This window comes from Malus sylvestris, chromosome 13 (assembly GCF_916048215.2).
Source record: "Malus sylvestris chromosome 13, drMalSylv7.2, whole genome shotgun sequence".
Taxonomy (NCBI): domain Eukaryota; kingdom Viridiplantae; phylum Streptophyta; class Magnoliopsida; order Rosales; family Rosaceae; genus Malus; species Malus sylvestris.
Window position 1 is genome coordinate 22,627,125 of NC_062272.1, and position 72,089 is coordinate 22,699,213.

General features: G+C 38.4%; 2 protein-coding genes and 1 pseudogene across 2 annotated transcripts; 1 reads left to right on the top strand and 2 right to left on the bottom strand.

The window, feature by feature from the left end:
* Positions 1-3,612: 3,612 nt before the first annotated feature.
* On the top strand, positions 3,613-4,209 carry LOC126595372 (uncharacterized mitochondrial protein AtMg00810-like). Its single transcript, XM_050261692.1, has one exon. The coding sequence runs from the start codon at positions 3,613-3,615 to the stop codon at positions 4,207-4,209; it is 597 nt and encodes a 198-aa protein (XP_050117649.1).
* A 6,553-nt stretch (positions 4,210-10,762) lies between these two features.
* Positions 10,763-18,430, bottom strand: LOC126595614 (methyl-CpG-binding domain-containing protein 2-like; annotated as a pseudogene).
* Positions 18,431-46,989: 28,559 nt separating this feature from the next.
* Positions 46,990-47,535, bottom strand: LOC126597712 (mitochondrial import receptor subunit TOM7-1-like). The gene has a single exon (XM_050264522.1). The coding sequence runs from the start codon at positions 47,464-47,466 to the stop codon at positions 47,245-47,247; it is 222 nt and encodes a 73-aa protein (XP_050120479.1). The 5' UTR covers positions 47,467-47,535; the 3' UTR covers positions 46,990-47,244.
* Between the last annotated feature and the right edge of the window lie 24,554 nt (positions 47,536-72,089).

A 72,089-nucleotide genomic window follows, 5' to 3' on the forward strand; every position in this document is an offset into this window, starting at 1 on the left:
CTCTAATGAATAAGAAAATGATAAACACACACATCGGTTTTAACGTCTTACACAATCTATTTAATCGTGTTTATTGTTTTCGTTTGATTTTTTCCATGATTAATTTGTTATTAGAGTCTACTTCAAAGAATGACTGAAAAAAATGAGGAACCTCACAAATCATCGAATTATTTTCGTTTGATGTCCACCAAAAAAAAAAAAAAATTGATGTTAAAATTCTCTGAGGCTGAGAATTCCTTGCCCAAGACAATAAAATTTTGAAATGTATTAGAGTAATGCTCAAATGAAACAACAGTTTTCTATGTACAAAATATTTGTTATTGTAAGAGTATAAACAAACACAAAGATGAGGATCCAAGTAGAGTGAACAAGCACAAGGATGAGGATCCGAGTGAAGGAGAATCAAGGGTCTAGATGTTGACAGATGTCACAAGATGCAAAGGGAGTTATAAGGGTTGTTAAAACTGTTAGAATATGTTGTTAGTTAGGATGTTATCCATACCGTAGCTTATATTACAAGCCATGTAATAATATCAATACATATAGAGAAACTGTAATACATTACTTCTCACTCAAGTAACACAAAACTCATCTTCCAAAACTCTCGATTTCTCTCTCTTTCTGCAACTCATAGTTTCTGCGACTGCTTCCATTGAAGCTTCTTCTTCAATCTTCAATCTTCACATGGTATCATCGCTGTGCAATGATCCGGCGCTTCCGCACCTCCATTAAAGCTTTCATTTCTTTTCTCTACCCTCTGATTTGCAACTAGTTCTGTGATAAAATTGCCTTTCCTCAACCTTAAAGTCTTCAAGAAATTGTTCTTCTTCTTCTGCACACCAACTATCCGCTAAAACGTCATAGTGAAAGAATTCTTCAAAGCATCAACAGTAGTTACCGTTGATTAGTTAAAGATTGTTCGGTCTCCCATCACAGGCCTGATATCAAGTATTTCTACCTCAGTTCTAGTGAAGTTAGATGATTCCAACTATCTAACTTGGAGTTTTCAGATCACATTACTCTTCGAGAGTCATGGAATTATGGGGTTTGTTGATGGACCAAGAAAATTTCCTCCAAGATTTGATAATAGTGACAACACTAAAGGAGTTGAAAGAGATGATTATCTTGTATGGAAAATGCACGATCGTGCTCTTATGCAGTTGTTGATTGTAACTCTGTCCACTACTGCAATGTCCTGTATAATTGGAAGTCAAAGTTCTCATGAAATGTGGGTCAATCTTGCTAAGAGATTCTCGACAGTAACAAAAGCTACAATAATTCAGATGAAAACTGAGCTTCAGAACATCAAAAAAGGGTCTGAATCAGTTTCTGTGTACTTACAGAAGATCAAGGATGCAAGGGATCACCTTGCAGCTGTAGGGGTCACTTTTGAAGATGATGATATAATCATCCTTGCACTCAAAGGTCTTCTTGCAGACTTCAACACTTTCAAGTGTGTCATAAGAGGAAGAGAGAATGGTATATCATTGAAAGATTTTTGTTCTCAATTACCGGCAGAAAAGACTACAATTAGTCAATACTATGAAGCTTCAACACCATTTGGTTTTGCAATGGTTGCTAGCACTGAAGCAAACAAGGGTAAACCACTAGTTCTTGATCAAGAATCATCACATTCTGTTGAGTTTGGTTATAGCTTTGGAACTACTACTCAAAACTACAAAAGCAATAGTGGTGGATCAAGTTCTACTAGTTACAACTCTGGTGGTCAATATAACAACTATGGTGGTCAATATCAAGGCTCTTTCAATTATGAAGGCTATAAGGGGAACAACTATAGAGGAAAAGGAAGATGAAGATCATACCAATCTGGGCTAAGGTCTTATAATCCTCCACCAAATGGAAGTTCTGGAATTCTTGGTGCTCCAAGACCATTTTAAGCCAACTGCCCAAATCATCCATATGAGATACCAACTTGCCAAATATGCAATAGACTCAAGCTCTAATCCTCCAATTTCATGCTAAATTTGTTGGAAATTTGGTCATTCAGCTCTCCAATGCTATCATAGAGGAAATTTTGCATATTAGGGTAAATCTCCAACACCAACTCTCACTGCAATGCATGCTAATCATCAGCCATCTGCACCTACAGAGCAATTTTGGGTTGCAGACACTGGTGCAACCTCACACATGACACCTGAGCTAGCCAACTTGGAATTGGCAAATCTATATCAAGGTAGTGATACAATAACCATAGCTAGTGGTGTAGGTTCGCACATTTCTCATATAGGAACTTCACAATTGCACACTCCAAATCACAAACTTGTATTGAAGAATGTGTTATATGTTCCAAAAATATCCCAGCATCTATTATCAATTTATCAACTTTGTAAAGACAATATATGCATGTTCATATGTGATGATGTTTCCTTTTGGGTTCAGAACAAAATCATAGGAACAATTCTTCTTAATGAGGGGCGGCCGCCCTTTTTCTCCTCAAAAAATAAGCCCAGGAGCGTGTACCCGCCCCTTTTGTCAGTCGAAAAACTTATAAGAATTTTTTACAACTTCTACTGCTGCCATGGGCAGACACACGTTATGGAAAGAGTTGGAAGTTGCCTATTCGGCTCCCGAAAAACCCCTTCACTGAAGCCCATTTTATCCACCCAGACTGCCTGAAACCGCCCGAGCAGCAATGGTGGCTAGGTCAAGAGGAGGAAGAAGATGCAATATTATAAACAAATCTTAGCAAACGATGTCGTTTGGCTGAGCACTTAAAGTGGACGATGACGTTTTATTCAAATAGAACAAATCCTTTGACCTTTATGGCCCACATGTCATTTGAACCCAAGCATCTCTAATTAATTTTTATTTGTTCTGTTTGATGTTTTATTTGTTTTTTTTTCCCTTTATAAACTAGGTATAATTTATCTAATTTTTTTATTTAAAACATTTATCATACTTATCTAAAAATAATAACTATGCACATTATTTGACGACTATAATACCTGCAATTTGTAAGTGGTGTTTTGCATTAGTTGTTTAATTGATATAGAATTAGCGTAATATGCTTTTTATCTATTTTGTTTGTATTGTACAATTACATAATGTACGTAACAATACTATAAGAAACAATGCTTAAATCATCTTTTAAATATTCCTGGTACAACGGATAGTCTTTCTTTGAATATTTTCGCAACATTAATATTTATCTACTATGTACAAGGATTTGGTTGTCTACATTTTCTCTGAACTTTTTACGCTTTCAAATTTCACCCCTCATGCAAAAAATTATTGACTTCACCACTGTGTGTAGGGTTGACTATTACCTTATAAGCACCTCGAGCCTGGTTTACAAGGTTTAGTTCATTTCTTTCTTCCTATGGCTTCGTTCAAAGTCGAGTAGACACTTCCCTTTTTATTCTCAACCGCGGTACTCATACTACAGTGCTCATCCTCTACGTTGATGACATAGTTTTGACAGGCAATGATCCCACACTTTTACAAGACTTTATCCAGGCTTTGGGTTCTGTTTTTGACTTGAAGGACTTACATCCTTTACATTATTTTTTGGGTATTCAGGTACAAACAACCACTACTGGGATTCATCTTTCCCAAACAAAATATGCATATGACTTATTGAAGCGAGCAAACATGGTTGAATGCAAGCCATGTTCCATTCCAGTTGCTGCCAAGACTTCCCTCTCGGCCAATGATGGCCAGTTGCTCTCCTCCCCCACTGAATTTCGAGCTCTAGTTAGTTGTCTCCAGTACTTGACCTTAACCCGGCGGGACATATCATTTGCCGTCAACACTGTCGCCCAGTTTATGGCTTCTCTTTGCCAGCCACACCTTCTGGCTGTTAAACGCATTCTACGGTATATCAAAGGCTCGCTTACTCATGGGTTGTTACTTCGTCCCCAACCTGTTCCTTCCCGTATTTCCGCTTATTCGGATGCGGATTGGGCTGGTTTTGTTAATACCCGTCGCTCAACAACGGGATATTTAATTTACCATGGCAGTAATCTGGTGTCATGGTGTTCCAAGAAGCAACCAACGGTCTCCAAGTCTAGCGCTGAGTCAGAATATCGAGCTTTATCTCATGCGTGTTCAGAAACGACGTGGCTCTCCTACCTATTTTATGAGTTAGGTATTGCTACTCAGTTTCCCATTCACCTCTACTATGACAACCTCAGTACCACTTACATGGCTGCAAACCCTGTATTCCATGCTCGGACTTCACCACATTGAGTTAGATTACCACTTCATCTGTGAACGTGTAGCTTTGGGCAGTCACCAGGTTCGTTTTCTGTCTTCCATCGACTAGCCTGCTGACTTACTCACCAAGGGCCTTCACAAGCCACGTCATCATCTTCTTCGGTCCTAACTTGTTCATCCTTCGACGCCAAGTTTGCGGGGGGATGTTAAACAAGAGTCCAACATACGTTAAACTTAGTATTGTATTCTGACTTTTGATGATAATATTCTTATCTCTTGTATCTGATATAGATGGGAACTTAAAATCCTAATAGGACTCTTGTACATCAACCTTATGTAACTATTTATACAGAGGAATGAAGCAATGAAAATCAATGCTTTCATAAATATTTTCTCACCTTAGTTTGGTTTTCTACAAAGTGTAGCTACATTTCGAATTTTGTTCTGGTTCAAAAGGAGTAGCAACTCTGAAATTAATAGAATGGTGATGTAAAAGTTTACTGAACCACACAACCTATTTATTCAAAAATGATATAAGAAATGATAAATATAACACTGGCATTTGGATTTAATTGCCTCATTCAAGTCAATAGTAGCTTTTCCATGGGTTAATTGCACCAGCCAAACTCTTTTTTAATTTTAATTTTAATTTTTTTAATTTTATTTTATATATAAGCGATAGAAGGAATTATCTAAATTTATGAAATAGAAAAATGCCAAACTCTCGAATTAGGATTCGTTTTAGATAGCTTCTTAATGAAACACTTTTATTTATAAATGTTTTTGCTGTAAATACTTTCATTAGAAACGTGTTTGAACTGTTTATTTAAAATGAAGTGGTTCCTCTTGGGAAGTATTTTTTTTTTCGGAAAACCACTTGAAAGTGTTTCTTAGTATTTAACAAGTTTTTCTCTAGAACGCACTTTTTGTGGCCCAAACCAAATCCTAAACCCTTTGCTTCAGCGAAGGGGTCAATTGAGGTGAGAAACAATATGCTCTCATATATCGCTTTCACTTGTTGGCATATATGGAAAGCCCGGTGTAATATGCAATTCAACCAGCAACCAATTGATCCTAGGCAGGTTATTTTGGCCATATCTATATCGGTCTCTACATTCAAAGAATCCAGGGGTGATCCTCGGACTACGCCTCAACCTTGTGTCCTGGATCAATTGGTTGATGTTCGTTGGTCTCCTCCGTGTCCGGGTTTTGTTAAGATAAATGTGGATGCTAGCTGGGGATCTTGTGATGGACGGGGATTCACAGGAATTGTTGCACGAGATGAGGAAGGGAGGTTTCTTGCTGCTAGTAGATCAGGTGTGAAGGCTACTAGTGTGGCTATGGGAGAGGCCTTGACAATCTTGCACGGGTGTATGCTTGGCAAGAGGATGGGATGGAATAGGATTATTTTAGGGTTCAACTCGTTGGAGTCGATTTCTTGCCTTAGGGACATGGCTAAGAAAGGCAGTTGGGATGCCTTCCCCTATCTTCTGAATTGTATTAGATTGGGAAAGGAGTTTCTTGATTGTTGCTGGTCTTGGGTTCCAAGACCGGCCAATTCGGCAGCGGACCATTTGGCATCGCGAAGTAGTAGGGAAGTATGTGATCAAGTGTGGGTAGTTAGACCCCCATCTTCCCTGGTTCATGTTTTGTGTAACGATGGTTTACCTTGTCCACCCTAAGGGTTTGTGGTAGTGTGTGGAGGGACGCTCTAGCATTTGTTGCGGCGTCGTGTTCTCTCTGTAACCTCCTCGCTCTACTCTTTCCTAGTAGTTGTTGGCTGTTTGCTTTGGTGTAGGCTCTCTTTGTACTATTTGGCATCTTTGCCCGGTTATTGATTCTACTGATTTCAAAAAACCAAATCATAAACACTTTTAGTAAGTAAAAGTTTTTAGCCATACTACAAGTAAATTTTAGACAAGCTCTTAGTTTGGTTCACTAAGGCCATCCTCAATGGAGAGGGTTAAAGGTCCAAAAATAAAAAAATGGCCTAATTTGCCCAAAAATTTAACTCCAACCGATGGTTGCCTTATAATTCTATGGAGTCCACAAGATCATTATTTGGCTAAAGAGGTATCATGCTGGCCAAATGTATCCCCTTTTAGCTTTTTAATTGGAGTCCAACTCCTCAGTTGTAACAATTGATTAAAATTTAACAGTCAGATTTGAAAACATCTAAAGGTAGTTTAATAACTAATAAATTTAAAGTATAAACTTAAAACTAATAAATTATTAAGGAACTATATTTAGTCCGTTCAATTAGAGATGATAATGAGTATGATTTGACATTGTCTATTTAAAAATAATTGTTTACACAACTATATTTAGGCAAATGGCTAAGCTGGCTGGTGTGATAAAATTGTACTTTAGTGGTTGATGTGACATTTTAGCTAGTTCGTTTGTCTTTAAGAGTAGTTCCACCATGGGCTATTGTCGATGGACTGGCTCTCAAACAAGGCCAGAGATCCTGAGTGGGGAGGTCTAGCGTGTGCTGGCAATGGAGCCTAATTGGGCCTGAGGGAGAGGCCCGGCAGAAGTTGCCAGCTTGAGAGCCCGAATGCCACGTGACGCAAGGTTGACGTCTGGGCAATGTCAGCCACGTTTTATATATTTTTTGCATTAGGCGAGTGCGCTTCAAGCATGCGTCGTCTGACACAAATTCAGAGCTGGGACCCGCATCGCTTTTCTGAGATGTTACTGTTAGGGAGGCCACGTGGCTTCCCCACGTTCATTGGATTTCAATGGCTATATTTTATGGACCATTGGATTTCCAACGGTAAATTTTTTTTAAAAACCTTATTTAATTTCAGCCGTTGGATCTGAGATCAACGGTCCACGTTATTCAGCTTTATAAATTAAAAAAAAAGAAAAATAGTTTAAAATTCTGAAATGTTACCGTTGTGCCACGTGACATAATCTGGAATGTTGGAATTCAAATTTTTTTTATCCAACGGCAGAGATTAATTATGTAAATAAAAAAATGTAAAAAATTAATAACAATCAGAAAAAAATTGCAAAAAAAAAAATTTTACTTTTCTATAAATACCTTCTTATTATCTTCTATCTTACACCACAATTTCATATTTTCTCAACTACTTTCAACCACATTCCTATCTTTCTCTCAAAGTTTCAACCCAATTTTTTTGCAATAAAATGACTAATGATGCAGGTATGAATTGGACGCTTTTTGAAGATGTAGCATTGCGTATTAGCTGGGTTGAAGTTACTCATGATCCGATTACGGGGTAATGAGATGCAGTTGCGAGAAATGTGGAGTCTTATTCATACCAATTATCTTGAGAAAATTGGTGGGAAAAGAACCAAAGAATCGATGTCCAGTCGTTGGAAATTACTTAGCCAATCGTTTAGTACGTGGTGAGACGCCTTGACACAAGCTAGTAGTAATATTTGAAGTGGGGAAAATTTAGCGGATCAGGTAACAATATACTATTTATTTGTTTGTACTATACCCAAATTTACATTACCTACTTTGATTATAATTATTTTTTCTCCTGCATTGTGTAGGAACTTCAAGCACAAGCTTGGTATAATGCCAAAACCAAAAGAAAAAACAAATTATTCAACCAGTGGGAATATTGGAATATTGTCAAAGATTGTCCTAAATTCAGAGTTGTGCCTGTTGGTCCTGAAGTTTTCATGAACAGCACCCCTCTACACTTTACGCTCGATCATTCCTCGCATGTTCATGAAGATGACGCAGAAGAAGTGCCCGAAACGCCCCCCCCGAACAAGCGTCGGGGTGACCCGTTATCCAATTAGGCCTTAAGGTAAGAAGACTTCAAAGAGAAAAGGTAGTGCTTCCAAGAATGATTATGCAAAGTATATGGAAGAACTTGCTCACCAAAATGAATTGAGTTTGGCGTGGGAAATGGCTAAATTTGAGGTTGATAAGGCTAAAGAGGAGGCAAAAGCTGCAGCTGTTGAGAGAGAATTTCAAGCTAATGAGAGAGAAAGAGAGCTTCTTAGGCAAGAAAGGGAACAAGTTAGAGAAGAAAGAATGGCTCAACGAGATCGTGACATTATGAACATGCCTTTAGAAAGGAAGTCTCCAAATTCTAAATATTTTTGGAAGTCGGAGAAAGCGAACGTGGTGCGAAGGAGGCATGCAAGAGAAGTGAGAGCAAGTGAAGATGGTACTAGCACGACAAGAGAAGATCATCCTAGCACCACAAATTGGTTAGGTGATGATGATCCATTCATGAGCTCATAATTTTCCAATCACTCTGTTTGTAATCGGAGCCCATAATTTTCCAATCACTTTGGGTTGCAATTTATTATTTATTGAATAGAGTACTTTATGTTGTTTCCAATTTATTGAATTTAGTACTTTATTTAAGTAAGAGTAAATTTATTTAATTTGGTAATTTATTTATACTAAGAGAACCTCGAAAAAGGCGTGCCAAATCCATGTATCAAAAGATGCCATTACCTCCAAAATGATACTTTTTACTCATTTTTTGTCCCCATAAGCGCCTTGACATGCACTTGGACAATTTTTCTAGGTCTAGTGCATACAGTTGATGCTTCCAATCATCCCAGGAAAACCTCACATCGCGCTTTTCTTCAGAAGCCTTTGCAAGTCCATTTCAGTAGGTCTCTAGAGGTACTCTACGGTGTAGATAGATTCGATTGCTCCGCAAAACCTCATCAGAGACTCAAGAATGGTTGATTTCTCCATCCTGGCTATCTCATCCACTTGGTCTGCAGATGCTCCATATGCAAGCATCCGCAAGGTAGCAGTAATTTTTTGCTCAGGAAGGAGATCCATAACACCAAAAGCATCCTTTTTTTGTACAAAGTAAGAATCATGGTTGCAAACAACAATCATGATTTTGTTGAACAAATGTTGTTCCATTCTATAACGACATCTAAAGTACGTATTAGGGAATGCATTGTTACGGACAAAATAATCATCCAAGAGTTTCGTACCTCATCATTGCCTGCTTCTATCAAGGTTTGAAAAATGGCTGGGCCTGCAGATCTGAGCCACAACTTGGATGACTCGACGAGAATGTGAGGCTCTGGCCATTCTTGCTTCGTCATCTCTCCTTCTACGCTCCTCATCATCTTCCATCTCATTTTGGCCAACTTGGAGATTGAACATTCCTTTTGATTGGTTAAACAATTCTTCCTCTTGCTGATCGATTTCCCACATCATCCTTCAAGAAGAAGACATTGTAAGAAAGAAGCAGAAACTATGAATAATGATACAGAGTTTGATTTTGGTGAACAAGGAAGCAGAAACTATGAATAATGATGCAGATCTTGAAAAAATTGGTGTGAGATTTCTGAGGATGGATGGTGGAATATATGGAGGATTCAGAAAGGATTAGGTTGTAGATAATGCCACGTGGCTTGCCGTCATTCGTTAAAAATCTGATCGAAATCTATCCTTAAAGATTGTAAACAGATTGTGACACGTAGCGCGACGTGATTGGTTAAAAATCTTATCGGAAATCTATCCTAAACGATTCTAAAAAGGTAACGACACGTAGCACGACGACATTGGATAAAAATCTTATCGAAATCCATCACCAATAATTGTCTTTTCGGATAATGACACATGGCGCAACGAGAACGATTAAAAATCTTATTCGAAATTACAAATTGAATTATTTTGTATTATTTTATAAATAAAAAAGTACTAATATTTAATTGCCTATTGCCAGGGCTATTCAGTGTAGGGGTTGAGATGCAAAAGGCAGTTACTGTTCATTAAGGGCAGTTACTGTTTACTGGGTGGATTAAATAGTGAATAGCCCGGGGGGGCCTTTGGAACGGTGGAGTTGCTCTAAACGTCGCGCTCTCTCGAGGACAAGGCAAAATGGAGGCAATTCTCAATATATTATATTATATATCTACTACTTGTTTCATTGCAATAAAATATTAGTGGGTCCAAAGTGTGTCAAGCAACATGTTTTTTTACGGAAAGGGATTCTCTTCAGATCCCTTCCGCCTAAACCTCATGATCCATAAATCTAGATCCTTAAAATTTGATCTAATTGTTGGCTATAAATAGGAGATCTTATTAAAAGTTATCCCGTTAAAAGTTATAATAACTTTAACCGTTAGATCAAATTTCAAGAATCTGGATTTATGGGTCATGAGGATTAGGTGGATGGGATCCGGAGGATCCCTTTCCGTTTTTTACTAGTCAATTGCTTAGTCATTTGGAGGAATGTTTCACCTACGTGGCGCAACAAATCTCATTTGCCTGGGCCTTTTGAGATGCTGAGCATATCCTGAAAACAAAACAGGCAAAATTATACCATACAAACTTAGTAGAATTCGGCCATTTAGTACCATGATTTAATAATATTTTTTTACTTGTAAGTGAGAAGTCTTAAATGCGATTCTTACCAAAAGAAAATTTGAACCACGGTATTACTAGCTCATTGTGAGACTAAGCCAACCTCTCATTTTTAAGTGTAGATTACATAAATTGTTCAAAAAAAAAAAAAAAACTTAGTGGAACCCGGTATAGCTATCCAGCTTTTAAGTAGACAATACTGCCTGCTAAAGGAGAGTAGGTATATATTTGCCTACTCTACCGACTTCACTGAACCAAGATTGACTCATTAAAATCTTGAACAGGACGGATTGACTGCACAACAACTTTGTCAATTCAATACAAGAAAAAAAGAAAAACTTGCCATACTCGCATAAAGCAGAAAATCTTCTCATAAGCCACTTTTGAAGTGCATCTAAAAATACCCGCCATACATTTACATGCGAATTTGTTCTTCTTTGGATCTGACATGGCTGATACAATATGGATTTCCTTTCTATGATGTTTTTAAAAAAAAAAAAAAAACTTTAATTCCGTTTTCTTTTCTTCTTCACACGAGTTGGAAACCTTTCCAATTCTTCTCCAGATATACAGTATATAACTGTGTACTAACAAGCAAAACGAGGCGGAAACAATGAACATTCAGTCACCAAATAAGGACGATTTGGCCAGAGTTCTGTAGATAAGTACTATTTCAAAATTGATCAGGCCCCTCTGTAGATAAGTACTGTTTCAAGATTGATAAGCCTGTAAGTCTTTGATGCTGGAGTTCATTGCTCGCTTCTTTGTTGGTCGAACAAAAGGATCAAATAGAGGTTCCCTTGATTCTAGAGGAGGGAGTGCTAGCCGACGAGGTTGCAAGTCTGGACCGTTAGCTTGACCAACCCATGCTACCGGATTTACTGCAAACAGAGACAATACTATCAGTTTTGTGTCATTATTTCTTTTTGTGCAAGCAATGAAAGGTACCATCCCTGAAGTAATAGGACATCCAAAATCAAAGGTCTCTATGTCAAAGTCTTCATTCCCTCCCTCATTTTCATATATTACTTTATACTAATTGTCATTGTATCGGTCATGTCCAAGAAGCAAAGTTCTGTAAAACCAAATAGATATGCAAGAACAGAATGAACAGTACATGGAAAGGACATCACATTTTGCAGCATTACTATCGAGTGTGAATTTCCAAACGCATTAACTGACCATCCCTTCTATCGAGGTGCCTTAGAGACCATAGCTATTAAGTAAATAACTAGAACGCAAAACCAAAATATATTACAAAATACATAAGGCTTTCCAACAAACACTTCTCTAGTTTTCTTGACAGATACTTTAGTCTTGAGCAAGCAGGCATCAGTGGAAGCGTTTTCACTCATTAGGACGATAATTTGGTTTCAAACATGCCATTATATAAAGATCTAAGGCAAAACACTAACATAAGCCACACTTAGAATGAAGCAACTATAAGCACATAAGCACACATTGCATAAGAATTCATAATGTCATACCTTCGTCACCAGGTGCAAGAAGTCTTGGAGTATCAGCTGAGTCTGTCAAATATGCAGGACGCTTCTTTGAATAATTCTCAGGACGCTTCCTCACATAATTTTCCACCAAAGGCTTCGAAGTCACAAATGAGAATCGTGACATGTTAACCCCTGTATCCAGATACTCAGGATGTTGAAGCAAATACCTGAAAATATCAAAACTAGCATAGCTAATTGAAGAAACTCATAGCTATGTGAGAGAAATGCTAGGAGTAGAGAGAGAGAGAGAGAAATGTAGAGAGAGAGAAGTTGTTGTAGAAAAATGATTCTATTCCAATGTAACAAACTGTGTGTACATTCAGTATAAAAAGCTTAACAGACTCTAACAATCATAACATCATTAGCTGGTACTCCTATTGTATCCTTAACATACCCCCTCAAGCTAAAGTTAGGAGTTCTAATTGAAAGCTTGGAAGTTAACTCTGCAAAACGAGCAGATGGTAGGGATTTAGTAAAAATGTCGGCCAGTTGAAGAGGAGAAGCAACATGATGCACTTTGACTTTGCCACCAAGAACCTTTTCTCGAATATAGTGATAGTCAATTTCCACATTTTTGGTCTGAGCATGGAAAACATGATTAAAAGCTAGTGCAATTGCACTTTTGTTGTCACAAAAGATTGCAGGAGTCTGGAGAATGGGGAAGGAAATGTCCTACAGGATTTTACAAACCCAACTAAGTTCAGCAGCTGTATTGGATAGATACCGATACTCAATCTCAGTTGAAGACTGTGCAATAGTGCATTGTTTCTTTGCACTCCATGATATTAGATTGGGACCAAGAAAAACACAATAACCGCTTGTTGATCTTTTATCAACAAGACAGCCGGCCCAATCTACATTAGACCATGCAGTGAGGCATTGAGAACCTTGTGTAAACCATAGACCAGCATCAAGAGTCCCCTTCAAATTCGAAGTATTTGTTTGACTGCCTACAAGTGAATGGTGCGAGGGGAATGCATGTACTGACATACTTGATTCACAACAAAGGCCAAATCAGGCTGCGTCCAGGTTAGGTACTGTAAAGCCCCAACAGTTGATCTGTAAAATGTGGGATTATGTAGAAGAGTGCCTAAGTGATCTAATTTTGTAGAACCAACATGAGTGGAGCAAGGCTTGACACCAATCATATCAATTTTCTTTAACAAATCAAGAGCATATTTGGATTGGTTGAGAAACAACCCTTTAGCAGATATGTGTACTTCAATGCCCAGAAAGTAGTGAATATCGCGTAAATCCTTCACAAGAAACATAGTTCGTAACTGAGCAATAATAGATTGACATACTGAGTGTGAACTACCAGTAATGATTATATCATCAACGTATACTAAAATGAAGGTGATGGAAGAATCTTTTTTTATAAACAAATTGGTGTCAGAATATGAAGAGGAGAACCCTAAGGATAGAATCGCCGTGTAGAATGCTTCATACCAGGCCCAAGGAGCCTGTTTTAAACCATAAAGAGACATGTTGAATGTACAGACATGTCGTGGTTTGGTTGGATCAAAAAATCCCGGTGGCTGGATCATATACACATCCTCCTTTAGGGTACCATGCAAGAAAACATTACTTACATCAAGCTGATGTATAAACCAGTCATATGAAACATCAATTGATAACAGATTACGTACAGTTGTAGGCTTAGCAACCGGACTAAAAGTCTCAGAGAAATCAAGTCCCTCTTACTGATGAAATCCTTTTGCCACTAGACGGGCCTTATACCGTTCAATGGAGTCATCAGGCTTATGTTTGACTTTAAACACCCATTTGCGACCGACTAAATTTAAGCTTGGATGGAAAGGAACCAAATCCTAAGTGCTAGTGGGCTGCAAGGCTTGAAACTTGTCCTTCATGGCAGCCATCTAGTTTGGATTCTTTGAAGCTTGTAGAAATGTTGTAGGTGTTGGAGGAAGGCAAGCAAGTGAATCAACAGAAATTGGAAAAGAATGTTTTGTGGCAATGAAGACTTTTGGTTGTGAATTCTAGCCTTAGCTCGAGTAATCATTGAGTGAGAATTAGTAGGTACTGGAGGAGGTGTAGTCACATGAGCAGGTGGAATACTTGAAGAATCAAGTAATGAAGATGGAGGCACATGAGCAGGTGTTGTAGTGACCTGATCTTGGGAGAAATTGCCTTGAATGGTAGAATGAGAGGTGCATGGTGCATAAAATACTTGATTCGTAGATTGAAATGTGCTTGAGGTAACAGGAACTGAAATAGTCATAGTAATAGGATAAGAGCTTGTAAATGAGGCAGCTTGAGTTGAGTTAGAACTTGAGAACATGCCATGCTTGAAAGGAAACAATTGCTCATCAAAAGTAACATGCCGTGAAATATACACTTTATTAGTTATAGGATGAAAGCATTTGTACCCACTATGATTAAGGCTATAGCCTAGAAAAACACACAACTTGCTATTTGCTTCAAGCTTATTAGCTAAATAAGGTTGCAACCATGGATAACAAGCACATCCAAAACCTTTAAGAGTATGATACCATGGATGAGCTTTGAAAAGTTGTTCCCAAGGACTAATGGAAGAGGAATGAAAGGGTAGTCGATTGATAAGATAGATAGTCATTTGAAAAGCCTCAACCTAAAATTTGGTTGCCATTCCACTATGAGAAATAAGAGTTTTACCCATTTCAACAACATGTCTATGCTTCCTCTCTGCACACCTATTATGTTCAGGCGTATGAGGACAACTTAGTTGATGTGTAATTCCTTAGTCATTAAGAAAATTTTGAAAATTCTTGCTTAAGAACTCACCCCTTGAATTTGACCGTAGGCATCAGAATGAGGTAGTGTTTGTAGCCAGCTGTATTTTTTAAGCAAAAAAATGTTTGAACTTTGAGAACAAAGGTCTTGAAAACTGAGTAGACATCAGATTTATAAGCCATATGATATAACCAGTTGTATTTAGTATAGTCATCTAACAAAATGAGGTAGTGTTTGTAGCCAGTAGATGAAGCAATGGGAGAATGGCCCCAAACATCAGTGTATAGTAAATGAAAAGGCCTAGTAGAGTTACAAGGAAAAAAAGAAAAAGGTAGCTTAAAAGCCTTCCCCAATTTACATTCAGTACAAGCAGATCTTTGAGTTACAGAACTAATGACAGGTAGCTAGTTTTTATTCACAATAATATGTAATACTAGACTCGATAAGTGTCCCAGTCTTTGATGCCACATATGAATATCTGCTTTATTGATCATCAATGCCCGAAGAGATAGTGCAACTCCAGATGTGCCATTTGATGCATCCCAGTAGAAAGGGTACACACCACCTTTACAGGGGCCTTGGAAGAGCATCATCCCAATTCTTAGGTCCTTAATATATAACCCAAATGGATCAAATGTCAAAGATGCCCAATTATCATAGACAAACTTGTAAATCGACAACAGATTATGTGATGCTTTGGGAACTAATAACACATCATTGAGCTTAAATGTAGCATTTGTAGTACGAATTAAAAAAGATCTAGTATGAGAAATGCACAGACCATTACCATTACCGACAAAGAGTTGATCACTGTTAGTGTATGAGATGGCAGAATTGAGAGAACATGGATCAGGTGTCACATGGTGAGATGCACCACTGTCAATTAACCAATAGCTCGATGGAGGGGAGGTAGTAGTGCTCATACCAATATGAGGGCTAACATTGGATCTTTGAGAGGCAAACGAAGAAAGTTTCTCGGAATTGAGAGCTTCATGACCATATTTGAGACACAATTGGCACTGAAGCGATTTACCAGAGCTGTAATTGGCAGAGTTTTGACCACAAAATGTGGATCTAGAAGTAGGAACAGGACCAAGAATACCTCATGAGTTGTGGTTGTTACGATTACCTCCAAAGTTTCGAGTTTGATTGAATCGACTCCGATTCTGAAAATGGCCACGATTATTGCCTTTGTAGGTGTTTGGACCAGAAGGACCTTGTTGAGCTGTATAGGCATGAAATAGTGTAGAAAAAGACGAGTTAGGTGTTCTGGTCTTGCGTTTTTGAAGTGAAATTTCCTTGCTAAAAAACATGTCGTGTAGTTCATCAGGATTAACAGGCTCAAGTCTTGTTTCAATAGAATCAACAAATGACTCATACTCATCAGAAAGACCATAAAGAATATAAGCAACAAGATCGGATTCAGAAATCGGTTCCCCAGCTGCTACATGTTTATAAAAAATTTCCTTGAGAGAATTGAGATAATTCGTCATCGATGAGTCACCTTTCTGAATGGTTTGAATCTTTGAACGTAAGCTGTGAATGTGTGTACGAGAAACACCAGAGAAGCGGCATTCTAAAGATTGCCAGAGGGATCTGGAATCATCCAAGCCAACTGTCAATGGAAGAAGATCTTCAGATAGGGTCGAATTGATCCAGATCATCAAGATTTGATCTCTTTCGCACCAAGTCTCATACGCTAGATTAAGAACTCGAGATCTAGAGGAATCAATCACAAATTGAGTAGGACACACATCGATTATAGTAACAAGCCCTAAAAGCTTGAATCATTTCAAAACAAGGATGAAGAGACTGCGCTAGGTGATATAGTTATGATGTTGAGTTTCGTCACCACCATACCAGTGATGTTCTGAATAGTAATCGAAGAGAGAGATTGAATTGACGAATTTGTGACCTCGCCATGAGAGCTAAAAGAAGCAGCTGGAGAAGAGGAGTTCGCAACGTTTGTCATTGTTATCAGAGTATGGTAAGAAAAAGAAGAAATTGAGAGAGGAAAGAAGGAATTCAAGGGAATTAGGGCTGATAAGATCTGTTTGGAAGGTGAGAAAATGCAAGAAAATGGAAGCGGGGAATTGAAGTTGGTGGACTATGGCAAATATACCATGTAGAAACTCATAGCTCTGTGAGAGAAATGCTAGTAGTAGAGAGAGAGAGAACTGTAGTGAGAGAGAAATGTAGAGAGAGAAGTTGTAGAAAAATGATTCTATTCCAATGTAACAAACTGTGTGTACATCCAGGATAAATAGCTTAACAGACTCTAATTATAATAGACTCTAACAATCATAGCATAACATTTAAGTCAGATTCTAATCAGGTATATCATTAGCTGGTACTCCTATTGTATCCTTAACACTAATTAGCTATCAACCAAATGATGATTGTGAAGAAATTCAAGCTGAACTAAGCAAGAATCACAGAAATGTGCTTCTGGATCTCCATCGAAGAGCGAAGCTTCTTGCCTGATGGATATTCATAGTACCTGAATACACAAAATAGTGAAATGGGCATGTCACAAAACGAGGTTGCATGTTGGCAATGCTGATGAATATGATAATGTTGCATCATAGATTACATACACGTCTACGAATCGGGTGCTTCCTTCACCTTTGATCCTCAGCAATCGCTGCCACCTGGGCGGGAGCTGAGCAATGTTGGGCCTATCAATGGCCCAGAGCCTGCTCCCATCCTGAGCAATGTCTTCCGGGTCATCGCAAGAAACAAAATCCCACCATTCGCGTGCAGTTTTGTACTAAAATGGCACTTCCAGAATGTGCTCCCGAATTTCCTCGTACTTCTCCTTCGACGGAATGAGCCTCCATTTGAAGCAATTGGCACACTGCACAATGAAAATGCCAACAGACGGCAAAACTCTAGGTGGATGATTAAACGGATATGTCCATGGAAATGACACCGGATTGTTCAGGTGATCAAACAGAGACGAAATGAGGGTGTTGGCATTGTTATGCACTATGGCCGCGGAATTGGCATGGGCTGCTGCAGTTGCAGGGTGATACAACGCCAGCTTGTTCGGTTGGATATGGGTTTGAAGGGTTTCATCATCCGAACCTGAGAAAGAGCAAAAGGAAGATAGAGAGACGTCAATGGCATATTGAGGGGGCGTATTTTTTTCTTCTTCTCTAGTGAGCTTCTTGAACGTTATCTTGCATGGATTTCGAAAATCCATGGAAACAACACAGAAATTCCGAGAATCCATTGGGAAAAAAAGAAAACAGCAGATCTCAAACACCTCATGCAATAAAAAACCAGTGAGAAAAAATGGAAGATTTATACAGACCCAGATCTAGTTTCATTCTTACAAGGATGATGATGAGAGATCTGCTAGGAATGATGATGAAGGTGGCGGAGTAGGATCGATCAGGGACGGTGGTTACGAGGAAATGAGTAGATTCTAGGGTCGGAGGTGAGGACGGGGACTCTTCATTATCATCCAGTGACTGGAGGTCCCAACAAGAACGATAACTAATTTGTAAAATTTATGACATTCAGGTATGCATGCACTACTTTATTGAATTTATTTAGAAAGTGAATTTTTATGGAGAACTAATTATTATGTGCTTGTAGATATAATCCAAGTGATTTTATCGAAAATATCTCCTTGTCCTCCTTATGTTCATAAGCTCAACTTATGCTTTCAAAATTAACCGCAAAATTTAAAATCAAATTATATATTGGGTGATTTTGTGAAAAATCAATAAATAGGTCAATAATGCATTGTGATACTTAAATGCATTTAAAATAAACAAAAATTACAAAACTTGCCACTACAGCTGACATCCATTTCAACTAACACACCCTTTCTTATAGTTTTATATTTGGAATAAGTCAATACAGATCAAACACTGCAATGCAATGTCTGTTTCTTGATTCTGTTTTTGCCATCACTCACACGCCTCTTATATGTCTGGTTCTATTTTTGCAATCACTCACACATCTCTTGCACTTCACACCTCACGAAACTCCTGATTTTTATTTTTTATTTTACGTTTGGATTCAGACACTGCAATGTAGTGCCCATTTCCGAGTTTTGTTTTTACATTTGGAGTCGGACACTATAATGCAGTATCCGTTTCCTGGTTCTTTTTTTTTTTTTTTTTGTTGAGTAGACTCCTTCATACAAATGAAGGGCAAGAGAGAGTGATAGAATATACATGTTCTAACTATTTATAGGATTAAGTCATCTCAAGATTAGTTCCATAGGAATAGAAATTCAACGGCCAAAGCCTCTTTTCCGGCCTCTCTTCCCCCTCAACTCATCTTTCTCCCTCACGCCCCCACACCCCACCGTTGTTAACAAACCCAATTCAATTGCAGGTCATCTGTGCTTTAAGTCTAATTTATTTTTTTGCTGTCCCTTACTGTTTTAACTTGTTATTTGTCGTCTCTTTCTTCTTCTTCACCTTTGAGATTTCTCTCTCTATAATTCTTCCATAGTTATGAAAAAGATCTCTGCAACTAGAAGACATTGATTTGCATAACCCCTCTCTTTGTTGTTTCGTTAACATTAGCTGAGATTTTAAGGTCGAGGGACTTGGAATTGAGGGATGTGGCGGTACTAAGGGTGATTTTTAAGAGGGTAACGTAGGATGATTGTGGGTTGGGTGGGTTGTGGCAGTGTTGGGGTTGAATTTAATTTGGAATTTGAAGAGTTGGTGGTTTGAGGTTGAAAGGTTCAAAGTGAGGGAGAAAGAGAAGAGTTGAGGGGTTGTGGAGCAAAAAATAATCACAAGGTGACACGTGGATATTTGGGTTAAAAGGACAAAATTACCCTCGAGGCATATCATGATGCCTACACACGAGCAGCGGGCAATCAACCCTCAACCAAGTCAAAAGTGGCCAAAATAGGTAATAATTCAAAACCTATTTCATCCATTCTCATCAAATCCTCTCCACAAGGTAACTCCCAAATCATTCCCGTTTTATTATATTAATTAGCTAATCAATTCTATTAATTAGCTAATTAATTGATTTATTATTCAATTATTTCTAATTAAACACAAATCAAGAACCTAGCCCACAAAATGAACCAAGTGGCCGGTCCTTTCTCTCCCAAAGGGGCCGGCCACACCCCTATATCATTCTCTCCAAAGCTCAATCCAACTCTGGCTAAATTCTCAAAATTCTTCAAACACTTTTTCTCTCTAAATTCTAACTTTGGCATTGGAGGTTCTTTGGCTAAAGCCCTATTCCCCTCCATTCATCGTGGGCGCGTGAGGCTCTTGGCCTTGACCTAAGATGTTATTTGTAGGTGCAATTTTGTCCAAGAATAAGGAGGAAGAAATTTTACATCCACAAATTAGTGCTTTCATTGAGAGTTGAGTCCCACACTCGTAGAAGACTCTCGCATCCAAGGTTTTTCTATTTTTCTTGTCCATTTGTAGATTTTTCGTACGTTTTTATTATTAAAAATTTTTATTTGCAAAAATTCTTTTATAAAACGTAAAAGAGAAGTACAATGGTTAAAAATTTAGAAAATTCAACAAGTAAAAATTTCAATATTCAAGAGATGGGACCGTGGTGATCCATGAGCTAAATGTGATAATAAGTGGAGCGGCACCACCACCACAAATTTCCACCACGGGAACCACTGCGGTGGCCACCACAGTAACCATCTACAGTGAGGTCCATGGTGTCACCACCACAGCCCGAGCGGTGCCATCTAAGCAAGCCCAAGCTGTGCCATCCAAGGCCTACGGCACTAAGGTCACAGCCCAAGCCAAGTCACTCCATGCCCAACGTGAACCTAACGTGTTGCCAATCCGAGCCCAAGCCTCGTACCTGGGTACACCACACACCAAGTAGCCCACTACCATGGCCCAGCCTACTCTCATGGCCTAGCTTGCTCTCATGGCCCAGCCTGCTCTAGTGGCCCAGCTTGCTCCCGCAGCCCAGCATGCTCCCATGGCCCAGCCTGCTCTCGCGGCCCAGCCTACTCTCACGGCTCAGCCTGCTCCCGTGGCCCAGCTTGCTTCAATGGCCCAGCCTGCTCCCGTGGCATTTTAAGCAGCCCAAATCGGTCCAAGATTAGTTCAACTGTCTTGGTTTCAAAATTTTGGGCCTACGATTGAACCGAGGGTATTTTCACCACATTGCTCCGTAGATTTGACATTTGCCAATTCAAATATCGCACTCAAAGCCTACTACACTTCTACTGGTCAATGAGGCACATTCTTTCCAAGCTCTTCCAATCCAAATGGTGAACAAACTTGTCTCGATAAGTCATAGAGTTGACGAGGGCCCTTGCACAACAGACAACCTTGGTGAATCAACTCTTGCAACATACCGAGATCCAACGTGCCCCAAATGAGGTGTCCCGAAGTAGGACAAGGGCAGACAAACCTCTCCACCAGCGTCCCGGCAAACAGCCCATCAACCAGCCATAATCAGAGCGTTCTGGTAGTTTACGCTCCCACCTGGGTTATTAAGATAACGTATACTCTCGTCATAGCGCACGGATGAGCGTGCATTCCCGATCAAGCCCACAGACAAGCATACGTTCACGGTTGAGGTCGCACTTTGATTATCAACATGAACAACCTTCTAGGCGAAATGTTCATTCACAACTAGGCTCGCAAAGAGTATTCTCCACCTCACACCGGAGTAGGCAGGATAGCAGATGGAGAGAAGTAGTCACTCAATTCGACTCAAGTTCAACTGGTAGCCTGCTAGCAGCCTGTTCGTTTACCAAGAACATGCCACATGCACCGCAGCCACAATATAGACGAGTTAAGCAAAAGGAAGAGCGACCCAAACTCATAGGTCACGACCGGGGGGCAACTGAAAGTTCCACTGCCCCAACAGAGGCAAATTCAAGAAGAAGTTGAGAGACTCCTAATTGAATGATTGCGTAATTTTCAACGTAACGAGGCTGTTGACGATGCGCTTCGATGAGACATGACCAGTATAAGCATGTCACTATTCACAAATGAGATCGAATAGACAGATCTACCTCGTGGGTTCATTATGCATCACTTCACTCTGTACAAGGGAGACGAAGATTCGGATCGACATCTCAAACACTACCGCAGTACCATGATCCTCTAGAGGAACAACGACGCGCTTATGTGCAAAATTTTTGCCACAACTCTACAAGATGAGGCGCAAGATTGGTTTCACACTCTACCGTCGCAGTCGATCCAGAGTTTTAACGAACTTTCATTTGTTTTCACTAAGGAGTATTCGTCTAACCGCTCAATCAAAATGACATTCGACCATCTCTTTAGCATCATAAAAGACTCTTGGGAGACACTTTGCGACTATGTCAAGAGGTTCAAAGTGGAGAAGGCCAAGATTGTTGGCTACAACAAGGACACAACAACAATAGCATTAAAAAATGGGCTTGTCACAAAACACCATTTATTCAGAAAACTGATCATGGGAAAAGAACTGACCTAGCAGCTTCTTATGCTTTGGCAGAAAAGCATGCATTATGGGATAAGGCCAAGTAGTCTAACAAAAATGAGTTAGAAAAGAAGCACATGGAATGTTCCCCGACCAAAGAAGACTCAGCGCTTGAAACATTCACCAAGTTCACAGTTCCAACCGGCCAAATTATTTACAAGCTTAAGAACGAACCTTGGTTCGAACTGCCGCCACCCATGAAAGGTGATCTTACCAGGCTGGATCATACAAAGTATTGCGCATTCCATCAAAGACCAGGCCACACTACCAACGGCTATCTGAAGTGGAAGCAGTACCTTGAGAAGTTGACAAATGCGGGCTGATGCGACGAGTATCTTGACAAGTCAACGAAACAGCCTACACAAGTAAGGGAAGTTTTCATCACCCCCTGAACCCCATTTTGGCTTTTCTAAATAAGTTCGAAGTCTCAAACAGCTCGACGTACAAGGCCTCACAAGCGGAAGATTATCCAGTTTGTTATGCAGTTTCTACCTTTTAGCACAGTTGACTTATTTCTTTATTCTCAATGAAGATTCAAGAAGTTACTCATAAGCCTGGCTCAACTGCTGTCCACAATAACTGCTCAAAACCTTTTCCGGGTTTACTATCCAGTGCGAGAGATAAACCAATTGCTTTCCAGTGCGAAAAGGTAAACCAATTCCCCAACACCCATATAGGTCTGCTATCCAGTGCGAAAGGATATATTAATTGCTCTCTAGTGTGAGAGGATGAACTAATTGTTCTCCAGTGCGAGAGGGTAAACCAATTCCCTGACACCCATATGGGTCTGCTCTTCAGTGCGAGAGGATAAACTAATTGCTCTCCAGTGTGAGAGGTTAAACCAATTCCCTGACACCCATGGGTTGGCTTTCCAATGTGAGAGGATAAACTAATTGCTCTCCAGTACGAGAGGGTAAAATAATTACTTTTAAGTGCGAGAGGGTAAACTAATTCCCCGACACCCATCTTCTTAAGCTTTTCAGTGCGAGAAGGCCACATAGCCCAAAAGATCGAATGCTTGAAGATCAACTAAGCAACAAATGGTCACGGGGCAGCAACCACTTTTACACTTAATAGTTCGCTCATCCGACATTTCACTTCAACAGCTCCGATCTTGGCAGCTCTATCCTTGACTGCTCATTCTACGATAGTTAAGAAATCAAACTCAAGCAGTTTTCTCATTTTTAGCAAGTAACCCAGACGTGGCAACCCAAACCACTGCCCATGCCACACCACTTCCTCGGCCCTTGCTAAGCAAATCTTTGGCTTCAATCAAGCCGAGTATCATAAGAAATGGCCCTTGCCACACCACCTCCTTAGCCCATGCCAAGCCGACTCTTAGCCCCTGCCAGCTGATGTGCCGCACCACCCCGACGGCTACCCCATGGTAGCATATCCCAAGAAGAAGACAAGGAGAATTAAGTTTTTCTCACATCGGTGCAGCGCGAAGAAGACAAATAAATCAACGGAAGACAGTTCTTTGCACAGGTAAGCAAAGAAGAGTGCTAGTAGAGGGGGAACAAATATCTTTCAGCTTTCTCTCTTTCTTGTAGGGATAAATAATTGCCCTCCGAAGTTGATTTAATCCCCTACTTAAGGTAGGCTTAAATAGGCTTTGAAGGCGATTTATTTCCCCTTCCTAGAAGAATCTAATTACAAGTCCAACAGAGAATCTGCATCAAAGTTGGAGATCTCTGTATCTGCTACCCTTTCCTGCGAGCAGCTCAGCAGGTGTGGGGGCATTTGTGGAGCCAAGAATAATTGCAAGGCGACACGTGTATCTTTAGCTGAAAAGGAAAAAATTACCCTCGAGGCATACCGTGATGCCTACGGGCGAGTAGCGGGCAATCAACCCTTAATCAAGTCAAAAGTGCCCAAAATAGGTAATAATTCAAAACCTATTTCGTCCATCCTCATCAAATCCTCTCCACAAGGTAACCCCCAAATCATGCCCCTTTTATTATATTAATTAGCTAATCAATTCTATTAATTAGCTAATCAATTCTATTAATTAGCTAATCAATTCTACTAATTAGCTAATTAATTGATTTATTATTCAATTATTCCTAATTAAACACAAATCAAGAACTTAGCCCACAAAATGAACCAAGTGGCCGGTCCTTTCTCTTCCAAAGGGGGCCGGCCACACCCCTATAAAAACCCCATCATTCTCTCCAAAGCTCAATTCCAACTCTCTAGCTAAATTCTCAAAATTCTCCAAACACTTTTTCTCTCTAAATTCTAACTTTGGCGTCGGAGGTTCTTCGGCCAAACCCCTTTTCCCCAATTCATCATAGGCATGTGAGGCTTTTAGCCTTTACCTAAGGTGTTATTTGTTTTGTAGGTGCAATTTTGTCCAAGAACAAGGAGGAAGAAATTTTCATCCACAGGGGTAAAGAGGAAAGATAAGAGATTTTGGTCGTTGGATTTGTATCAATGGATGAGATCCATCGGTCTGGAGGGTCTCCACAAAATTAATCCGGAGAGGATCTAAATCCGTATTTATACTAGCTTAAGCCTATATGACATTTAAAGGGAGAGAAAGAGAGAGAAGGGTAGAATAGTCAAATTCTAACTATTTATAATGACTTAAAGCCTATGTGGCATTCATCATTGACCTATGCCTAATTAATAAATATATATATATATATATATATATATATATATATATGTATTCCAAGAAAAGAAAAAAAAAATATATATATATATATGTTTCAGTCATATTTAGAATAGAAATGTGATTGTGTAAATCCTAGTGTATCTAGGAATATCTTTGAATATTCCCTTCAGTAGTTATTATCCTATTGGAGTTGTAATCCTAAAAGGGCAAGAATTTAACATATCCTACTACTATAAATAAAGGCACAATGGCGTGATGCAACACACACCTCACAATTAAATCTCTCTCTTCTTTCTCTTATTGCCACCGGCCTCCCCTCTCTATTATCTTAGAATAGTTTAGTCAAATAGGCTACAACACGTTATTAGTACGCTCTTACTAGAAGTTAAGGAACTGAAGGATCGTAGGAAGAGGCTCTCTTCTACAAAATTCAAAGGTTTTTATTTGTTTTATCCAATCAGGTATGCTTAAAATAAAGTATATTTGAAACGTCCATGAAGCATGAAAATATTCCTCATGATGCATGAACCCCCTATATTTATATTTTCCTTTTGGTATATATATACATTTCATACATTAGGAACTTATTTTGCTATGTGGAATTTATGAGTCAAACCATATAATAAATTAGAAGCAATTTAGTGTTTTTCAAACCTTAAACATGTTGAAAAAAGAAGAAGAAAAATATGGGAAATTAATATGGCACCGCCGTAGCACTGTCGTTGGCACCACCACACTGGCCTGCAGCCCAACTAAATGAAGCACGCCACCAGGACGATGTCGTTTTGACGTCTAACCCATTGTAGCAGCCCTTTGGACTTGCCGTGAGAAAAGACAACCCGACCTTCTTGGCTTAGGTTTGGTTTAGATTGGGCCTGCAACCCTTGCCCACCTACCAGCATGGCCTGTAGCCGTTTGCTGGGCACTGCCCTCGTACCCATGGCCCATCACCTGCAACTTGCGTGTTGCTAGGCTTGGTCCTGCGTCCTTAGCCCGCCTGCAGCAAGCCCGTATCACTTGTTGGGCTTTGCCTATGCCTCGACCCACTCACCAACAGCCTTGTGCTACTGGGCTAGACATGCCTCAACCCAAAACCTGACCCCAACTTCTGCTGGGCTTTGCGAGCACCAACCCACATGCCAGCCTTCAGCTGGGCCTGTTCTTATGCCTTGTTTTGGCCCAAACCAGCAGGTTTTGTTGCTGGGTTTACCCAGACCACATGGCCCAAGGCCTGCAGCTTTCCCCGAGGCCTAATAAGCTACAACCGAACTGCAGGGCCCATCCCGCATTGTTACCAGCCCACTTTTGGCTGGGCCGCGTTCTTTTTTTTGATCCCATGCCAATTTTTGGCATCCTCGCGTTATAAATCATGCCCAAATATTTTTTTTTGGGTACTTTGGTTTACGCTAATTAATTCTAATTTACTTATCACTTGGTTTATCACCAATTGAAGCTAATATGACCCATTTGTCATTATTTTGCTTCCACAATGGACCCCGTTTCGTCCTAATCTATTGAATTAATTAAAAGTGACATACAGTCCATTAATATGATAATTAATCCAAAATTATTAACCTGAGGATCACTTTTGGACATTAACGATTCAATAATATTTTTTTTATACTTTGAACCATTGACATCCTTTCGTAGTCCCAAAACTCTCACACTTGAGTTCCTGAAGCAACTCAAATCTACTACACTTCAATCAGCATATTGCATTATGTGTTCTTTCAAGAACCTCTCCTTTATGAACTAATCGTTCATAAAACTAAATTGAACCTACAATTTCATATTTAGTGCCTTTGAAACCCGAAGTTTTCATTCAAAACTTACCATATGAAACCTATAGCTTTCATGCTTAAATTAAACCAATACATATCTATAGAGCTCAAATGTTCTACGACGTATGTTTATGGATTACCATAGTTTAGTACCCGTGCTCAGTTTTAGAAGTATTGCCTAATTTTTTGTTTGGTTTCACAAATAGTGTCTACTTATTGGTCCATTTTCATAAATAGTGTTTATTTATTAGTCTAGTTTTATAAATAGTGGCTAGTTCTTGGTCCAGTTTCATGAATAATGCTTAATTCTTAGTTCAGTTTCATAAATAATGTTTCTTTCTTGGTATAGTTTCATAAATAGTTTTTACCTATTGGTTTAGTTTTAGAAATAGTGTCTCATTCTTGATTGGGTTTCATAAATAATGTCTACTTATTGGTCTAGTTTCATAAATAGTATTTTCTTTATTGGTCCAGTTTCATAAATAGTGTCTAGATCTTGTTCCACTTCCATAAAAAGTGGCCTAGTTCTTGATTCAGTTTCATAAATAGTGCCTAGTTCTTTGTCTAGTTTCATAATTAGTGGCCTTGTTCTTGGTCCAGTTTAAGAAATAGTGCCTAATTTTTTGTCCAATTTCATAACTAGTGTATAGCAATTGATACAATTTCATAAATAGTGTCTTTTTTTGTCTAGTTTCATAAACAATGTTTCTTTATTGGTCTAGTTTCCTAAACGGTTTCCACCTATTCGTTTAGTTTTAGAAATAGTGTCTCATTCTTGATTTGGTTTCATAAATATTGTCTAATTATGGGTCCAGTTTCATAAATAGTGTCTCCTTATTTTAAGGAGGATTAAAATGATTTACTTTGATTAAAATAAATATACGATTAATAATGATACTGTTTGAAAATTTGACAACATAAGCATCTAGACATCCTATTAGTAAACATATATCTCGAATTTTACTAAATTTGTCCTTTTAAATATGGCTAAAATATAAAGATTTGTAACTCAGTTGGTTAAAATGTAAAAATGTAGAAGTAAAATTATACGATGTCGGAGAGTGCAATGTATAGGGTAAGAGTGGGATTCATAGTTTTCATTGAGAATGTTAGTAGTATTAATGAAAAGGACACAATTTTAATATATATATATATATATATATATATATATATATATATATATATATATGACGCACGACGCACGTACGTCCATGACAGACACTGTTTATGAAACTAAACTCTATTTATGAAACTGAGCACTATTTATGAAACTGAATGATACTATACTATTTGTTGGTCAAGTTTTATAAATAGTGCCTAGTTCTTGGTCTAGTTTCATGTATAATGTCTAGTTCTTGGTCATGTTTCATAAATAGTGCCTAGTTATTAGGTCTGGTTTAATAATAGTGCCTAGTTATTGGTCCACTTTCATAAATAGTGCCTAGTTCTTAGTGATTTTTCATAAATAGTGTATAGTTGTTGGTCTAGTTTCATAAAGAGTGTATAGTCCAGTTTCATAAGTAGTTTCCACCTATTGGTTTAGTTTTAGAAATAATGCCTAATTCTTGGTTTCGTTTCATATATAGTGTTTACTTATTGGTCCAATTTCATAAACAGTGTCTACTTATTTTCCAAATTTTATAAATAGTGTCTAATTCTTGATTCAGTTTCATAAAGTTTGAAACTTAGACATTGTTTGGTCTTGTAAAAGCACTCATTGACAAACACTATTTCTAAAACTGAAGCAAAATAACTCACACTATTTCAAGAAGTAGAGCAAAATAACTAACATTGTTTCTAAAACTGAACCAAAATAACCATACTATCTTTGGAATGGAACAAAATACATACTATTTCTAGAAATATAACAAAATAATTCACACTATTTTTTAAATTGAACTAAAATAACGCATTATATTTCTAGAACTACTAGAAAATTACACACTATTTATGAAATAATCGTAAAAAAAATATAATTTGATATAAAATCTCATCTCAGTCCATGTATGTCTTTGAATCTTATGAAGCAAGGTCCAAAAGAAACAACAATATGTAATAAATTCAAATTAACTATACGAGTACGAGGATGATGCTATAAAGATGACCGTAACTTTACTTGTAACTTATATATAGATGCCTCCTCAGTTCCCAATTGCAAATTGCGGTGGTCAAAATCATAATTGATATATTAGGGTCGAAAAAACAAAAATGAGGGGCCAGTTGTAAATAATAAATCACCCATCAGTCGACATGCATCACGCCATACACGATATGCATAATTTAAGGTTTTTTGCCTTGATACAGATTTCAATTATATTTTATTATTGATTGTTGAGCTTTATGAATATATTGTCCTTTTTTTTTGTTAATAAGGAGGGTCTTTTTATTAAATTCGCACATGACTCCTAAAATGTCAGAGACGGCCATGAGCACGGAAGACTAAAATGCCTTTGTTAATTTTTCTTATCCTGAAATGCTAGATTGTCGTGACAAAACTACTAACTGGTCATTTTAAAAATAAATAAATAAATCACTTCCTCTGTTTTTCGGCTTAAACAAACAACTTATGTACAACATGCCTGCACCAGGCAGCTGACAGCAGTATTATATATATATATATATACACACACACACACACACTAAACCAATTCATCGCCAAAAGTTATATAATCTCAGTCGGTGAGATCGTGCCAACGTGGGGGGTAGGGTTGTAATTATATTGAAGTTTTTAATGGGTTGCATATTTTTTTTGTTAGGGGTAATTTTGGAACCTTAGTTTTGAACATTTTGGGCTTTGTAATTTAGCTCATGTAGAATTTGCAGGCCTGTCCTTATGGTTAATTTTGAGGTGCTTTTGGTTAAAGAAAACTATAGACTGGTTTTTTTATTATTAAAATAGTCTTAGCCCAAACCCTTTTCATTAAAGCTCCCTTATATTTATGCATGTGACCAATTCAATCAATTTATTTCTAGGTATATCTAGTGGGGAAGTTAGTTGTTTGGCTGATAGTGCTACCACACACACCATATTATGTGAGCGACACTATTTTACTAACTTCGTTCCTAAGAAAGCACCTCTAACAACCTTCTCAGGCTCATCTAACTTGATTGAAGGATACGGAAATGCATGTATCATGTTGTCTAATGGTATCGTTTTAACCATTAAAGAGGTCATCTATTCTCCACGTTCTGGAAGAACGTTGCTGAGTTTTAGAGATATTCGAGATAATCAATATCATATTGAAACCACTGAAGATAATGGTTCTAAATTTTTTTGTATCACTTCTTACGAGTATGGCGAGAAACATATTCATGAAAAGTTGGAATGTCTCTCGAGTGGATTGTACATCACAACCATTCGTGGCATAGAAACCCACCATGTGGCCGGCCCTGTGCCTGAGTTCCAGAGCACTTTGCTGCTTTGGTATGACCGTATGGGACATCCCAGACTTGACATGATGTGCTGTATCCTCAAATCATCACATGGGCATTATTTACCTCCCTACGTTGGATTCCCACCATGGAAAGATTGTTCTTTGAGGAAGTTGAATACTCAACCCTCAATTACAAATATTAATCATAACCCTCCTAAGTTTCTTCAGAGGATTCAAGGAGATATTTGTGGACCTATCAAACCAACATACAGACCATTTAGATACTTTATGGTGTTGGTTGATGCATCGATATGATGGTGACATGTCTGCTTCTTGTCCACACGCAATTCTGCATTTGCGAAACTCCTAGCACAAATTATTAAGCTCAGGGCTCACCACCCTGATAATCTGATAAAGTTGATTCGACTGGATAACGCTGGAGAGTTTACGTCACAGACTTTTGATGGTTATTGCATGTCAGTTAGGATTAAAGTTAAACATCATGTACTCCATGTTCACACCCAAAACAGCTTGGCATAAGCTTTCATAAAGCGTCTTCAATTGATAGCTCGGACTTTGGTTATGCGAACCAAACTACCGGTATCTGCCTAGGGCTATGCAATATTGCACGCAACTATGTTGGTCTGCCTGAGGCCTACCATTGCCTAACCTCATTCATCATTACAATTGGTTACTGGATACAAGCATGACACCTTGCATTTATGTGTGTTTGGGTGTGCAATCTATGTGCTAATAGCACAGCCACTACGTACCAAAATGGGTCCTCAAAGAAAAATGGGAATCTATGTTAGTTATGATTCACCATCAATGATTCGCTATTTAGAGCCCTTGATAGGAGATCTCTTTACCACATCATTAGGGGGAGATAAACATGCTAACGTTCATGGAGAACGCCGCGAATTGTTGTGGTATGCTCCCACTATGTCTCATTTAGATCCCCGCATTGCCCAGTTTGAAACTGAGGTGCGACGAATTATAGATCTTCATAGCATTGCTCAAAGCATGCCGGATGCTTTTACTGATCTAGCTAAGGTGACAAGATCACATATACCAGCTACAAACGCACCTGAACCGTCTCTAAAGGTGGGGAGGCCGTATCTTCCACGCAGCCCGGTACATTGGCGGTTAGCCAATCATCTGCTCCGACTTGAAGCATGGCAGACCCCTTGGTTTAAAGGATTCAAAACCCCATAAGAGGAAAACAACACAAACTAGTGACCCTAGTTTGAATCTGACCATCGCTCACTCATCTATTTTAACGTATGAGGTTATTCTAGATTACGGTGATGTCGTAGATGAGACAACCCGACCTCCCGAGAATCGCGAGATTTTGGTCCACTACGCAGTATTGGATGAGGTTTGGAATTAGAATGAGATGATCGTCAATGATCAATTTGCGTACACAGTAGCTACTGACATTATGCTTAGTGATAACATTGAAGCATGTTCCGTTGATGAATATCGACGTAGAACAGATTGGTCAAACTAGAAATAAGCAATCCAGGTCGAACTTGATTCGCTTGCGAAATGTAAGGTGTTTAAACCTATAACTCATACTCCACCACATGTGAAGTCCATGGGCTACAAGTGGGTTTTCGTGAGGAAGCATAATGAGAAGAATGAAATAGTGCGATACAAAGCACATCTCAGAGCGCAAGGCTTCTCTTAGCACCCCAGGATTGATTACGATGAGACGTATTCCCCCGTAATGGATGTCACAACGTTTCGCTACTTTATCAATTTGGTAATTTCTGAAAAACTGAATATGCACCTTATTGGACGTGGTAATCGCGTATCTCTATGGGGATCTAAATATGGAAATCTACATGAAAGTTCCAAAATGACTTCTATTGACTGGTTCAAATAGTTCTAGACCACAGAACACTCTTTATTAGATTGAGGAGATCACACTACGAATTGAAACAATTCGGGCTGATGTGGTATACCGTTTGAGTGAATATTTGACAAGTCAGGGTTATGCGAACAATGAATTATGCCCATGCATGTTCATAAAGAAGTCACATTTTGGATTTGTGATCGTTGCAGTTTATGTCGACGACATAAACCTCATCGGAACTCCCGCAGAGCTTAAGGAAATTACCGCTCACTTGAAATCGAAATTTGAGATGAAAGATCTTGGGAAAACTCGATATTGTCTCGGCTTAGAGATCAAGCATTGTTCAGATGGAATCCTAGTACATCAATCGAACTACACCCAAAAGGTGTTGCAACGTTTTAATAAGGATAAAGCGAAGCATTCGAGTACTCATATGGTCGTTCGGACTCTAGATGCTAAATGAGGTCCCTTCAGTCCAAATGAGGATGAAGAAGAGATTTTGGAGCATGAAGTTCCATACCTAAGTGCAATTAGGGCTTTATTGTACTTGGCTCAATGCATTAGACATGACATCTCATTTGCTGTTAATCTTTTGGCTAGATACATCAATGCGCCCACACGCAGACATTGGAATGGTGTTCATGGCATTTTCCATTACCTCAAGGGTATGACGGATTTGGGCTTGTTTTACACCCACGAATCATCAAGAGGAACTACCACCCCTTCGGTTCTTAGGTTGATTCCCACCTTGTTGGTTACACAGATGCTAGATATCTGCCTAACCGACATAGGGCAAATTCTCAAACGGGCTATGTCTTTACCGTTAGAGACATCGCTATCGTTAGAGACATCGCTATATCTTGGAGGTTTACCAAGCAAATGCTAGTTGCGACTTCTTCGAACCATGCTAAGATCCTCGCCCTGCGTGAAGCATCGAGTGAGTGCTTTTAGTTTAGAGTAGTCATGGAACATATTCGAAGCACTAGTGGTTTTACATCCGTCGTTAACCTTCCTACGACGATCTTTGAAGACAATACAACATGTATCGAGCAGTTAAAGAAGGGATACATCAAGGGAGACAACACCAAGCACATAGCATCGAAGTTCTTTTATTTTCAATAGCAACAACAACATCAAAACATTGAAGTCAAGCAAATCCATTCCCAGAACAACTTGGCCGATCTCTTTACCATGTCATTGCCCAAGTCTTCTTTTCAGAAGCTCGTCCAAGGAATCGGTATGCATAAACTATCTAAGTTGGATTGATTGTAGTTCTCTTATTTGCAAGCATACTCACTAGATCTTAATGTACTATTTTCCTACGATTAGGAGCATTGTTCCTATTGGGTTTTTGCTACCTAACGAAGTTTTGATGAGGCACCCATCCACCCATCCTGGGATGATCATACTCTGTTAAGTTCAATACTTTCGTCCTGTACGACGTTTGTTTTAGACATTACGCATACTTTTCACTTTTCTCCTTAGTCTATGGGTCTTCACCTACCTTAGGTTTTACCATAATGAGGTTTTGTGAGTTTTACTACTAATGCATAATTTCTTTATATTTGAGACTCGCACTCTCCCATTGTGCCGCCGACTTCATCAACTATTCTACCTCAACTGCTGAAGATATGATGCGATGTTTTGTTTGAGTATTTACATACTCAAGGGGAAGTGTTGCAGTCATATTTAGAATAGGAATGTGATTGTGTAAAGGCACAATGGAGTGATACAACACACACCTCACAATTAAATCTCTCTTTCTCTCTCTTATTGCCGCCGGCCTCCCCCTCTCTATTCTCTTATAATAGTTTTGTCAAATAGGCCTACAACAATATATATATATATATATATATATATATATATATATATATATATAAGGAAATTTGGAAAAATAACCAAAATTTGGATCCCATATAGAATTATAGCCATCCTTTTAATTTTATTATAATTAGAACCAAAAGTTGATATAAAAATACTAATATACCATTTTAACAATGAGGGAAGCAATTACGCCCACCATTGCAAAGATTAGAGCGGTAACCACAAAACCCGTTTTGATGTTATCTGATTCCAACACCTTTTCTTCTGGAAATCAATTCCACAAATAGTTGATCTACAAAAAGCACAATCCTTTTTTCTATAAATCTTGTTACAGATTAGAGCCCAATTTGATTTTAACGTGTACTTAAATCCAATTTGATCTTCAACAAAGAGAAATGCAAGAGGGAAAGAAAGGGGGGGAGCTTACTGCTTAGTGGTTACCTTGAATAAATGATATGATTGTCTTCGAAAAACAAATTGTAACGTTGCGTGAGGTTCCAACCTCTGGGTTTTGCTGGGATGGGAAGAAGATGACAAAGATTGGGATTTTTGAAAAATGTAGAAAAGTAACTGTTAATATCAGATGAAAAAATAACCAAGAGCTTAATAAAACTTCTCATCAAAAATTGGCTGAGCTTTTGATCTTTTTGAGAGGGCAAGAATTGTATAGGTTGCTGAAGTGAGGCTTTGAATTTCTTTGGATTTGTTTTGTAAAAAGTTTTAATTATAAGGATGTATTAGTACTTTTATATTAGATTTTGACTATAATTATCATAAATTTAAAAGAATGGCTATAATTGTATATAGAGTTTTAATTTTGGTTATTTTTCCAAATTTCCCATATATATATGAAAGATGACATCATTTACCTTTTTTTCCTCGAAAATGTAAATTACAAAAATACCCTTTATCCTTAGCATATTTTCACACTTCTCTCTCTTTCTCTCTCTCGCTTTCTCTCTTCTCTCTCTTCCCTTTCCCCATTTCATATAGTAAACAAATAGCCAATATCGACATAGCATGAAAAGGATAAAGGAATTTAATTCCTCCTAAAACAACCAATTGAGTTTTTCAATTCAACCAAAATAAACAATTGGGTGATAAAAAAAACACAACTGGGTAGGAGAGAGAGCGTGATGAGCATTGAGAGCAACAAGGAGTTTGTCATCTTTCAATGAAACGTTAGAATTGAAAGCACCACCACACACCATTTCTTCTATCAATATTAATAAGTTTGCATACCAAATGATGTGTCACTAATAAGAAATAATCACGTTAATCAATACTTAATAATAATCTAATCATCTACAACCACATCATTTGGTTTCCAAATTTGGTTTAAAAAAAGTGATCTTCCTATCATTACCCTAATAATAATAATAATAATTTACTGCCCACCACTTCTACTGGAATCACTCACTCTAGCTAGAGGAACCGCCTTTGCATAATTTGGTCCTACAATGGTTGTTGCTCATCTCTCACTTTTTATTTTACAGATGAGTTATTTGGGAAGACAAAAACGAGACAAGCTGAGATTGCTTTAAATTTGGGATTTGAGAGTTTTATTATTTTTCTGTAGACCTGTAATGATTTTCAGGTTATTTTTTTTAAGAGAAGTTTTATATTGTTTTTGTTTTAATTTTTACTCACGAGTCGGGCGTGGATAGTTTTTTCACTGACTTCAAATCCAAGGGGTACAAAATCCAAATGATTTAGGCTGAATATCACATGGACCTTGAATCTTTATCACCGATACTCACATTTGAAACAAGAAAAAATAATTAGGCCAAACTATGGAACTTGCCCAACCCAACCTACCTAAGAATGGTTTGGATGGGTTGGTTTGCTTATTTACTTGGGTGACACTAAGTTTCAACAATATCAACCCAAGCTGAACTACCCAATGCTAATCCCAAGAGGAGAGAACCCCTATGTCGTTTTTTTTTTGTACAACAAAACGAAACAATTCTCTTAGTCTCACTATTGTAAATAATAGAGTATCATCACAATTTTTTTTTATATAAATATATGTGAAGGGCATGCATCCACAATGTTAGATTGTAGGTAATTTTGTTTTACTAAAAATTTAACTTTGTGCTTTTTTGTGTCCGAAGAATTTAGAAATTCCATGTCAGTGGCAGTCTTGTAATACATGTAACAACAAAATTGTACGGAAAAATTTATTAAAATCTCTAAAGGGATAGATATTTTGACTATGAAATTAAAAAATATGCCTATATTAAAGGCCTCTTTGTAAAAAACAAAAATGATGATGTCGTAGTTTTTTTCCCGTTTTGGTCCAGCTTTAAAAAGAAAAAAAATATCTTTTTTTTCGCGCTCAATCAACCGATGATGCCATGGGTGACTGCTACGACACCATGCTTTTCCCAGTCACTGGGTGGGCATAAATGAGAAATCAAAACAAATCCAAAACCAAATTCTTCAAAGCCTAATGAATAATGAACCTTTTTAAACTTTAAATAGAAGAGATAGAGATTTGAATCCAACCTCTTGAAGCACTACTTTGTTAAACAAAGTTTATCACCCTTGAGGAAGGGCCTTGATCTCCTCCTTGAATGGTTCCTTGAAAATTCCTCACCGCTCTTCAACCAAACAACAATTTACCCTGAAAGAAATGACTGCTACAAAGATGCTTATATAGTAAGTGAATCAAAACCCTAGCTCACTCTCTAACTTCTATAACCATCCTTGGGTTCTCTTTGGGCTCATTGGGTCTTGTGAATTTGAGTTGTTTACAACTTAAATCTATTGGCCTTATTTAGGTCCAGTTCAAAGCCAACACAAGTTTTAAGCCATAGAAGTTCCAACGTCTGCTAGAATAATTAACTATTAACTTATCTTTCTATTTCATCAATTAAATGTATGTTCAACTAATTTTAATCATTTTTGTTAAGTTCTTCAATTTATTTCTCAAATGGGTGTACGATATATGTTCTAATTAACAATGCAATGACCTATTTGAACTATTCCAATTGATTAGCGGCTTATGAGAAAACTCTTATTCTCCCTATAAGTGAGTATTGATTATCAACTTGAGCTCTTCCACAAGCCATGAGTGACATAAAACAGTATGTCATGACTACCTAAGCTAAGTCGAATAGTGGAGAATTCAATTCTGGTGATTTTATGTCGAGCTCCCAAGTAATCTAATAATTCAAGTCAATAAACTTGGAACTTCTTTCCCAAATCACGATGCTTTGGCTAAAGACTTCTAAATCATATTGAAGAGCAATAAATCCCGCCCCAAATTTTAATAATTGATATTATTAATGTGGGATTTCGAGAATTTATTTGAAATTAGTTTTTTAAATTCTTTGGTTTTGAGAAAAAGTGAAGTTAGGTGTATTGTGGTCATTCTAAATTTAGTGCGACTGTATTGTCATCCCTTATAGTGGTTGGATATACCTAGATCTAACGAGCACGTTGACACAAACCGCGCCGAATTTCGAATTAGAAGGAAGAAGTTAGAAGCGTTTTGGTATTATATGCATTTTAGTAGTTTTGTCTAATACCCAATATATTAAAAAAAAGGAGACTTTGGATGCGGTCCCTAGTTATGAACAGTCTTTGACTGAAACCTTGTTGGTTTTCAATTTTTGATCCAAGTCCCTGAAATTAATTGATAATTTATTTCTATGTAAGTTACTATATTTTTTAAATTAAAAATTAAAATTTATAGTTGTTTATAGTAATGAGATTTAAAAAAAAAAAACCATAATTTGTGGGATTAAAAATATTAAAATATAAATATACTATTGTGTGTGTGTGTGTAAACATGGGTACATTCATAAAAAATAACAAAAAAATTATTGTATCAAAACATGGGTACATTCTTCAAAATGGGTACATTTAGCAAAAATAAAAATGGGTACAAATAAATAAAAAAATATGGGTACAATACAAATAAAACTTTAAAAAATATGGGCACAAAAAGAAATTAATATATGGGTACAAATTAAAACTGAAAGGAAAATTGGTACAAATTAAAAAAGGGTTGCAAATTAAAAATAGGTACAAACTAAAAATAAAAATATATGATAAAAAATTTAGCCATAAATATAAATATACTAATTGTAACATTTTTAATATTAAATAAATATATTTAGAAATAAAAAATATTTTATTATTGAAATAATTAATGATATTATTAATACAAAGGACCTTGATCAAAAATTGAAAAGTAATAAGGTTTTAATCAATAGATTAGTAAAAATAAGGATGAAAACCTAATTACTCCTTAAAAAAAATTATGAAAAGTTGGAGTCGGTCAACTCATCACTAAGACTTTCGAACCGCCTCAGTCTAATAAACCGACCATTTTCGACAACGTTTTCCTGCGAGTAACACAATACCGCTACTACTGTTAACTACATTGGTGAAGTAGCAGAGATGAACAATTATAAAATCAAGAAATGAAGGTTTACAGAGAGGAGAAATGTGAGAAAGAAATGAATGAAGCTTTTGTATTAAACTCAATGAACTAACTTTACTATCTGTTTACAATAGCTATATATAGCTGACTAGATGACTAACTAACTCTTCCAACTATTACATCATCCAATCCTTTACAAATGTTTTGATGAGCTGGCAGAGATGAGTTGGCAGTGATATATTCAACATCCCCCCTCAATCTCAACTGGGTTTCCCAGTTTGAGATTGAATGAGTGCTTTGACAAATGCAGAACTATGAAGTGTTTCTCGTCCATGTACTCCTAGCCCTGCTCCCATCATCAATTAATCATCTGTTCTTGGTGTTTAAAGGTGTCTCAAATAGCAAACACTGAAATATGGACAAATAGACGCATTGCAGATTGATCTTGAGCTTGAAAATGCATTTAGCTGTCACTTGCAAGACCATTGGTTTTGTATCCAGAAAGTGAGTGGAGAGTGGTATAATTTCGACAGTCTTTATGCGGCACCATTGCACCTCTCAAATTCTCAACCGCAATATCAAATTCCAAAATTTTTTTTTTTCCTTTTCAACTCTCTCATGGGTTTCTGTAACAATCAAATCACATTCAACTACATGATCTGCACCTTCCTCAAACTGACAAGTATCCATACTCAACATGCTACTTGCACATATGCTACTTGCTCACTAAACTGACAGGTATTCAGAACTTAAATCCATACTTTGTAGCTACTGTTTTCTTTGCTCATCCCTCAACTAGATTATGGAACCATTTTGTATGCAGAAGCCTCTGTTTTCAATAGAAAACAGAATCAAAGAATAGCCTTTTATAAAGTTGTAACACATCCACATGTCGGTTATAACAATTCCTTGCGGGATTACCCTTTGTGGGATTTATCGTTATTAACTTCATCGGCCTTTAAAACAGAAAATTAACAAACTATAGTGTGACATCGGCCTTAACTATAGTACTACAGGATCGCCCTTTGTGGATTTTACCAAAAAAAAAAACAACTACCTTAACAATGGCATCGGCCTTCACAATCTACTACTCTTAACAGTGGCACCGGCCTTCACAATTTTAACAACTGAAAATCAACATCTATATAGGATTACCCTTCGTGGGATTTACCTACTCAAAACATGGGATTACCCTTCGTGGGATTTACTATTAACAACTTCTTCTAACTTCATCATATAACCGAACTTACTGTAGATTCATGCTAACAACTGAGCTGGTTAGACTCGACATTATAGGCTGAGATAAGGAAAAATTACTGCACAAAACTCCTCAACAATATTGTAGAAAATTAGTGAAGCAGAGAGACAAGAATTGGATACTGCAAAATTTGCTAAGTAATTCTATAATGAACACCCTAAAGATACCACCAGCAATCCTACTCGCACAAACCTAAAGCGATGCTGCAGTTACTAGTCCTGGACCACATTTTGACCCTTCACCCTAGTTTATGATGAAGTCAACATGCAACATTCTATAAAAACCGCACCTTATGAGTTTCATGATGACGCTAAATTCCAGCGTTCTACTAGCCTTCAGTCACCACCTAAGTTTCATGATGAAGTCAATGGCCAACATTCTACTAACAATGCGTCACCGCCCATTTCACCAAACATATCAAGATTTGCAGAAAAATCAAATCCAATAGAACTACAGCATATCAGTGAAAGAGAAAGAATTGGACACCATACACATTGCATAATCCAGCAATGACCAATATTCTTGAATCCAAATACCCCAAATATCAAAAATACTGATATTGAAGCAATGACCAATCTTGAATCCAAATATCCCAAATATCACACTAATATCCCAGAGAAGATTCACAAGAAAGATGAACAAAATAGTGAACATTCTTACTGAAACATTTAATCAAACATGTTATATGCACTGTGAAAACCAGAAATCAAGAACCTGATAAGAACTTCAATCTTGACCCACTTCCATTCTTCAAGATTTCATCTTTGTCATCTCCAATGGCGACTTACTTGTCCTCTTCACTCTCCATCTCTCGTTCCTCTCTCTATACAAAAAAGCTGAGAGTGAAATATGAGAAAGCAATTGCAAAAGCTGAGAGCTTTGACAACTTCCTGCTATGAAATGGCGAGTCTCTGCTAGTTTATGGAGATGAGCTCACCGTTTGGAGGCTCGATCGATTCTAACTCCAGTGTTGCTGGAGCCCAGCTGAACAGGGACTCGAACATGACGTCGATGAAGCAGTTGGTGCCCAAACTCAGCAACCCCCAACTTCATGAAAACGCGCTCCTTGAACTCTCCAAGAAGAGATAATTATTTCAAGATTTGGCAATAGATTCAGTTCCTCAAGAACTGAAGATTGGTGTCAAAGGATGTCTGTGGATTTTTACCCAGAAGATGGACAGCGGCAGAGAGCTTCAATTCTTGGAAGCGGTGGAGGTGTCGGTGGAGAAATCTCCAAACCAGAATAATCAACCCAACAATCGCAAGAATCGCGATTGATAAGCTCATATTTATATATATTTTACATCAAATTCACTTGTCTTTTCTTAGTTAGTTCCTTATATTTTTGAGCTATTTACTTTTTTTTTGTGTTTTGTAGGATTTGTCAAGCAAATAAAAGAAAAATAGCACAAGTGGGATATTAAGTAACAAATTCGTCAAAACTGCCTGTGCAGGTCAGCTGACTTTGGAAGAAAGTTACGAACAGCTCAGAATGAATTAGAGAATGAGCCTTATATGCTTGGAAAGCTACGGATGTCTATTTTCTGGAGCATTTCGCGGATTGTTAATATCATTTTTTTAGAAGAAGTTATGGCCATTTTAACATTAAAAGGTTTCCACGACGCTGAGCAGTTTGTAACTGCATTGAAGGCAATAAATCCAATAAAACTAGCAGCCAAAACTGATGCAGCCAAGAACAAGCCAGCTCACACCTCTTCAAATATCAGATGAAATGGAATTAAAGATGAGGATTAAGTGGGAGTAATTGGCATAAAGGTTGCCCAAAAAGTTACAATTGTTTTACCATTTCCTCTCACTTATTGTCATCACTAAATGGCTGTTAGTGGGGTGAGTTATGGAGCAGAAATGGGGCAGCAAGCATGGGCATAAAGGCTGCAGGTTGCAGCAGCAAAAGAGAGTTCTCCAGAGGAAAAAAAATAGAAAAAGAGGAAGGAAAGGAAGGAAAAAAGGCAAGGCTGCTGCGTTGAGAAATGAAGGAAAGGAAGGAGGAAATCTTGGTATTCTCTTCTCTCGGTTTTATCTTCTCAAACTCATGTCTTTCTTTTGGTTTATTTTGAGAACTATGTGTAACTAATTTTTTAGAAGTTAGGGGCTGTTTTGAAGCCCCGAATATGATTGCAATTTTGTTATGACATTTCGTTGAATTACTTTTATGAATGGATGAAACTTGGTTCACTACTTGTCTCATTGATAAATTCTTTATTTGTTTTCTATGGATGCATACGTAGTAAGCATATCTAGGATTCTAATGCTATGAATATGTGTGTGTCTGCCATTGTCGAATGAGGACCTACATATGTTCTAAAGTAGTACTTGTTAATTGCGATTAACATGTGAACCAATTTCTAGGATAAGTAAGACAACGTCAGTACTTACGATGCCTTGTGATGACTCAAACTCTTTTCGTTCTTAATGATTTCTACTTGTTAAATCTATGAACACGCCATTCTAGATTGCATGCTAGGGACTAAGTTAAGTTGAAAACGACATTCTCTTAACATACTACGTAAGAAAGAGTAATAGGTTGAGTTCTAACATTGAGCCAACTTGAGCATCTTCATCACGAAATAAAAGAAAATTGAATGAAACATAACATGTTTGCATGATTATTTGGTGGTGGATAGCAATACCCCTAACTCGTTTTTCTTAATTTGTGAACTACTTAAAATTTGTTTCTATCCTGTTTTTGTTCAATTTAATTTAAATAGCAAATCAACTCCAAAAATCCCAAAAATTTGTGTGAGTGTAGCTTTGTGTGTCTAGTATCTGCATATAAAATTTCGTAGACTTTAGATAAGTATAAGTCGGACTAATAATTAGTTTTCGGTGGCTGGTCAGTAGGGACAGCAACCCAGTTTTTGTGACATTTTAGGTAGTTAGATAAAATAATCTTATGTGGGAAAGATCCTTATTTTCATATGCTACAATTGACAAATCTTAGTGTTAATAAGGAAAATCAATAGGACATTTGTGTGCTACTTTGTGGTGTGCTTTTAATCCTATCAGCGATCCCAACAATCGCAGAAAAATCAACCCAAGAACAATCACGGAAGCACTGAAAATCTAAAGGAAATTTGAAGAGAAGCTAAACTAGGAAAAAAATGTAAACTACTACGAAGAGAAACCACTAGAATCCATGGTGTGAGCCTGGTGGCTCTGATACCATGTTAACTACATTGGAGAAGTAGCAGAGATGAACAATTATAAAATCAAGAAATGAAGGTTTACAGAGAGAACAGAAATGAATGAAACTTTTGTATTAAACTTAATGAACTAACTTTACTATCTGTTTACAATAGCTATATATAGCTGACTAGAGGACTAACTAACTCTTTCAACTATTACATCATCCAATCCTTTACAACTGTTTTGATGAGCTGACAGAGATGAGTTGGCAGTGATATATTCAACAACTACCACCTTGAAGTCTGCCAGCCTGCCACCAAAACCTATTCATCAATTTGGCATCGGAACACCATCGTTGGCAAATTGTGGCCTCAATGGTCCTATGATTTTCCAGCAATCTTGTTAGTTTTATGTTCGTTTCTTGATGAGCCACCATGCCCCATCACCATCGAAAGGAATCCCTACACCCTAAGACGAAAAACCTCCGAAGTTTTAGACCATCGGACCACCCACGACGATGGATTGAAGGCGAGGTGGTTGTCTGCACTTGCGGCCTTACCGACGTTTATTTATGCCGTTTTCTGGCCACTTCCAAAGGTTAATCCAGATATAAAGTGTCTTTCCTAAATCTCTTCTACTTATTGATATGAATTGTTGTTCGGTTTTAAAAATGGGTGTTCGCAATCGAAGTCACCATGACTGACGCTGCATGTGGCTGTGTGTGGGACCCATGTATTGCTAGGTTCCACCATAGGCCTTATTTTATTGTCCATCATCTAATCCTTGGTGGCCTAAATCCTTCTATTGGATGGTTATGTATATGAAATAGGATGCTCTAGGAGTTATTTGTGACTTGTGGTATCGTTTGGTGTGCATACGGGACGGAACGGAGAGGGAGCAAAGATGCCCTCGGATGGAAATAAAGAGGAAGAAGAAGGAGATGGAGAGGTTATAATTTTGTGTTCCACAGATGTGGAACGAGTCATTCTAAGGGGTGAGGCGGAACGAAAATTCATCAAAAATTCATCCCGTGGTACAGTACGTTTCACCCGTTTTAGGCGCACCAAACGTGGAACGGAACACTTCGTTCCACTTCGTTCTGTCCCGTCCCACGTACCAAACGGTACCTGTAGGAACTTGTGGAACAGGAATCCAATGTTTGGATATCTCGAATAGGAGATTCTAGGGTTTAACCCTATATTAGCCCAGTTTAACCGAGAGTTGACTTTTCGGTCAACATGCCCTAAATCTCTACATTAGATGTTCAACGACATGGACTACTTAGGCCATCTCCAACCGAAGGGTCCAGAGGGCCAGAGGGCCGAAAATAGCCCTAAAACCGTCTCCAACCGAGGGCTAGGCCAGAGGGCTCGGGAATCTGGGAGGGCCCCACGGGATCGGAGAGGGCTGGAGGGCTGGCTGCTTTCGGCCAGCCAGCCAGCCCCGGGCTGGCTATTTTTTTTTTAATGTTTCTTATTTCTGTCGGTTATAACCGACAGAAATAACATTTTGAATTCAAACTTCCAACGGCTAGCGCCACTAGCCGTTGTAAATCCTTTTGTTTTTTTTTTTATGAATTTAAACCCTTTTTTTTTTTATGAATTTAAACCTATTTTTTTCTTTTTTTTTTCTATAACTTCCTATAACTTCTATTTTACAAAATTTGTTTCAATTTTTTTTAATTCTATTTTTTTCCTATAACTTATATTTTACAAAATTTGGTTCATATTTTTTTCATATAACTTCTATTTTACAAAATTTGTTTCATATTTTTTTTTTAAATTCCATTTTTTCCTATAACTTCTATTTCACAAAATTTGTTTCATATTTTTTTTAAATTCTATTTTTTTCCTATAACTTCCTAAGCCATTATACAACATTAAATTAAATTAAGTAACATGAAACAACATTAAACAATATGAAACAACATTAAATAACATTAACCGACATAAAAATTATACAACACTAACCAACATGATTTTTAAATAAAATTAAGTTGTAGTTTTTAAATAATAAATTATGTTTGGCCCTATGGCCCTTTGGCCCTCGGTTGGAGACGGTTTTTTTTTACAGGGCTAAAACGAGCCCTCTGGCCCTCTGGTCCTCGGTTGGAGACGGAGGCAAATATGGCCCTGTACTGTTCATTAAAATATTAATATCTTGGAGAATCTTGGAGGGCCAGAGGGCTAAAACGAGCCCTCTGGCCAGCCATCGGTTGGAGATGGCCTTAGGTTTGTTAGATCTTGGACTTGACTTAGCTGTTTGACCCCTGGTAGTTATAGACCGTTTTTGTCCTTTTATACATTTGAGTTCTCGTAACTCGTGCGGTGATTCTATAAACTCTAAGGTTGTCATATCTTGGTATTTAGAGGTTGATTAATTGGCTCATCTTGGTTGGCAATGGCATGATGTCCCATGAAAGGAACGCCTCCATTTACGTTCAAGTGGTACAAATATGACCCCATTTTTCGTGCTATGTTGACAGGTCATGTTTCACGTGTTAAATTCGATAGGATTTTTAAAATTATTTTGTCTACTCTATAGGTTTGGATGACGTTGCTTTAGTGTCTTGATTTGTGTACTAGTGTTGGCTAGTGTAGCAATTAGCTTGGACCTGAGTTGAGGGACAATTATGTTAATTTTTATAGTCTATTTTCTATACAAAATTCTCATGTGATTGAAACCTTGACATAACATAGATTTTTTAAATATTTAATCGGAAAGTTTTTTAGCGATTATGTTCGTGAAATCCTACATGATATGTTGATGTATAAAATTGGGTTAGTTTTGAGTCCACTTAAAGTGTGGTGAAATGACTTCCCGAGGCTGCTTAGGTCAAGGGTAAACGGGCGAAGCAACATGCAAGGAAGGTAGAGTAAGTATTGAAGAGTACCAATGTGGTCCATGCTTAAGTTAGCAAAATTTGTTTTAGGCGTCACATGGGCGAGGTTAGTGGTAATATAGGGTTGAACAATAATTAACGATTACTTTTAGAAGGGAGTAGGTGTTACACTTTTTATAGAGGCAAAGTTGGAGAGACTTTTCTGACTTGGCCAATGTGGGAGTAAATGTTATTAATGTGGTGTTTCCACTTGCTGCATTGTGATTCGTCTCAAATTTAGAGGAAAATCTTAATTGTATAAAATAACCAATGAGCAACTGCAACGTGTCTCGTACCCCATTTGTTTTGAGGTTAATTCGTGTGATTTAGTTGGGATGCCTGAGCAAGAACCTTTCGGTGGGTTCAATATGCCTTAATAAATTATTTCAAATGTACTATGCTAGGTTGATGTAATATGTACATACATGATATATGATTTGAATGATATATGACTTTGACGATTGATAAAAGAAATATGAAATGCATTGTAGATATATGTCTGATGAGAGACTGAAAGACTCGTGGACGGTGGACTCTAACAAGAATCTTCATTGAGAGATCAGTAAATCCTTGAGTTTGCATCGCCACGGTATGCATGCACAGAAATGCATATGCGTAAATGTATGTCGTGTACTAGTGTATGTGTAGGTATAGACCATAGCATTACAGGAATGAGAACCCAAGAGTCGCAAGGTATTAAGTAGGATAATCATACAGCTTTACAAAAACTAGTAAAGAAAAGAAGAGGTAATGATGGGTATTCTGAGATGAGCAATCAACAAGGGGGGTGAAGTTACAGAGATGAGCAATCAAGTTTGGGAAATTGATGCTGTAAAACATGTACAATTTGACAATGTTACCTATTTCATGCACTGAAAGAATATGATCCAATAGAAATAAAGATACATAGAAAAACCACCAACACAGAGCAGAATACAATCTAATGAGGGGTAGATTATAACCTTCTATTTGCAGGAACAGTAAAATATTTCGTATTTCAAATGAACTAATCTCCTACTCAATAGTGCAGAACAAGTCAGCTCTTAAAAAGAGAAGCTCAAAACCCTTTTTTTCTATTCTGAAATAAGAGAGGGAATCTAACCAAAGTCCCTTCAGTTTGACATGAAAGGATTCAGTTGAGGAACCAAACAACAAGGTTGACCCCTTTGGTTTAGCCTGAATGCAGTACTAGGGTAGGATAACGCCATAAATCCAGAATAAGGGCCTTTGTCTTGGTCCACAAATTTGTAACAAATCAAACACTAAAAAGGGTTTTAGTACTATCATGAATTTTTCAATGCCTCAAAACCATAGAGCAGTCTACTGTTTTCAACCTGATGCTGGGGATAAAAACTAGCGACCATTGCCATACATCCCTACATAAGCAAAATGCTATCTGCATAGCAAAGGAGAAATACTCAATGAAAGTACAACAATTTCTCGAAAAATAGCACGATAGAATCACACGCCAATGCGAGGTCTCAAATTGTTTACTTTATGAACCTGAACACAAATTAATCAAAGAAATACCAAACAGAAGAGGCAGACAATCAAATTGTACACGAAAGAGCAGGAGAGAGCAACCAAATTCGCAAAAGAAAGACTAACATTACACAAAACTAAGAAACCCAATATGAATCATAGACTTAAAATTGCAATCAAATTGGATTATTAGGAAGCAGAAACCCCAATTGTATATATTCCATAAATCCAACAACAAAAGGCAAAATCCTCAGTGAAAAGTGCCCATTCGTCAGTTTAAGCCAGCATACATAAAATTCCTCAAATCAAATAACTAAACCCTAAAACCTCCTACCCATAACCAGAACATGTAGATTCGACAAATAGGCACTGACCCATTAACCCATTAAAGACAATACCGAAAACCCATCACGGAATTTGAATGATCCGACCCGGATCAGATCAGACGGGACTGAGCAGCTGGGAAAGTTGCGGCTTGGGATCCGAGTTCATGCCGATGATGATGACCAGCGGAATGAAGCCGTAGTGGGTGACGACCTTGGCCTTCTTCATGGTCCACGTGCTCCACTCCTTCACGAACTGAGCCACCGAGCGCTCCTCCGAGCCCTTGGAGCCCTTCGCCGGAGTCTTGCCCTTGGTTTTCAGAGATATCTTCGATGCCATTGAAATTTTCTTCTGGAGCTCGTGTGAGTCTGCGCTCCTCTCTCTCTCTCTTCAAACCCTAATTATATTGATCCGCTTGTTTGGGGGTTGGGGCCCTAACAAGTGTCCAGACACCACTTTGTGTGTGGCGTGCATCACAGCCGTCGTTTTTTTTTTTTCTCTCTCACAAAAGAAAAAAATTAAATCATCTAAGCGACTACCTATTATAAAACTCTATTTGTCAATCAAAACTCTATAAAATTATTTTTCTAACCCTCTCATCAAAGCTAAACAAAATTAAAAGACATGACAATTTAGTTATCGTTGTGGCATATATTTAACTGACAAGGGAGAGAGGGCCGGCGATACAAAGTGAAAAAAGAGAGATGTGTTTGTAGGATTGTGTATAAGATGTGTTTTTCCCCTACACAATGCCTTTATTTATAGTAATAAGGGAGGGAAGAAATCCTTCTCCTCCAAGGAATACAAGTCCTAATAGGAAGGAATAACTTGAATCAAATCTAATTTAGGATTTACACAATCACACTTAAATAAGAAGTTTATAACACCCCCTTTGAGTGTGTAAATACTCAAGTAGATTCGGCATCATGTAGAATTGAGGAAGTCAACTTGTCGGCACTGATTCTATGAACACGGTATTCTTAAATAAGGTAGGAACTTACATATGGAAGTAAGTCTCACAAAAAAACCCAATGACTATGGTAAAACCCGAGTAGGGACAAAACCCATAGGCTAAGGAAAAATGCGTGAGAAATGCAAAGTAAAATGAAACGTCTACGGAACGTCATTAGGGATATGATCAACCTAAGGTGGGTGCCTCGTCAAAACCTCGTTAGGTAGCAAAAACCTAGTAGGAAAATGCTCCTAATCGTATGGAAAAAGAGTGCATTAAAATCAAGCAAGTATACTTTAGGAAACTCCCCATGAGTTTGACATAATTCCAAAGAGAACTAGCAGTGTTACAACTTAGAAAGTTTACGCATACATATTCCTTGAACAAGCTTCTAAAACGTTGTATTCGATAGTGATTTGGTGAAGAGGTTGGCCAGATTGTCTTATGAACGGATTTACGTGACTTCAATCTTCTGATGCTCTTGTTATTGATGTGAGAAGAAGAACTTCAGCACAATGTGCTTGGTGGTCTCCTTTGATGTAGCCCTTCTTGAGCTGTTCGATGTATGTCACGTTGTTTTCATAGATCATCGTCGAGATGTCAATGATGGGGTAAAGAACGCATGAGCTTCGAATATGACCCATAACTGTTCTCAGCCAGAAGCATTCCCAAGTTGTTTCATGTAGGGTGAGAATTCCAGCATGGTTGGACGAAGTGGCAACTAAGGTCTGTTTAGCTGACCTCTAGGAGATTGTGATGCATCTAACGGTAAAGACATAACCTGTTTAAGAGCGCTCCTTGTGCGGATCAGATAAGTATCCTGTGTTAGCATAACCAACAAGGAGAGAATTGACTCGAGATAAAGGGGTAGGCATCACTTGAGGATCCATTGGGATAGAACAAGCCTAAATCCGTGGTACCCTTAACGTAATGGAAGATGTCTTTAACACCAGTCCAGTGTTTGCGTCTTGGTGCATTATAGTATTTTGCCAAAAGATTAACAGTGAATGAGATGTCAAGTCTAGTGCATTGAGTTAAGTACAATAAAACGCCTATCACAGTTAGATAAGGAACTTTAGGCTCCAAAATCTCTTCATCATCCTCATTCAGATGGAAGAGATCTCGTTTTGCATCTAGCGATCGAACGACCATATGAGTACTCGAAGGATTCACTTTATCCTCGTTAAAGTGGCGCAACACCTTCTGGGTGTAGTTCGATTGATGAACTAATATTCCATTCGAACGGTGCTCTATCTCAAGACCGAGACAGTATTGAGTCTTTCCCATATCTTTTATCTCAAATTTTGACTTAAGGTGCGTGATAGTTCTCTCGAGCTCTCTAGGAGTTTCGATAAGGTTCATGTCATCAGCATAAACTGCAACTATCGCAAAACTGGAATGTGACTTCTTAATGAACACACAAAGGCATAGTTCGTTGTTCACATATCCTTGACTAGTCAAGCATTCACTTAAATGGTTATACCACATTCTTCCTGATTGCTTCAAACTGTAAAGTGAACGCCTCAACTAAATTGAGAGCGTGTTCCGGGGTTTGGAAATATTTGATCCAGTCAATATAAGTCATTCGAGAACTTTCATATAAATTTTCGTATCAAGATCCCCATAGAGATACGCAGTTACTACGTCCATCAGCTACATACTCAATTTTTCGAAAACTACCAAACTGATAAGGTAGCGAAAAGTAATCACATCCATAATGATTGAATAAGTTTCATCATAGTTAATCCTGGGGCATTGTGAGAAGCCTTGCACAACAAGACGAGCTTTGTAACGCACAAGTTCGTTCTTCTCATTACACTTCTAAACGAAAACCCACTTGTAGCCAACAAGCTTTACATGTGGAGGAGTAGGAGCTACAGGTCCAAACACCTTATGTTTCGCAAGCGAATCAAGTTCGACTTGGATTGCTTGTTTCCAGTTTGACCAATCAGTTCTACGTCAACATTCATCAACGAAACGGTGTTCAATGTCATTGCTCAACATGATCTTAGTAGCTACTACATATGCTAATGCATCTTCGATGATCATCTCATTTTTACAACAAACATCATCCAAGCTAGCATAATGGACTAAATCTCACAATTCTTGGGAGGTGGATTCATCTTTTCAAGGACGCTTCCATAATCTAGAATGTCCTCATGAGTTGGATACATTGAGTAGGCGACAGTCGGATTTATGGTAGGGTCTTCAAGGGCCTATGTCATGGGTTTCCTCTTCTGGGGGTGTGAATTCTTTGAACCATGTGGTTTACCACGCTTATGTTTGGGGCAGATGATTGGCTAGCCATTAATGTACATGGATCGACCAAAGTGGCGTCCCAGGCCTCTAGGAGGGAAGTCCATCATACATTTGGTACATTCATCTTTGTAAGCACATTTGCAGTTGGAATATGTGATCTTGTCATCCGCGCTAAATAAGTGAAAGCAACTGGCATGCTCTGAGCTACACTCTGAAGATCTAATATGCGCTACACTTCAGTTTTGAACTGAACGGTACGAGGATCTAAATGAGGCAAAGTGGGAGTCATCCACGATAATTCACGTCATTCTTCAGGAACGTTGACGATCTTATCTCCCCTTAATGACGGGAAGACTGTCTCATAGAAGTGACAATTCACAAGATGAGTGGTAAACAGATCGCTTGTCAAAGGTTCTAAATAATGAATAATTGAAGGAGAATCATATCCGACATAAATTCATACCCTTTGTTGAGGCCTCATTTTTGTACATAAGAGCGATGAAATCGGCACGTAGGCCGCACAACAAAAAATGTGCAGATGCGATATGTCGGGTTCGTATCCAGTAACCAACTGAAAGACGTTATATGATTGGGTTGCAAGAGGCCTCAGGCGAACCAACATGGCTGCGTGCAATATTGCATGGCCCCCAAGCAGCGATCAGGAGCTTGGTACGTATGACCAACGATCGAGTAATCATTTGTAAGCGCTTAATGAATGCCTTTGCCAGGCCGTTTTGGGTGTGAACATGGGGTACTGGATGTTCAACTTCAACCCCAACTGATATGTAATAGTCATCAAAAGTTTTAGATGTGAATTCTTCAGCATTATCCAATCGAATAGATTCGATCGGATAATCAGAGTATTGAGCCCTGAGCTTGATAACATGAGCCAACAATTTGGAGAATGCAGCGTTCATTGTGGACAACAAGCACATGTGTGACTAACGTATGGAGGCGTCAACCAAAACCAAAAAATATCTAAATGGTCCGTAGGGAGGGTGAATCGGTCCACAAATGTCCCCATGAATCCTTTGTAGAAAACTATGAGGATTCTAATGAATCTTGTCATAAGAATGCTTAATAATAAGTTTTCCTATAAAGTAGGTTTGACATGCGATTCCTTGAATCTAACTTAAACTTCGTGTTAGTGGATGCCCATGTGATGATTTGAGGATACGGCACATCGCTGTTTGTTCAGGGTGTCCCAACTATCATGCCAAGGTGTAATTTCATGCGTGGTCCCAGGGCCGGCCACATAGTGGCTTTCTATAGGGCGTATGGTCGTAGTATACAAACCACTTGGAATACGCTCAATCTTCTCTGGAATACGTTTCTGGCCATATTTGTAGGAAGTTATGCACAGAAATTCAACTCCATTTTCTACATAGGTTTCAGCGTGGTAATTATTATCCCTTATGTCCTTGAAACTCAGCAACGTCCAGAACACGAAGAGTAAAGTGCCTCAACAAAGGTCAAGATTGTACCATTAGACAACATTATACATGGTTTAACGTATCTTTCGATTAGGTTGGATGGGCTTGAGAGGGTTGTCAGATGTGTCATTCTTAGGTATGAAGTTAGTGAAATAGATGCGTTCATGCAAAACGGTGTGCATGATTGCACTATCTGCCAGACAACTAACTTTCCCACTAGTCATACCTAGAAATAAAAATTAATTTGAATCAGTTACATGCATAAAAGTTCTAAAAATAAATATCCATTGAAAATAATTCAAGTATTCAAGGGTAGTAATTAATTAAAAACTTAATATCCAAAAACAAATCACCAACAAATAATCCAAACATAAAGGAAAATTTTTCAAAATTAAACCCAAAAACAAGGGGGGTTAGGCCACATAGTGGAATTCGGCCCCATTATTTCGAAATACAATTGAAAATAGTTTATGTCTAAGATTCTAATCTTCCATAGGGGTAACAACCTCTTGAAAGTTAAAAACCTCCATCTTGGTACTCTCCGGTTCATCCACTTGCACAATGTTTGATTCAAACTTCTTATGACAAGAATGTTATTCAGCTACAACCTTCTGGGGAGCATGGCAAACATGGGACCAAGGGTCATTTGAACCATAGGAATAGCACATGTCTACATCCATGGTTTCAAGTGCTTTACCCATATTCTTGAAGTTTGGGGCTTTGGGAGTGAGGTTAGGGCGCTTCTGGGCTCGGTTTCCTCCCTTAGGTGAGCCTTGGCTCTATTGACCTTGACGGGGTAGCTTCTGGCCACCCCTACCACGCCTATGTTGACGTTTTGGGCATTGGTTTGTGTTATAATGTGCTTTAGGTACATTAGTCGCCCTAGTAGGTTGAGCTTGATGATTTTTCATCAACAACTGATTTTACTTTTTAGCGATAAGTAAAACAGAGATCAAATCCAAAAACTTGGTGAACTTTTGAGCCCTAAATTGTTGCTGCATGACAATATTAATGGTAGAGAAGGTCGAATAGGTCTTCTCTAAGAGATCTTCTTCGGTCAAGTTCTCATTACAGACCTTGATAAGTGATCATATTCTATAAACTTCATAATTATATTCATTCATAGACATAAAGTCTTGGAAGTGCAGATGCTGCCAGTCATGTCTTGTGATGCGAAATATATAAGCACACAAATTAAACCCTCTTTTTATCAACTATAGTAAATAATGTAAGTAGGGATCGTTCTAGGCCGGGGATTATGAGGGATTGCTAAATCACTTGAAGACTGACTCAAAAACGTAAAAACAAAGTTTAAAACACTAAACTAGACTCAACGAATGCAAAACTAAACTCTAAAACACTAAAACAAACCAAAAAACTCAAAACAGCACATAAACACTTAAAATTGCCTTAAAACACAATCTGGGCAGTTTTGAACACCAAACACAAATTTGGACGAAAATAGGTTAGAACTTGACTCAAGACACTTAAAAATACAACCTAAATTGATTTCTAACTAATCTAACACTTCAAAATAAAGGGGGATTTGATTTTGATGAAATTGAAAACAAAACACACTTTGTAAACTAAAACAGATTTTAAAACGAATTTGATTAAAGTGAATGGATTGAAAGCTAGCTAAGGGGTTCTTCTCCACACATGTCACACTTGCATACAAAACGATTTCCAATTGCTTTTCAATAGATTATGAATCCTCAATGCCCCATATTAACTGTGAATTGCACTAATTAACCCTCAGATTTTCCTAAAGTTATTGAATTGGATGATTGCATACAACAACCCAAAGCATTCCCCACAAGTTCCCTACATGAATTGCATAATAGAGATACAAGCAAGAATCATTAAGCTCTATGAAAACCATAAGCATTGATGAGGCACTTGTTACTATGAATTGCATGAAACTTATGCCAAGAATTTACTTAACACGATTGTGATCAACAACCTTTACTACTTGCGAATATAAGTTCATAACGATTAGGTGAAACTCCCTTATATCCTAGCATTAGATTTATGCATGAAAATTAAGCGTGCACTCTCAACCAACACACACAAATCAGTTTTAATTCATATCGATAAGCAAATTGAATTCACAACTTATGAAACACAATTAGAAGTAATCAAATCATATAGCAAGCATAAAACATGGTTTCGAATCCCCCCCCCCTAGCCAAGGGGGGTTTAAGTTCTCATACTCACAAAACAAAGATAAACAAATTTAGACATTAAAATCCAAAGAAAGAGAACACCTAGACACTCCAACTTGGACAACAGGTGCATCCACGATTTCCTCCTTCCTCCTTGCTGCGACACAAAACTTGGGGACAGGTTTTGGGGTTATGAATGGTGTAGAATGGATGGGGGATAGTGTGGTGGTGTTTAGGATGGATTGGTGGTGCGGCAAGGGGTGGTTTTTGGCAGGAATTATGGAGAATGGTGATGGAAGGCTGCGGCAGAGAAGGGGGTTAGGTTTCTGGCGTGAATGATGATTTATGGGAGGTGGTAGTTCAGCCAAGGGGTGAATAAGAATATATATAGGCTCATAAAACCCTAGGGAAATCAGATATGGACTTGCAAAATCCAAATCCACAAAGAAAAAGGCTTAAACAATCAGAATCCTCAAGGGAAAAGGCCAAGAAGGTGCAGCAAGGATAAGGAGGAAAGGATAAGGCTTCTAGAAAGCCTTGCAAGGCAAGGAAAATAGGTCTCCTTGCTGAAATTGGTGCGGCACCTATGGAAAAATATTCTAGAACCTTTCTTTGTGTCCAAAAATGCCTAGGAAACCTTCAAAATCTCTGGAACTTAAGGCCATCTAGGTTTAGGAAAGATCAACCCAAAATAGGAAACTTTAGGCTTAACTTTCCTACTTCAAGTAGGAAACCTTGTTTGAGTAGGAATCCTTATTCTTCTAGGAATCCATCTTTGACTAGGACTCCTCCGTTCTTGTCCATTCATTTCGTTCCAAGCACATGATATCCATTCCAAGCTCAATCTTGCTCCAAAAGGCTCCAAATTGCATCGTTTTGCATACTTTGCCCTTAAAATCTGAAAACACATGAAACTAGCTTAAAAGACCACTTTAACTAAGAAAACACAACGTAAATGCATAAGAACAAGCTCACTAAGTCGCATAAATATGCTCCTATCATCTTGCTTCAGGCAAAAAGGTGTCATTTTGGTGATCAAAGTAATCAGCCAATGCAACCCAAAGTACTCGTGGTACTTCCTCAGAAAGGTACTCAATTTGCATTGCATCATGAATGTGTCTTCGGATGAAGAGCATGGCAGTGGCTTTCTCAGCTTCGCCAACCGGGTTGTCTGTCTCATCTTCAATGGCGGGATGCAAATTCTTTGCGGTGAGGTGGAGCTTCACGTCTTGCAACCTCTTGAGGTAGTTTCTTCTAGAGACCTCTAAAGCAATGAAATTGAGTTTGTTCAAATTCGACATGTTCCTATCACAAAATAAATGGACAAGATGTGGTTAGTGGAATGGAGAAAAAATCAATCCATTCATATAGGAGTAGACCATTCAGGTTCACATAGACATGTATTGGTTTAAATTTTCATGAAAAAAACTTCGAGTTTTCATAGGTGATGTTTTCAAAGAAAACTTCAGGTTTTCAAACAAGACATGTTTCTAGAAACTTCAGGTTTTGAAATAATTATGATCTTTAGGTTCATATTTTCCTATTGGCAAACACAAATATATATACAGAAATATGCAACAATAAAATATGCAAATAGATTTGTAGGTCTAAAATTATAATTGAATTAATTATTTGGACTTCGGGTCAAAATTAAAGTGCGGGTGAAAAATTATAAAACCCAAATTGTCTATAAAAAAAAACAATTAAACCTCGAGGTCCAAAATATGGACCAAAGTCCACGGGTAGGCTTATCAAATTTGTGTCGTGAGGTCCAGGCCCAGAAATTGGGCTAGAATGGGTTGATCAGGCCAAGGGGGACTTCAGCCCCAATATTCCAGAGGCCCAGATAGGCGTGGATCAAGTGGGACGTGTTGCAGTGCATTGATTCTCCAGCAGAGAGCTGGGATTGGGTGCAGTGTCATGCACGGGGCCACTGAAGCCACATAGGTTGGTGTCTCAAGTGGGCTGAAGGGAGGAGTTGCTATGGGCTGCAGCATACAAGCCCCAAAAAACCAATGCTGGGTTTTAGGTTAGGTCGAGAAGAGCCAAAGCCCATGTGGGCTTGGTTTTGGACCAGAAACATCCTAGCCGTATGTTGGGTGCGCTCGCCGGACCTGTCGCTTATGACGACGGTCTTGAGGCCATGGTTCACCGTAGAACCTTTTCCAGGTGATAGACAGTGAAATCTCAAAGCCAACAATCCAAGAAACCTTCGGGTTCGAGTTAGGGTTTTCGAACTCCGATGAGATTACGAAGAATCTCGGCCACGATTATGATATCAACGACTTCAGGTCGTCGAGAATTGCAGCCGTGGAGGCTGGGTATGGCTGCAGGCCATGCTTTTGTCAAAAATCAATGGTGACGTCGATGATGGCATTGGGTTATGGGTTATGGGGCGTGGAGTTGCTGGCTCCGTGGGTTGGCTCGACTCTAGCGGGCCAGGCTGCTGGCCTAGTATGCTGGGCTTGGTGGCCCGACAGCCGCAGCTCACTTGGTGAAGAGGTTTGAAAGAAACCCTAATCTATATTTTATTAATTTTTTTTCAATTTCTAGATTAATTCAATGCATATTTAATCAAATAATTTTAATGCATGGACATAGATTTGATGCAATTCATGGCAAATATCAAATTCACTTAATTCAACAATTATGGATATAATGCATATACAATTTATGTAGAATCTAAAATTCGAAAAACGTAAAGTTTGGTCATGCATTATGGTGAATGTTCATGCTACCAAGGCTGCAAAAATATCGAGATACAAACCGTTATTTTGAAAGAACATGATTGTGTGATGATATTGATGAACTGGTTTGATGTAGACAACTTCCACGTCAGATTCCTAAGCGCAGCAGTAGGAGTGTGCTGATAACGTGTTGTGGCCTATATTTAACTGACAAGGGAGAGAGGGTCGGCGACACAAAGAGAATAGAGAGAGATGAGTTTGTAGGGTTGTGTAGAGGATGTGTTATTTTCCCTACGCGGTGCCTTTATTTATAGTAATAAGGGATGGAAGAAATCCTTCTCCTCCAAGGAATCTAAGTCCTAATAGAGAAGAATAACTAAAATCAAATCTAATTTAAGATTTACACAATCACACTTAAATAAGAAGTTCATAACAGTTATTACATACCACTCAAATTTTCTGTTTTTTACACGAACCTCACAGACATGTGAAGATAACATATCCTATTTTAAAAAAAAAAAATGGAGGAGGTTTTTTCTTTAAACCCACGTCTCCCACTTTAAACCTTAATCCCTTCTTCAAAGTTTCACACCCAAATTTTTTTTTTCAAGTTTTTTTTTTAAAGAAGTGATATAAATATTTTTATAACAAATAGTAGACAAATTTAAATTACACACGTATAACGTGTGTGCATATGACTAGTAATTCTTAATAAAAACTTGGATGTTGTGAAATTTAACCATAAGAATTTGACAAAATTAAAAATAAATAACCATAAGAAAATGGATGAAAATAACAATAATAAACTAATTAGGTTGTTGTAATGGAAGTAGATTATAAATTGCTAAATACACATTTTGAGCAAAACAATACAACTTCAACTTGTTTTTGGTACGTTCAAATTTCATTTATAAGATAAAACTCGTGACCATCTAGTATGTTCTTCTAAGATTGTTTGGGTATGATTTTAAACTCGTAAGCAAGAAATGATCAAATTTGAGTCCACAACGATTTAGTCATTTTAACTTCACCCTTACTGCTTGAATTAAACCTGAAATGCTCAAATTACGGGATGATCTAATGTAACAAAATAAAATTAATTACATAATGTACCAATTTTTTTTAAGGGGAAGTACAATATTCATTTATAGTAGTTAAAAACGTATAAAATTGAAGAATGGTGCATAACATGGGCTTCGATAAAAAAACTTGCCGGGATCAAACTCGTCTAATGGAAAAACATAAACATAAATTAAATTTTATCTTCTACAAGAACATCTAAATAATATCTTGGGGGTCTTCAAAGTAGGCCACGTCAAGAACGGAGGTGAGGCTAAACCTTGCAAGACGGTGAGCCACTTTATTAGCCTCCCGTTTGCAAAAGTTAATCTTGCCCTGGGAAATATTGCACAATAAGCGTCGGGAATCATCAATGATATGGCCAAATTGAGTGAAATTGGCGCTAGCATCCTTTTGAATACTTGCCACCACCATTAAGGCCTCTCCTTCTAGTTGCAGCTGGGCATCCCTCCACTTCTGCACAAACTCTGCTGCTGCATGAGCAGCCAAGCTCTCGGCCAGCAACGGTGAGCATACATCCTCAAATCGCTGCACTTTAGCAGCCACGAACTCCCCTCCTCTGTCCCTTAACACCACTCCGCAGCCACCCATTTGACGATGCCCATCCCATGCCCCATCAAAATTAATTTTCAGCCACCCTTGATCTGGTTTACACCACCTCTGAGGCTCTTTCATCTTTTAGCCATGTTCACTTCCATGCCACTTTTAATATTCTGTCTGCCACGACTGCACTCTGAAATGGATATCTCTTGGACTCGAGACTACACTCCGCCATAAGAAAGAGTTTCGATCAATCCAAATGCTCCACACCCAGGGCCGGCCTTGAGAATTTAGGGGTTTTGTGCAAAATTTAGACGGGACCCTTCATTTTCTAATAGTGTATTTTCTTTATTTTATTATTTCTTAACTTTAAATTTTATTCAATAAAATTGAAATATTACAAATTAGTGAACCAAAAATAAGTTTGTTTTATAGGAGTGTTTTCTATCTTCAAAAGGTTTTGAGTTCGAAACAAGTTGAATGTTTTTGTGTAAATTTGTCTGCAAGTTTATAATATGCAAAAAGTAGAAATTCCAAAGCAAAACCATAGGGAATTGAACCCCGCTCCTCGGTGAAAGGGTATGAAGTCTAAAGCACTACCGCTTGCAGATAAGTTTGGCATTCTATTCCACATTTAACATATTTATATGTATATGTGTACATGTAAAGAAATTTTTGGGGGCTTTCTCAATCGGAGGTCCTGTGCGGTGGCATCTTTTGCACACTCTTAGGGCCGGCTTTGTACACACCATGAACAACAACTCAAATCTATCCTTTGACAACGAAGAGGCCATCCTAGCGATCCAATCCACGAACCCCTCACACAAATCCCTACCAGTCCGCAAGCCCAATGCACTAGATAACAAAATTGCACTCGTCCTCGTACCTGGTCATTACCACAGAACATACAAATTGCCTCCGACATAACCTTGCGTATCAACAAATTTTGCAGAGTTGGAATGGCAATCCAACACCACCACCACACACCTATCTTGATTTTTCCAAGGACTTGGGCTCTCCACAACGCTTTCCACAGAAACTTGACGTTGGCACTCAATGCCGAACCACTAGGTGTATCCCCCAAACATCGCTGCACGAACGCGTCACATGGTAGGCACTCTTGGTTGTCAAGATTCCTTTCTTTTTTGCTGTCCAAATCAAAACATCCCGTGGGAGAAATAAGCTTAAAGGAATACTTAAAATTAGGGTTGCTTTATCCTCACTGAAAATACCACGGATTAAAGATGCATTCCATTCCGTCTTCTCCGCATCGATAAGTAAACTACGTATCGTCAACTCATGACTCCAACCCATCGGGATAGGACTTAAGACCTTAAAAAAGGAAGCTTGAGGCAGCCAACTATGACCCCAAATTCTAATTTTAAGGCCATCCCCCACTCGCCACCTAGTGCCTTTCCGAATAATCATTCGGGATTCCACAATACTCCTCCAGAGGGAGAAATTTTTTATTGTGACGGGAATATGGGTGGTACACCACGTGTTTTTATATAAGTGGTGTGAAATTTTATTTTTTAAGTTATTAACTTTTTAACACACATATCCCACCATTTGTATAGTGACACGTGGTGTACAACCCTGTGTGTCGATCACACTGAAAAATCTCTCCAAATGTACGACGCATTCTTCTTCACCGAGGCATCAAGGAAATCAGTGTCCGGGAAGTACTTTGTCTTAAACAATTGGGTGCAAGAGTGGATAGGTGATGAATAAATCTCCAACCTTGTTTAGCTAGTAACACAAGGTTAAAAGCATAAAGGTCTTTAAATCCTAGCCCCCTTCACTCTTGGATTTACACAAATTTCTCCAATTGACCCAATGGATTTTCCTCTTGCCAGCCTCACGCCCCCACCAAAATTGGGCAGCCATACTGTTCAACTCCTGACATAGCGTTTTAGGAAGTAAAAAGGTTTGCATTGTATATAACGGTACTGCTTGAGCCACTGTTTTAATCAAAATCTCATTCCCAACACTACTCAGCCGGTTTCCTCTTCAACCATTGAGTTTTTTTTTAGGAAAACTAATGAAAATGGCTTGAAAACTTTGAGTTTTAATGATAAGGACAAAATAAAGGGTAAAGTGAATAGTACTAGGATTGACTTTTTAGTGTAAAAATATAGTTTTTCGTTAAAGTGAACAGTACAGAGTGCTTTTTGTTAATGTTCCCTTTTTTTTTCCATAATTTGTCTTTTAGATAAGCAAAGGTTTTTTTTTCCGATTTCCCCACAAATACCGGAAGCCCCAAATAACAATCATGGTGCTCAACCCTAGGGCTGGGCACGGGCCGGGCCGGGCCCAAAATTGGAGGGATCGGACCGGACCCGTTTGAAAATACAACGGGCCGGGCCGGGGTGGGTTTTGCTATTTTGAAAATGAGAACCGGACCTAACCCGACCCGTATAAAACAGGCCGGTTCCTACGGGTCCAACGGGTACTCGTTTTTTTTTTTTTTCCTCTCTTTCTCTCTCTAATTTTCAGTATCCCACCGAGACTACCAGTTGAAGAGCCGCCGGAGACAAATCAGAAAACTGGATCCATTAGTAACCACGGCCTGGAATTATTCAAGAACAACAAAATAAGTAAAATAAAAGTATACATCGCGGGATTATGAAATATGAATTGCATGCATTTAAATCGGAAAACCCCAAAAATTAAGCAGAAAAAGAAGAAGAAAATCAACGATTGAGTACCTCGTGAATGACGACGGTGAGGTTGGCGGTGTTGGCGATGGTGTTTTTGGCCGCGCGCTCGTCCAATTTGCTTTGAGGAAGAGCTTGAGGTTCTTCTCCTTCTCGGATGAGCGTCGTCCTGAGAAATTGAGTGGAGGACTCGAGAGGACTCTGACAGAACGAATCAGACAAATTGAGAGAGAAATGGATCAATTGCTGTCGGATTCAAGCATCGCCGACACCGCCTCAGTGTAAACCCTAGTTCTCAGGCCCACCTCCCGGTACCCTAGCTCATCGACGGCGAAGCCTCAGTGTAAACCCTAGATCGAGGTCTGATGATGATGGTGGCGGCGATAAAGGAGATTCAAGGAGATTTTGCATGTTGGAAGGTTGAAGGAGATTCAAGGAGGAGAGATCGAGGGAGGAGAGATCGAGAGAATGGAAAGTTGAGGAAGTGAGTCTGAGAATGAGAGTCTTGGGAGTCTCGGACAAGAATAAGAGAGAGAGAGAGAGAGAGAGAGAGAGAGAGGGTGAAATCAATGGTAGGAAATCAACGTAGGAAATCAAGGTAGGAATCAACGGTCCGGGCCGGGGGCCCGTATTTTCCCATTTCTGTACCCGCCCTGCCCCGTTATTTACCTGTACCCGCCCCGCCCCGCCCCCTTTTGAATTTACAATATCTGTACCCGCCCCGTACCCGCCCCGTACCCGCATTACCCGCCCCTACCCGCGGGTCCAGGACCCGTTTGCCTAGCCCTACTCAACCCTCGCCACACCCAAACAATCAACTAGTAGTTGCCCATCAAATTTATTCACGTTCCCACTCAATGCGACACAACTTTTAGAAAAATTCATTGCTTGTCCCGAAGCTTTCTTATAAGTTTCCAGCAAGCTTTTCACTTGTATACACTCGTTCAAAGAGCTCCGAGCAAATGCAAAACTATCATCGGCAAACAAAGGGTGATGAATAGTAGGAGCACCAACACAAATTGTCACACCACAAATCCTTTTTTGTTGTTCCCACACATCAAACAAAGCCAAGAGGCACTCCGCACAAATAACGAACAAAAAAAGGAACAACAAATCACCTTGGCGGATACCCTATTTAGGAAAAACATACCCCACAGGTTTGCCGTTAAGCTTAAATGAGTAAGAAATTGTGTCACACATAAGATAATTAGCTGAATCCACGCAAAGCCCAATTTTCTCATCATTTGTTCAAGAAACTCCCACTCAAGCAGATCGTAAGCTTTACTGATATCCAATTTGAGTGCCATAACCCCATTTCAACCACTCTTCTTCTTATACATATAATGAGCAATTTCTGATGCCACCAAGTGTTTATCCGAAGTCAACCTACCCAGGACGAATGCACTTTGGGAGTGAGAAATAACTTGCGACAAAATTTGTTTAAGCCTGTTTGTCAAGACTTTAGAACAAATTTTATAAATCACATAGCATAGACTTATAGGTCAAAGTTGCGTCATCTTGATTGGATCTTTTTTCTTTGGAATGAGTGTGACATTCATAAAATTAATTTTCCAAAGCCATTGGCCTGAATTCAACACATGCCGCACCCCATCGCACACATCTTGTCCAACAACAGCTCAATGTTTCTGATAAAAACCTGGAGACATTCCATCTGGCCCTGGGGCTTTTGTGGGATGCATTTGGAAGAGAGCTCCTTAATTTCTTCATTCGTAAACGGCAATAGGAGATTCTGGTTCATAGCTGCCGTGACTTTGGGTTTCACCCAATGAAAAACATCATCCACCGCACCAAGCCCCCTGGAATCAAATAAATTGGTAAAGTAATTGACAATTATTTGTTCCATACCTCCTTTAGTCTCATGCCACACCCCTGAGTCATCAAACAAACCATACGACCCATTTTGTCGTTGATGTCTCGCAACTTTTTGATGAAAGTACTTTGTATTTGAATCCCCAATCTTCAACCAATTTTCTTTCGCTCTTTGTCTCCAGAATGCCTCCTCTTGCGCCAGAAGTGAGTGGAGTTTGGAATACAACTCCTGCCTCTGAGCAACAGTCGTCTCCGTAAATGGTTGCCCAAACAAAGAATATAGTTTATCCTCCGTAGCTGCAAGTTCAGAGGGAATCGATCCTTCTACTTTAACAGTTGAACCCGAGTGCCCTTAATTTTTTTAGTAACCTGAAACATTGGCAACCCCGAGAATGCTGATTGCCAACCAGCCTTCACTATCTCAGCACACCCCTCACGGCTAGAACATCCCTCCTTATAACGAAACATCATTTTAAACCTCACCCTTTTCTTCACCACCCACTTCATTAAAATAGGTACATGATCAGAAGTCGTGGGTTTCAAATGTACCACCTTAAACTTTGGGAATAAATCCAACCATTCTTGTGAAGCAATGGCTCTTTCAAGATGAACTTTAATGCCTCATCCCCGAGTCGTAGCCCAGGTGAACTTGTTCCCCCCAATAGCCCATATCGATGAGACTACAACGTGCTAGACAATTACGAAAACCCGCCATCTGTCTCTCACATCGCAGATCACCCCTTTCTTGTTCATCTGTCTGTAAAACTTTATTAAAATCACCAATACAATACCATGGCAAAGAAGAGTTAGCATGCAGTTGCCCAAGTAAAGTCCATGATTTATGTCTATCAACTTCTGCCGGAAAACCATAAAAACATGTGAGTCTCCGATGGTTAAGTTCTCCTACGCCACCAACCTCGAAATCAATGTGATTGTTCATATAGGAGCGCAAAAGCAAGTTAGCTTCGTCTTTCCACATCGCATACAAACCACCTGGACTACCTCTACTCGAAACGATAAAGGAGCAATCAAACCTTAACTGTAACTTTAGTCTTTCCATATGGTCTCTCGAACTCTTCGTCTCACATAGAAAAACTACCATGGGATCTTTAGAGAAGACAAGCCTCTTTAGTGCCCGAATTGCATGGAGATTCCAAGCCCCCTGCAATTCCAGCTTAAGCAGCTCATTGGGTTCGGCGGGACCAATACCTATCAGCCTTGGCCGCTATGGAATTCAATGACACCTCATCCACTACTCTTCGCTTAGTGGCATGTTTCTCGCAAATTCGCAGTCCCACCTTGGCTCACGGACAAACCTTTTGCCAAGACTAGGAAGTTTAGTCTTCTTTCTTTTTGAAGCCCGTCTACCTTTGCCATAGGCTAGTTTAGACTTCAAATTAATAGCATTGTCACAGCCCCCACTCCCAAAAATAAACATATCCAATCCAACCGGGTCAGACCCCGACAGCCCATCCAAACCAATTGGGTGGGCACACCCAATTGTCAACTCTCTTGTGATCCCCGTTTCAGTACCCACTGAGCGGCGAGGGTCATCACTTATTCTTCCAATAAATGGATCTTCCGGCCCTTGGGTCGAAATCTGCAAGTTGTCCATTGTTACAACCTTTCCCCAATGTGAGTCCCCAAAAATATGCTTGACATGATGTCCCATTAATTGCAAAGAAAGTCATTTTGGATCTGCCATCATCTCCCGTTGACCTTGAGAATCAAGAATAAGGCCCTCATTTGGCATAATTGCCAAATGATTGTCAATCACATCCTCATCATCCACCGCCATCTCATTAAGATCTGGAATAGACACCGTATCCAACCTTATCTCCCTTGATTCTTGGTTGTTTTTGTAGGATTTATCTTATGAGATAAATAAATATCGAAGGATATTCCACCCACATGAGGATATTAACCTCCTAATTATCTATGTGATAATTAGATGAAAATCAAGAGATATTCATATTAGAATATACTTGGGATTTTCATGGGATTTTCAGTCTTTGTACACTCTTTTCAACTACTATATAAGGAGGCTTTGGGGAAGAGTGAAGACACAAAAAACACAAGCTTTTCAACAATTCAAATATTCTAGTTAGGTCTTTAGAGCTATCACTTTTGGCTCTAGGTCTTGGGAGGCGAAAACCAAGGGGCAACTTGACATACCATAGCCAACCCGATGACCTGCAAGGTTCTAGACGTGCACAAAGGGTCATAATAGTTGTTCGTATTTGTAGGAGCGTGTTGATATTCAAGCTTTCACATAAAAGGTACACACGTCTTTCGAATTCATTTATAGTCTTCCAACTTTGGTATCAAAGCCACTCACACACTCCTCGCATGAAAGCATGAGATATAGATGAATATGTCATGTATGAAAACCTTGAAAGCATGAGATATATATGAATATGCCATGAATGCTTGTCTTTAAAATTTTCGTTTTTGCCATGCTTATTTTTTCTGGGTTTTAATGCTTGGGTTATGTTCTTTACATTCATATGAGACTATGTTTAAAATTTGGTAAAGAAAAACCAAGTGGTTAGAGAGATAATTGAAACCCTAGTTTCGTAATAGCATGAAAAAACGAAAATTTTCAAGGTTTTTACGACCCTTTTTTTGTGCGGTTAGAGTTGTTTTTGGAATTCACCAAACAAGATTTAATTGTAGATGATAATATGATCTTTCTAACGGTATAAAATACACATAAAACGGATGCATATTCGCTAAGTTATGGCCTCTGTAAAAATGCCTTGCGAGAGTGAAAAATCTAGAAATTCCAGATTTTTTGGGAGAAGATGATGAACAGTTGTTCATCTCTTCCACTCTCGACCTAAGCAAGTACGAGTACAACTCTAGGCTTTTGTGGATGCTAGCTACACCATCGAATTCATCTCAGGGAGTTCAATCCAACGGATGTCAAAAGAATTGCATCAGACCGTTAGAAGGCGGCACGCGTGTGTTATACACCACCCACGACGAGTGGGTTCACGCAATATTAAATTAATTAATAATAATAATAATTTAATTAATTAATTAATTTTGCACTGCTGTTTTGGCCGGCGTGTGGGCCGTATTTTTGGGACACGGCTGGCGAGTGAATCATTATGGTTCACTGACCTACGTAAGTGTATATTTAGGTTTGGTATTAGAGACGTTTTTAATTTACTAAAATTAAGGAAACATTCTTAATTAACCGTTTTAAAAAATATATATCCAACACATGCCAAGATTTTAGGAAAATCAAAAAGAGATAATGTCTATCAAATTTGCTCATGTTGATTGATCATTTTAAATTAGAAAGGAATATTCTTTAGGAGAATATTTAAAAAAGATTACCTAATTAATAAAAAATAATGAAATTAGACTAGGGTTCACTAATGGTCACCTCTTATTTGATGTGGTGTCTAGGAAAAATCTTTAAGGAGACACTTTGGGTGTCAAAGAGGTTCGGTTTTTAAAAGCTTCGCGCTGCCATCCTTCCCGGATTTGACATGGCCGCTCTTACAGAGGCCCACATGTCAAGCCCATTATCTAAAAACCCTAATCGTTGTGCACTCAATTGGATGTTGCATGAAAAATGGAAAAGCTTAAAACATAATAATGTTTAAATAAGATTTATTTAAAAAATAATTAGAAAATACGATCTTGACTTTTAGAATTGAATGGTAATTACGAGCGACTTAGCAGATTTTTCAATTTCAACCTAGGAGAAAAAGTGAAATATTTTCTAATGAGTTTTTGAAATAAATAAATGTAAGATATGTAATTAATAATGTCAAAATTATTTCACCCTTGTAGAAAGAAATGGCTGCCAAAAATGTTGTTGATTTGACCAAAGGAGAAAAGCTGGTTGGAACCAACTATGATATTTGCCATAGGAAGATCTAATATTTTTTCAATGAACAAGAGCTCTTGGAGCCTTTGGAGGCTTCGGTGGATGAGCCTAATCTTGAGAAAGATGGAACCACTGCGGCTTAGCATACGGCTAGAGTAAGGTCTTATGAATTTTGGTTCAAGAAAGATTGAAGTGTGCACTTTACTATGTTAAGTAGCATGCATGATGATCTTATTAGTCAATATGAAGGGTACTCGACCGCCAAGGAGATGTGGGACCAGCTGAAATTTGCTTTTGGTGGAACTTCAACTACTAGGCTGAGAAGTCTAGTGTTGAAGTTTGAGGTTTACAAGATGGATCCTAAGCACTCTGTAGCTGAACATCTTAGGAAGATGTCCAACATGATACGATATTTGAAAGCTGCTGGGAGTATACTCACCAATGAATAGCAAGTCCAAGCTATGATTAGGTCCTTCCCAGACTTGTGGGATACCCTTACACAGATCATGACGCATAATGATCAAATTAAGAACTTTCATGACATCTCGCGTCATGTTTTTAGGAAGGTGAGTGTCGAGTGGTGACCTAAAGTACTGTCCTTTTGACTCAAGGTGAGTCTAAAAAGGATAACCAGTTCAAAGGAAAAGGTAAGACCAAGTTTGAGAAAAAGGATGCAAAGCTTGCTCCTAATTCTAATAAGATCAAGGCCCATAGAGGTAAACGTGGCAAGAAAGACGAATCTAAGTCAACATGCTTTAACTATAAAGAGAAGGGATACTGCACTCGTAATTGCACTGAGCTGAATTGAAAGGTAATCCCTAAGCCTAAATCTATCATTGTTTATGTATATTCGCATATACATGTTGCTCGTATGTCCGCCAATTGGATTGTAGAGACATGAGCAACCAAGCATGTGACACGAGATACAATGGGGTTTGAAAATTATCAACGCTTTCCAGCAAAGTCATATTGGGTGTACGTGGGTGAAGGAAGTTGTACAGAAGCTTTGGGAGTTGGTGCGTATCGACTTCAACTAAGCATTGGGCATCAACTACTTCTACATGATGTCTTACACGCCCCTGGAATGCAATTTAATTTACTTTCAGTGACTGCACTTTTATATGAAGGATATTGTTTTTACTTAAGCCTGTCTAGACTTGTGATCTATTTAGATCAAGTTGAAATTCGATATGGTTCAATAAAGAATGATTTTGTTTGCTTGGATTTGATTGATTCTTGTTCTTCTACTTCTTTAGTAACTGTTATTAAACATGTTAATTCTAAAACATGGCATGCTAGATTAGGTCATATAGGGCAAGATAGAATGACAAGGTTAGTTAGAAAAGGCATGTTAGGGTCACTCACTAATGTTAATCTGCATGTATGTGAGCCTTGTTTAGCTGGTAAAACAGTTAGAAAGTTTTTTGGAAAGGCTGTTCGAGCTACTCAACTGTTAGAGTTAATCCACTTTGACATCTGTGGATCAATGAGCGTGAAGGCCTGTCATGGTGCCTCTTATTTTCTGACATTGATTGACGATTACACACGATATGGTTATGTGTACTTGAACGCTTATTGCTATGAAGCTTTAGATAGTTTCAATTGCTTCGTAGCTGAGGTTGAGAATAAAATAAAATAAAAATACTGTAAAAGCTTTTCGCATTGATCGTGGACGCGAGTGTTTGTCTGACCAATTCAAGGTTTTTTGTGAAAGTAAGGGGATACGCATACAACTTTCTATTCCTTACATGCCATAACAAAATGGTGTTGCTGAAAGGAGAAACATAACTTTATAAGACATAATAAGGTCTATGATGGAGCAGGAAAATCTCCCCATATCTTTCTGGGGTGATGCATTGACTGCGACGTATATCCTTAACCGTGTGCCTTCAAAGACGATCCCCTCAACCCCATACGAACTTTGGAATGATGTAAAACCCAATCTGGGTAATTTGCGTCCTTGGGTTTGTGTTGGATTTGTTCATAATCAATCACATAAGTTTGGAAAGTTGGGTCCTAGAGCAAATAAACATATCTTTATAAGATATTGTGAAAACTCTAAAGGTTCTGTGATGTATGGTGAACATCCAAATGGAGGGAGAACTGAGATTGATTCACGTGATGTGGAATTCATAAAGAATAACTTCCTAAAACTTGACAATACTGTCAAAAACCTTGATCTCCATAAGTTGGAGAAAGATGAAGAACTTGTAACATCCTTAAGCGAATGAGGGGAATTAATTTCCAATCCAATGGTAGTTGAATATGATGTAGGAGGACTTGATCCGAGTGGGAGTACACAACCCAATGGTAGTAAACACTTAAGAGAATACGCCCAATGATGAGAGCATATCCTCTGAAATTCATGGTCACATAGTTCGAAGAAGCAAGAGAGGTCACATTCCCAAACGTCATTTTGAGGTTGATGGGGAGGCCTACATTTGCATACCTTCAGAGGAAGACGAACCTTCTTCTTACAAAGAAGTGTTGTCTTAAATAGCCAATGAAAAGTGGATAACTACAATGGAGGAAGAGATGAGCTCCATGGACAAAAATTGTAACAACCCATCCCGATTCTTTATTTCATAACTAGGGATAAAGAATGTCAAGTCTGGTGTGTGACGAACAATCTGGGGCATAAAGCGATGAATTTTTTAGTGATGCACTGTTGTTAGTTAAGTGATAGCTTAATGACAGTGCTCCTAGTTATGTACGTTCTTTATCACAAGGTCGCGCGTTCTATTTCCTGTATGAGGAGAATGGATGTGAACTAAGTGTGTTGATTGAGACTATACCACACCCTATATGGGTGAGTAGGAGATGTAGGATTTATCTTATGGGATAAATAAATATCAAGGGATATTCCACCCACATGAGGATATTAACCTCCTAATTATCTATGTGATAATTAGATGAAAATCAAGAGGTAATCATATTAGAATATACTTGGGATTTTCATGGGCTTTTCAATCTTTGTACACTCTTCCCGACCACTATATAAGGAGGCTTTGGGGAAGAGTGAAGATGTGAAATCCCATCCCTGGAATTTCATCATTTATTACGTATTTCGTACTTTAAATTTGTATTTCGCGATTATGTGATCTTTATTAGTTAATTTTAATTCCACTAATTATAAGTTTAGTAATTGATTAGTTATCGAGTTGGAAGTTTTATAGTCAATCCTTATCTTTCGTTGATATTTCAAAGTTACAACTAGTGTTTTTAAATAGATCTTGAATCCACGAACGCATAGGCGAAAGCCGTTTGCGAGTCTGAATTATAATGGTATAGTTACGGACGTTTGAAGTTGTGAACTATAGAAAAAAAGAAGAAAAAAAAAACCAATTAGATTTTAGAGGGTTAGAAAAGGACCTATTACGGAGGAGGGAAGTGACACTTTTCCCCCCTATTTCGTGAACCACGTGGCTCCACCAACCCATTTTCAAACCGGCCAATTTCTGGCCAATTTCTCCATTTCTCAGCTGATTTTCCTATCTCATTCACCTGTGACTTGCTCAACTATCTTCTTCCTTCAATCTCCACCAAAAATCAAGGATTTTTAAGGTCTAATTTGGGTAAAACTCCACCGGAGAACCTGGGGATTTTCGATGGCGATTTGTCGTTCCAATGAGTATCACCATTCACCATCACCCTTAATCAACTTCCCTTGGACCTAGGAACAAGACCCAACTGGTGATTGGGGTGTAGGAACACCAAGGAAGCAGAATTGAAGAACAACCACCTTAGGGTTTCGACGGGTGCGAGCCAATTTGAGGGCCTTCCCGGCCAAATTGGACTCGGCCTCAGGTATAAAGTTTACTTTACTTGTTGAGATCTTCATTCTTGTTAAATTTGATAATTTTTGGAAAAAGTCAAATTTTAGATGTGTGACATTCAATTTATGAAATGTTGTTGGTTGAGTATATTAGCAATAAGGTCCACCACTTGATTATTTTAACAATTGACGATCTTACCATTGTATTAACACCAATTTTATTATGCTATGGTAGATATTGTTTTAAGGACCTTAGGGACTTACAAGTGAAAATATAGTGATTGGATCTTACGGAATAAGTGACGTAAGATCATGGACCCTACCTTAGAATACCGGTTCATTCCTCATTAAATGTTGTTGTGGGAGACATATGAGAGTTTTTAAGTAAGTGAATTATCGAAGGAAATCTAAATGTGGACTTGTACCTTGTTTAGGCGGTGATAGAACGTGATGCCTTGACTCTCATGCTAGGGTGCATTAGCGCGGACTCCAAGTGAGTGACTTTAACATATGTGATATTGGTGGTTACCTTTTTTTCGTAATTGTTATCCTGTGTGGATATGACTTGGTTTTATATATATATGTTTTCTATTGAATTGTTATTTTTAATGCTTAGCCATGGATTCAAGTTATGAAATGAGATTTGACGTATGTATACTGAAATATGGTTTGATTTGTTTGATTGGTATGATGTGATGCAATGTGAAGGCTAATGATGGGCTGTTAACCCATTGTGGTGGGGATTTGTTGCTTCGATATTGTTTCATTTTCCGCTTCGTTGATTCGTTCTAAATTTAGTATTTGTTCCTTATTTCCCTTGGTTGAGCTTTTGTAAATTAAGTAACTTGTGCTCGTCTCATTTCTTTGAGCCGTTATACATTTTGGTTATTAACCTTCCATGATTCTGTTGAGTGATGGTTTGGAATCGTATCCACTAGGATTCTGTTGAGAGATGGTCCGGAATCCCTCCAACTCTGTGATTCCGTTAAGTGATGGTCTGGAATTGTATTCACTCATATTCCGTTAAGAGATGATCCGGAATCCCTCATACTCTGTGATTCTGTTGAGTGATGGTCTGGGATCATATCCACCTTGGGCTTCATTAAGTTTGGTTTGAGATAGCTTTAAAGGTGTAGGCTTCGACCGAACTATGTCACTTTAACCTTACTTTTTGCTGTGTTGTATGAGAATATGGTTGTGAGATATTGTGATTGGTTCAGATGAATCGTTGAATGTCTGGGTAACTCATTCGAAGTTTTCAAAGGGTTGGTATTGATTTCTCATGCATGATTGATATTCAAGGTTTATAAATTGTGATTAATGGTTGGTTTTATTATTGTGTCACATATTTTGTATTATTGTCCCTCACACGAGCTTCGCAGCTTATCCGGGTTGATGTTTGCCCGATGCACTATTTCAATGGTGTAGGCATTGATCATACAGGTGACAGGTTTGAGTAGACTCCGAGAAGTCCGTAGGTGGGGGTAGCAGTGCGGTTATCAGAGGCGCGGAGCGTTAAGTTACCCTTGATTCACTCTTGTACTTTATCTTTTGGGACTTTCTTTTAAGCACTTCAAACTTGTTCTTAGTAAAGCAAAGATTATGCTTCTTTTTGGGATGTGGATATTTGTAAATATTTATGTGAAGAACTTAGCCACCTTCGTTTTAGTTTAGGTTGTAGTTAAAGTATTTCATTTAGTATGGTATGTCATATTCAACGAATGTTATTTTTCCCTTGCC

Bases quoted from the DNA above. Each gene is read 5' to 3' on its own strand.
- LOC126595372 (XM_050261692.1), top strand. From the start codon at position 3,613: ATGGTTGAATGCAAGCCATGTTCCATTCCAGTTGCTGCCAAGACTTCC.
- LOC126597712 (XM_050264522.1), bottom strand. From the start codon at position 47,466: ATGGCATCGAAGATATCTCTGAAAACCAAGGGCAAGACTCCGGCGAAG.